We start from the raw sequence: 72,089 nt of genomic DNA on the forward strand, positions 1-72,089 counted from the left end.
CTCACCCTTTGCTTCATGGATTTCTTGAAATCCTCAAAATAGCTTGTCATTAGAGTATCAAAATTTTCTTCCATTTGTTCTATATACTCATTTATTTGGGATATGATAGTCCTATCACTCCTCCATGTAACTTTTCCAAAAGAAATAAATTCATTCTGAACATAAAAGAATATACAAACCAAAATTGCTCCAAATTTACATTGAACACCCTTTGTCCTTCTTATGGCTGTTAGGTTTTCATTTATCTGCTGTAGTTGTAGTTCAACAAGATCATAAGTATGATTCTTTTTCACCAGTTTGTAACCTACATCTACTGCTATACATGGCACACTATTGAGTCTACTGGATTGGTAGAATTTGTCGGCAATAACTCTAACAACAAGCTTAACTAGAGGATCCTGAATGGTATGAATAGTCATTCCTCTCTTGTTCCACTAAGCCCCTGTATTCTTTTCAATGACCTCCTTGGATTCACTTCTCAAGGTCTTGTGCCAATCTAGGGTAGGATATCTAGTTACCCTATGAATTATTCTTTTTGTTAATTTGACAGGGACATCTTCTAACCATAGACTACCATCATGAATTCTGCTCAATACAAGTCTAATCCACTCTGTCTTAAATACGGTGAGAAAAATCAAAACTTGTGTCAAACCCTTCCTTTCAAAAATTTTGTATTCATCTTTTAATACTCTATCGAAACACATCTTTGCAAAGGCTTCTCTAATTTCCATGTCTCCTAGGGCTCCTATCTTGCAATTGTAACACCTTCTTACATCTTGAACCATGACAACGTTTGGGGGTATGCAAGAAAGGTCTTTGACTAGGTTGTTTTTGTATGCCACTTCAGGAATAGGGTGAAAATTAGGCTACCTAACCTCATTAGACACTAGCTGGACTTCAAACGATTCTTTTTCTAGGGTTTTCTTGGAACTCGAAGACATTTATGTAAACTAGGGTTTTTTTTTACACAAAAATAAGAAACTGCGTAGCTCGACACAAATGAAAATACCTCAAGATCGATGAAAGTGCATTGTAGGAGGTTGCAATCTACTTGGAATACTAGATTCTCGGTTGTGAAGTCACTCTGTGCTCTTTATCTCCTTTGCTTCTTGATCGCGATGAGGAAAAATGATTGAAATCGCGATAATATACCCTAGTTCCATTGCATTAAATGCTCAACTGCAGACTCAGCTTATGAAGAATTTTTAACATTACTCGGCTTGCACTAAATTTCTCTTTTACTCAGCTTCCATAGGAGTTTCTTAACTTGGCATTAGTCATCAACTCAGTCACTGTTAGGAACTCAGCTTCCACTAGGATTTTACGTGGCATCCAAAGACAGCTCGACATCATCATTTAAAATTTTGTCTTGGCATCTTGTTTCATGTAGATTTGTACTTTGCATTGCTTCTTCATGATTTAGGTCTGATGTATGATACTTCCTTGTATGTATCAACCCCATAGACTCATCTTGAGATTAATTGGATGAGAAATGATCACTTGACCTTGTGGGTGAAGTGACCCTTTCATTGGATGTACTTGATTCATTATTTTTCTACCATGTCTTCTTTATGTTTGTTCTGATGTATTACTCATCAATCTTTTCTTTGCCCTTGTTTGATTCAATTTTTGGTGCTTTTGACCTTGTAGGATAGTTTTTGCTGATGTGACTAGTTTTCAGGCAATTAAAACATGTAGTTTGGGTTAGCCAGCTACTATAATTCCCTCTGAAATGTGTTTTTATGCAATTTTGGGGTATATGTCCATATTCCTGACAATAATGACAACTATACCTGGTGTTGTAATCCCAATGGTATTGATTTTCATTTCCTTTTGTTTTTGTTTGTTGATTTGATGTCCACATAGGCTTTAATCTGCATTCAAAAGCTCTGTGTCCAAACTTCTTACAATTATGACAATGTCCATCAAATCTTTGTGTCCTTGTAACTCTGGATCTGCAATCTTGTGTCATATGTCCTTGCATGTTGCACTTGTGATAGTAACTTTTGTTTTTGGCTGTGTTTGTCTAATTGATTCTTCTACTCCTGCAAACATTAGCAATATGGCCCCTTTTATTATAGTAATGACAATTAGGTTTAGAATCCTTACCTTTGTCACTTCTTGGTTCAACACTCTTTGATGATTCTCCAATTTCATAGCTGTTGTATCCAAGCCCTGATGTATCATGGGCCGATCTTGGAAATTTCATCAATTGTTCAAAGTACTTGATGGCTTCACTTGATTTGTTGAGATTCTCTGCTACCTCTTTTTCTCTATTCAATTCATTTTGCAATTGTTCATTCTGCATCTTCAAAGTAGAGATCTCAATATCTTTTATGGTGAGTTCATGATGAAGATTCATTATTTGGGCAAGTGCATCCATCTACATGTTTGAGATCCTCGATAATTCAGTACATTTTTCTTCAAGTCTCTTTGCAAGATTTCTTTTGTCATCTTCCATCATGACTTTATCCTCAACTACTCTTTTCTTTTTTTCAGTGATTTCACATAACATTATGGCCTGAGATTCATGTTCCATCTTGAGAGATCTTATCTCGTCTGCTTGAACTTTATTTTTCTCCATTGGTTCTGCTATTGTTGCATCAAACTCTTTAGTGTCTCCATTGGTATACAGTTTTGTGATATCAATCTCCTTGTAGTTTATATCATTTTCAGCTATGGCTATATCCTTCATTCTCTTCAAGAATTTTCTCAATTCCTCCCTTGCTTCCTCTACTTTGTGTAGAGCTAGTTGCACATCAATCACTTGATTGTCAATAATCTTCCCAAGTTTGAAGACTTCCATCTTTAGATCTTTTTCTCCAAGTTGTTAGACTTCTTCTTGTGAGAACCTTGCAGCTCTGATACCAATTGTTGGAATATTCAAATAGGAATAATGCTTCTAAGAGGGGGGGTGAATCAGAAGTACTGTGCTTTGACCATTAAAACCCTTTTTTTTTTCTTCTTAACTGAAAGTAAATTGCATGCATATAAACATATCACACATTTATGAAAAACACATAAGCATAACACTTAAGGTTTTGGTAACCTAGAAACCCTCCAAGAATAAGAAGGTAAAATTGGGGTGGGGATGATACCCACAAAAATTACTACAGCAATAAAGTTTAACCACTTCTGATGGTTTGTCCTGTTAAAGGCCTACCCTGTTAAAAGCTTTACACTGTATCAATAGTGACCTGGTTAAAGGATTTCAAACACTTTACAAGAAGTGTTACCCTGCTAAAGGATTTCGTCACCTATTTATAGGATTTACAAAATAGCTGCTAAGCTAACCTATTACCATATGATTTTCTTTCTAATATAATTGCTGGAGAGTATTAGGTATAATAAACCTAATAGCTTATAATCCTTCGATTGCTGAATACAGGCACTTGATCTACTTTTTTTGATCTTGATCCTCTGTGATCTGATACTCTTCACTCTGAGAATTAGTTTTCCTTGCACACCCTCATCCATCCACCATAGGGTTCAATGTGATTTCATCTTCCTTATAAAGACATTCAAAGACTTAGGGTTAGGTATGGATCTACAATCCATATTGAATCTCTATTTCCTGCTTATTCCTTGCACATTTACAATTGGCTACATGTCTTCTCCATTTTTCTTATTGGCTGCATGCTGATTGCATCGGAAATATAAAAGATTTGATCTTATCTTTTAATCCTTTGAGATTTATCATATGTCAGCCATAAAAATGATTTACATATGAATTTATAATGTTACAAACTCATATGTGCATTCTGTGTTGCTCGACACTTACTGATCTCTGATGCTTGACACTTATATGAAACTGGCTTACTTGACACTTGTTGTATTTCTATATTGTTCAGCATCGTCTATGACTCGACACTCAAATGTCACTCGACACTTCTGTCATGCTCAGCACCTGAGCTTCACTCGACACCTGAAGGCTTCCTTGACTTGGCTCATGTTGTGGCTCGGCATACATGGTGTACTCAGCTCCAATGTAGAAAGTGATTAAGTGTGTTGGCACTCAAGTGTCAAAAACCATTTTGAGACTAACAATTTTCACTTTGCAAGAAAAAGTTGCAAAAGTTACAAAAGTTGCAAAATTGCTATTTCGCAACTTTTGTAACTTTTACAAATTTGAACAATTTTCGTTATAACTTTAAATTCTTAATTAGACAAGTTCACCAAACTTGGTAAGGGGTTATCGATATCCCTCATGAGCTTTGAGTTACAACCGTCAGAAGATCAACCTCGAAACACACTTAGAGCACCTTGGAGACTCCTCGGTATAGGGTGGCAGTAGATGATGGATGGTCTCCGTAGCTAGAACAAGGGTGTCACTAGGGTTCACCTGCCCATCCAAAGCTAATGGAACTGATGGTTTGATTCCAAGATCAATGGTTTCAAAGTTACGCTATGGTGCACCTATGAACTAAGACATACTATGAGTTTTGGCATCGAGCGAGATTGATGTGCTAAATCCAAACAAAATGTGATATCTCAAAAATGAGATAAGTTATTTTAGGCCTTGACATCATTGTCTTATAGAATTTTATGTTTCATCAATAGCCCTCACGAGCTCTAAGTTATGACCCTCAGAAGATTGACCTCGAAATGCACTTAGAGCACCTTGGAGATTACTCGGTACAAGGTGGCCACAGATGATGGATCGTCTTTGTGGTTCGAACAAGGGTGTCACTAGGGCTCACCTTCCCATCCAAAGCTAATGGTACTGATGATTCAATGCCAATATTAGCGGTTTCAAAGTTGTGATGTGGTTCACCTATGAACTGAGGCATATTGTGAGTTTTGGCATCAAGAGAGATCGCTGTGCCAAATCCAAATGGAATGTGATCTCTCAAAAATGAGATAGTTTATTTTAGGCCTTGGCATCACCATCCTATATAATTTGACATTTCATTGATAGCCCTCATGAGCTTTGAGTTATGACCCTTCGAAGATCGACCTCAAAATGCACTTAGAGCACCTTGGAGACTACTCGGTATGGGGTGGCCGCGGATGATGGATGGTCTTTGTGGCTAGAACAAGGGTGTCACTAAGGTTCACCCACCAATGAAGCTAATGGTGTTGATGATTTGATGCCAAGATCAGTAGTTTCAAAGTTACGTTGTGGTGCACCTATGAATTGAGGCACACTACGAGTTTTGGCATTGAGCTCGCTCGTTGTGCCGAATCCAAACGGAATGTGATCTCTAAAAAATGAGATAAGTTAATTTAGGCCTTAGCATCACTATCCTGTAGAATTAGAAATTTAATCAATAGCCCTCAAGAGCTTCGAGTTACAACCCTCAAAAGATCGACCTTAAAATGCACTTAGAGCACCTTGGAGACTACTTGGGGCAAGGTGGCCACGGATGATGGATGGTCTCTGTTCTGGAACAAGGGTGTCACTAGGGTTCACCAAACCATCTAGAGCTAATGGAACTAATGATTTGATGCCAAGATCAACGATTTCAAAGTTACGCTGTGGTGCACCTATGTACTGAGGCAAACTGCGAGTTTTGGCATCGAGCGAGATCATTGTGCTGAATCCAAATGGAATGTGATTTCTTGAAAATGAGATATTTTATTTTAAGCCTCAAAATCACTGTCCTGTAGAATTTTATGTTTCATTGATAGCCCTCACAAGCTCTGAGTTACGACCATTAGAAGATCAACCTTGAAATGCACTTAGAGCACCTTGGAGACTACTTGGTATAGGGTGGCCACGGATGATGGATGGTCTCTGTGGTTGGGACAAGAGTGTCACTAGGGTTCACCTACCCATCTAGAGCTAATGGCACTGATGATTCAATGCCAAGATTAGTGGTTTCAAATTTACACTGTAAATTAGATAAATCTATTTTGAAGCCTCCTTACCAATTCCATCAGCAAGCTCCATATGTTTATCACCCATCCATCCCTTCTCAAGCTTTATGTCATCCTACCAATATGTATTAGCAACCCCATGAGAGCTAGTTTATTTCCAATTAACATGATGATTTTAGGATCATCCCCTACATGTTGATAGCATAAGAGGAGATGAGGAGTATTGATAGACAACAAGAGTATTACATGCATAATGATGAGTGTGCTTATCAAGATAAAAAAAAAATGGATTGGCAACAAAGGAAGTATGCCAACTATCTTGAGAGAGAGATAACTATAAAAGAAGAGTAGATGAGATTGAAATTCTCTCAATTTCAAGAGGTAAAGACCCAACCACCTTGTATTCCTAGTCAATGAACCAACCCATTAAAGTGGAGGCCCTCAAAAATGAATTTCCAAGCTCTAGGCATGTTGATCCTCTATAGTATCCAAGTATACCTCCTATTTTTGAGACTCCAAGTTTCAGGGGTCATAGCCTTGCAAAAGAAATAGAACAATCCCTATATGAGTCCCTACATGGTCAAATTATCAAACTAACATGGAGGCCTTCTTGGACCAACTATCCTAATTTTAAAATGCCATACCTTGTCAAAGTTATCCCATGTGAATCAGTACAAGATCAAACAGTTGAAGGAAAAGATGATCTTGTTGGTTTTAAATTAGCATAACCATTTGAGGAGGCTCGAGATCATAGAAATGAGGATGAAAAGGAGGATGTTATTGGTTCTAATTTATTTATTGAGTTACCTATAATGTTGAACATGATGATGAATAAATTTGATTGGCTGCAAGGGAAGAAGTTGAGGACGAAGTAGAGGTTATGACCATCTTTTAAGAATTACCTTCTTTTGTTGATTAGAATGACGAAGATTTGATTCAAACCACATAATCACAATAAAAAATATGAATGAGATGGTAGCTAACCAAAGCGTAGAAGATTATTTTTATAGTATTTTAAAAGTTTTTTGTGAGAACCTTGCTACTAAAAATTTAGAGTATATGCATGTTATAGAAGCTCCAATTTTGGAAATATTTTTTCCTAATGATTTTAAGAATCAATGCAAGATGGATCCATTTCTCAAGAGCATTCAATAGGTTGATAGTTGTTATGAACTTTGAGCTACCTTAACAAAAGGAGGGGACTCCTTGAACATGGAGGAAGAGTTGGCATGGTTGTAATAATGCATGGTAACCATGATGAAGCAACAAAAAGGAGAAACACTATAGAAACAAACAAATCAAGCTTAAAGTTTGTGCTTTCAAGAGGCTATGAAATTGGGTATTTTTCCTAGCTCAAGTCAAGGGAGGAGTCACCATTCAAACTAGCACTTGAACATGAAGATGATTATGGAGAGGATCAAATGCAACATGTTGATTTAGTCCCAAATGTTGATACTTTCAATGAACAATGTGAATTAAGTCACACCATTTTCATTCGTCAATAGATGTTGCATCAAATGATTCAATATTGTTCATTTATCCATATTTTTGTATTTTCATTTAAGCATGTTAATCATGGCACTTTTAAGAATAAAGTCAACTATTTTAGCCAACCAGTGAATGAATTTATTTAGCATTTGTCTTATTACTGGTTAGGCTAGAGTAGGTTATTTTTCTAGCTTGCTACAAGTGTTACCTTTGGATAATACTTGTCAATTGAATATTACAATCAATGACCTTATTTATAATAGAAAAAAAACCAAGTCCCATGTTTAGTTCTTGATGAATTGAATTTATCTATTGATTTAGAACAATTATATATTTTCATTCTTTATTGCTTAATCACAAGTCCTTGGTTTATGACTACTTAGAATGCTTGACATTAATGCATAATAAACCTCATAATCTTACAATATATTAGGTGCTATCTTATTCATTATAATATTCATATAGGAACATTCAATTGTGGAGTGTACATTAAGCCTAAATTTGGCTCGTTAATATCTTTCCTTTCTTGTACATAGATTGAATAGGGATTTTGAATTCTAGCTCAACATTTTTGGGTAAGTATGACGATGTGTCACTACCATCTTTCTCTTCCAACAAACAAACATGGAAAAAGGTTGAGAGATGAAAAACTTATTTTAATTTGACATATCTTTAGAGATGTTAATTCACCCCCCTTAGGATCATACAACCAATAGGCTTTACTAGAGTCATAATAATTGATAAGGATTAATTTTTCAATGTTATTATCATAATTCATTATCTTCTCTTTTTGGGATATGTTTGTATGAAATGATCCCAATTTTAAAAGAATATTTAACTATTTATTTTCTTCATAGTCATTCTTCTTTAAGAGATATTCCTTCTAAGCTAATAATCATACTTTAATTGATCAAATGAGATTATATATGAATTACCTATCCCTATAATTTATCATTAGAATTAATTACAATATTTGATCATGGATCTAGCTTTATCTTAAAATGTTCTATGTATTATTTTAGCTACTCTACTTTTGTAGAGTATATAAACTGGAGAATTGCCTTTTAGTTGCATTTTATTTACAAATGTACCATCTTAAAATGGAAGCACCCATTGTTTAAGACCCTTTTTGTCCTTCTCTTTAGCAACCTTATAGAACATGGATGGATTTGTGCTCAATCAACTCTTTCTCCTATTTAGTCCCACTTCTTCCATTTTCATCTACAGAGTTTCTAAGTCCTCAAGGTTACCCATTCTTGGGATAAATCTCTAATAGGTCGACCCAAGTTGGCATTTTTTGGAATAGCTTGACCCAAATCAACCTATTCTAGAATAGGTTGACCTAGGTCAACCTACTCCAAAACATGTCAACCTAGGTTGACTAAGTCTAGAATAGGTTAACCTAGGTCCAACTATTCCAAAATAGGATGAATCGGGTTGACCTATTCCCTAGGGACTTTGGGTCCCAATGCAATTTTTTTCTTAGAGTTGTAAATTTGGAATTTAGGTGACTTGTAGGCTTGCTTTGTTTTTTGCACCCAAAAACTAGTATAAAAAGAGGCCTAGGCACCTCATTTTACATACATAAGTTATCCAAGCATATTAACGCATCCATATGCACACATACGAGAAATAAAAAAACCTTAAGAAATGAAGCTAGTATATTCCTAAGGTACTTCCAACATTCATTCAAGAATTCAAGGATCCTTTTTTAGCATTTTCTCTTTAATACCTAGCATTTTGTTGGTACTAAAGGAGGGGATCTACATTGTGGAATTTATATTCTACTTCTTGGATGCACATTTACATCCATGGATCCATGATATGGTTGTGGTAGATCTATTGTATTTATAGAGGCTTACTACATCCTTCATCATAAATTCAACATCTACAACATATAAGCATTGCAAAACCCTTATTGACAAGGGTTTCATCAAGAAACATGGATATTTACATTTGTTTTGCTTCTTTTCATGCTTTACATTTAATTTCATTGTGATATTTCTATTTAGATTAAACCATGTAGTATTTGAGTCAAACTCATTTACCCATGTATCATGAGTAGTGGTTCAGAGGAAGCCATTGTAGAATTTGAGCAATATAAATTCATGAAACCCTAAAGAACACATGTATGCAAGAACTTGTCACAGATAGGTAAAGAGAAAAAAAGACAAGGGTTTAACTTTGACAATATACAAGATCACAATATTAGAATAAAATAATGAGTAAAACATACAATGGATATATATGGACAACAATGCTTTGAGTTTATACAAATAGATTAGATAAATGTAGCAAATCACACAAGTGTTTCAATAACTTTATGTGATTGTTGTCACACTATTAGAGCATATATAATATATAGAGCCCAAAATATGACTTGAACTATAACAACCAACTTTAATAAAGTGTAACAAAACCACCCTAGCATTCCCAAGATATAGAAAACATTATCCAAATCAACTCTTTCTTCCACCCATCACTCTTCTTGCACCACAAGTCTTTCTTTATAATAACATAGAGATGGAAACCTCACACCATAAAAAGAAATGAAATGAATTGATAAGACTTGTAGTAAAAGGTTTACACAATATTAGCATCATAAAATCACTTCTTGTTTCAATGCCTTATTGTGAATGAGTATTCAAACTTATTGACACCTTCCCCACATTGTTTTTCAAGGAATCAAGTATACATATTCTTTGCTCAAATTTTCTCCCTCAATAGTTATCTATATTTTTGGACTTACATGCCCAAACCTTCACCTTTCACACCTATGTTTGTGGTCTTCTATGTTAATTCTAATTGTTCATCCATATTTTCTAGATTTGTCTTATTTGATTAGTTTGCTACTAATGGTTTTAATAATGATAATGTTAGCTCTATGTCAAATAAGAAAAAAGCCAAACTTGTAATAAGATATCCACAAGCAATTATCTTTCATTGTCTCCTTGCTTCAATACTCATATAGCTATAAATGCTCTTAAAATTGTCCTTATAGCCTTGTATCACATGCAAATATGATTTGCAAGAACTTGTTCAATATCTTCCTCTTATAATTCCTTACAAAGAACCTACCAAAATACAAATTAGGATATGTAATTAATTTAACTTGTCTTTTTCATTATTAAAAGAACCATATATAAAAAAACTTCACATTTTACATCATAATACATCATAAATCTTAGGAATTCTCCCCAACACCCCCCCAACACTCTTCATGATGTACCTACATTCCAATTTCATAAAAAATATTAGTAACTTATTGTATTAAACAAGATAATCATCAATTCACTAAATCATTATGAAGAAAATAACATAAGAAGTAAATATACCTAGTCAAGTGTTCCAGTAGGGTCCTCTTTCTATTTTAGGGTCTCCAATAGTGATTCATGATCAACATTAGTAATAGTAAAAAGTTCTTTTACTTTTGGTCTTCCTTGATGCTTCAACAACTTTACATTTGTTGCTATAATACGATGTCAATATATGAGAATTATTTTGTGCTTCTGATAGTCTTCAAATGCAAGAATTCCATTCCTTCTAAGCATGTATGTCCACAACCATGTTCCAGCAACAACCACTAACCCAATAGGATATGTGAATCAATCATCATCTATGACTGATTATGCAAGCTTTTGTTTACCTCTTACACAACGTGCTAACCAATACTTAGATTTCTCATCTTTTCCCTATGGTGTAACCAATGCAAAAACATATCCTGGCTAAAGAAGATCTAATAGATGGTTATGCTCAAGTGAACTTTCCATGTCATCATTTCTGATAGAGGGTATGATAGAAAATGGAGTAAGATAATGTGGAGCCCATGTGTCCACCCACTCACTTGACTCACAATGATCCCAATCACATTGAAAACAACTAGGACAAAAGCAAGCTAGTTGTCATGTCCAAATGGTCCATGTACTAGAATCAGAGCTCTGGAATGAATGCATTTTTGATGAGCCTCTCACTATAGCACTATCTAATCTATCACCTATGGACCCTTCCTCAACCAACCAAAAGAACCTATGTACCACTGAATCAAGAGTCCCCCTAGTGATAATGCTAAACTACACCAATCAACAATGCTATGAGCATCAAGAAGCTTTGTTGTTGAAATCTTTAATTGCTCCTTAACTAGAGCTCTCTTCACACATGGCCCTGCTCCATCATGTTCCCTTTTCCCATGGTTGGACTCAAAAAAACTCCAAATATGAGGCACCCCCCTCTCTATGTGCATCCTACATAACCAATAAAATATGCGAGCATTCTTGAATTGACCTATACATTTATCTAACCAAATGATATGTCTATCCATAGCAATTGCATGCTCCTGTAAGAAATCAAAATAATTCTCAAAACAATGTTGTACAAACTCGTGAGAGTGAGATCTATCATCTCTCATATAAAAATGACACTCTCTAATAATATTTTGATTATCTTCCACACTATCAGGGACATGTCTATATGTTATGTGGACAAAAATAGCAATATGAATGGAGTTGTAATACTGAGATTGTGTCTCATTTTGAGGTTGCAATGTGTAGTTTTCAGCAAAATCAACAACTGATATAATAGTGCCAATGGGAAAAGTCTCCTTACACATTCTAAATTTTTTATCCGACCACTGAGACCTATGACTATGTCTTGTATACTTGTAGAAAAGATTTGCCTTAAAATCTGAAATAAAACTAGCCACGCTGATTTCTTTTGTAACCAATTCACATATAGAGCCCTCACTCCCAATCTTCAATGTGTATTTTTTTGTTTTATATACCTTTCTTTTTACTATTATCTTTCCAAGATCTTGTTCGCATCCCTCATGGAAACATGTGTCAAACTTGGATAAGCCACCACATTCAAAACACTTCTCATTTAAGCAAGCATTTCTATAAAAGAAACAACCATCAACTCTATGACATAAAAATTGATCTAGCAAGTCTCTTGATGACTTTGGAAGCCCTCTAGCACCACAATTCTCCAAAATCTCTTCACTATGCAAATTAGAATGGATGGAGCGTAATAGTTTATGGTGCATAGAAAACTCGACATGATATTTGCAACAACATGTATTTCAAATTTTAAGTGGCACACAATAAAATGGCTTCAAAGATTCAAAAGCCCTTTGTGATATATGAAGACTTGGATGACTCTCTCCAAGTTTTTTGAACAACATAGTTTAACTTAGCTCCAAATAGTGTTTAGGATGTGGCATGCGATCTCTGATGTCAATTCTCAACTTTAACACATCTTTAGCATTGGGTGATACTCATGAGCTAGAGTGCCAAAATTGTGTAATTTCTTCCTTCACATCATTGGATAGCTTCTTATCAAAATGTGGAAGTCTCCCACCAAAACCCCATGTTTCATTTTGAAGAGGATCATCGATTCTCTCTCATCTACTAAGTGCTCTTCTCAAAGTAGTACGATTTAGGTTCAAGTCAATACAAGTTTGTCTCATATATCTACCCTTTCTCAAATGATGAATTACCAAAGAGGTTGTAATAACCCTTCGAGCCGCTCTCTTATCCTTCGCCCTACTATTTTTTCCAATGCTATTAAGAGAACTAAAAAGATTCTTCACAATAATGGCATTTCTTTCCAATTTTTGATTGACACAAATCTTCAATTTGGAAAGCACAGGTCTCATCTTTTGCATCTTTAATAAGTGCATAAAAAGCTGACATTGCTCCACCACTGTCTTGTTGCCAAAAAACATCTAATATAGTCTTAAAGTGCATAACCGAATGGTTCTTTGTGATATTTTCCCTTCTAAATTGGTAATAATCATTTCATCAATTTCAATTATCGATTTTGGTATTCTAGAGTCTTCATGTCAATTATAATTAGGAGATATGTAAGGTTCCTATGCATTAGGTTCATGTGCATTGTCATGTTCGGCATGGTCAATCATGTAATTTACATTATGATCTGGTAGCATTTCATCCTCCAAATTTTTATTCTCTAAATTTTCAATCTCGGCTTTATCATTTTCAATTGGTACATTTTCATTCCCCAACTACACATATTCATTGTCTAACTCTATGATTTCACCTTCGACTAATTCATCGTCAACTTGATTCACATTTAACATACCTCACTAGTACATTTGACCCTATTTTTCGACCAAAATTTTTGACCATCTATTAAAATGTTTTAGATTGGTCAAAATATGGAAGGAAAAACATCTTTTTTTAAAAAATCCATTCCCGTGTTAGTCAAAATTTTGACCAACATGGGCTTCATAATGTTAAACTGAAAAAGGGATTTCGCTATTTCATTGTTATGCATTTGCCCACGTGTGGGAGCTGCATGCAAAAATGGTTTTCGCTCTTCTGAACGCCTCAAAAAGATCTGTCCTCACTATGAAATGCCGGTAGATGCTCTTTGTAAGTTTCTCTTGTCTTCATTCATCCATTTTCATTTTGATCTAAGATCGATTGGTGGAGTATTGGGGAAGAATGACTTGCTATAACTGTGGAAGCCATGAGCGTCCCCTAGTTTATCATTTTTTAAGCTTCAAAATTCTATTTCTTCCAATGAATCGACAGATGCCTTTAAATTTTGGGGAGGAAGAATGTATCATTATATTTTTCAAAGTTTGTTTTCTTTTTGTTAACTCCTGTTTGAATATTGGTGCTTGAAGGCCACAGTTTGGGTTCGAAAGACTTACCTCGAATCAAATCCATCATGGCCATGAGTAGGAGCCAAGTCTAAGACACCTTACTACACACCCTTGGATATTTAGATCCCACTGAATGTAAGAGACTGTGGATAGGAGAGTCTCCAAGTCCCATTGGGTATATACTTCCAGAATTACCTGTATATATTTATATTTATCAAAGAAATACAAAATTTATAGTAAATAAAATTTGGGTAAATTAAACACATTGCATTGCAAATGATAATAGAGCACATTTATTTTTCTATTAGTAATGGATACTGTGTGTTTACTTGCAAAATGACAACTAAGAAACTCAACAAAAGAAGGAAAAGACTGGATGCAAAAGATGAATAATTGTAGAAGTAATATATCCTGTTAAGTGCACTATGATGAGACATGTCTATTCAGACACCCCACCCTTTCTAAAATTGTTGTAGTTGCACCTCTCTGTTCTTATTGAAAACCATAACATCATTAAAATATGAAAAAGTTTTGAATAGTAAATAAGTTGAATGAAAAGAAGTCACTTCATTTGAATATGCTTTTGTAAGATAAATATATTAAAATGATATTATTGATATGACTTTGGTTAATAAGTTTCATCTGCAAAGATTTGGTTTACTTCCAAACTTTTCATAGAGTTTGGAATCAAGATTAGAAGTTTTGAATAATGTATAAGTTAAATGGGAAGAATTGGCTTTGCAAGCTTCCAAAGGGGAATTTCATGCCAAATTGATGTGATGTGGCTGTGAATCTTGTCAACTAATTGACCTTTTTACAAGAAACTAAACTAACGAATAGTTCATTTATGCAGATACACTCCTGTCCTACCAGAATCACACCATTTTGTCATGTAAAGAATATGATCATCTCTTGGTTTATTCTTGTGTGGGAAAAAGTAAAGTCTTACCAAATAATATAGTGCTAATTGTAATTGAAAGGTATACTAATAAGAATGAGTTTGTTTTAGCATAGGCTTTATTTTTACATTCAAGTTGGAATTTTGACTTCAAGTTTTTTTGGTCCACCAAAAAAGCTCTCCGTGCTTATATCCTCTCAGAATTCCAAGAATGACTTCTGGAATGACTTTCCTTAGTATCACATTGATATGAGCATGACATAGTTTAAAGTTTGGGTAAAATGGGTGCTTCTCTTATTCTTGTTTTCATGACAAATATTTGACCATGGAGCATTTATAAATATATAAAAAATGGAGCAGTGACTTTAATTGTGTTGTATTTAAGTATCTCCCTTTTGTCATGTTAAGAATCTAGTTGTCTCTACGTCAATCATGGTACATTTATTGAATATAGTCCCTCTTTGGCTTTTTAAAATCTTGCCACTTCTTTTGTAGTGTGTTGGGGAGGACATTGAAGACTTGGAATACACACCAAAGCTAGAATTCGAAGGGATTTTCAAAGTGACCAATGTACCAAATGAGGTAGTTTAGGCTATTTCCTTTTCTATCATAAACTCCGTGTCTCTAAAACTTATTCTGATTCCTTTGAAATTTGATATATATGTAGAGAGAGATTATTAAGCAGTGGTTTGATCATATGCATGAAGTCAAAATTGGGATTTATGTGACATACAATGGTGATTTTTTTGATTGGCCTTTCCTGGAGCAACGGGCTAATCATTATGGAATGAGAATGAGCGATGTAAGTGATTTTCTGTATCAAGTATGAAAATTGCTTAAATTAGCAAACTATTGGGGATTTTGAATTACTTTCTATTCAGGAGAAAGTTCACAATTCATGATGGTTCAATGAATCTGCATTGCCATTTAAAGTCTTAATGTGCAGAGTACTTGTTCCAGATGCCTAAGTAATTTATTTTGATCTTGTCTTAGTTATATTGAATCAAACCATTATTTTATTTTGTCTTTTCTAATAAGTAATACATTTTGATTGTGTTCTCTGGGCATTATATCTAGCATGGAAGACTGATTTTTACCTTGACATAAGTGTGCATTTCACAGATAGAAAGTATATGACTAGAATTTTTCATTTGTGATGCTGTGAATTTAAAGTATTCTGCACTCTCGCTTTATATATTAGTTTTGTCTTTTTATTGATGAAAGCCCTTGCTAGGTTATGTTTAATTTAGATTAGATGGTGATGGATATTTTACATTAAAGTCACCTAGGATTTGTACATGGGTGTGCCCAATTGGATATGCTGCACCAGGGACCAAAGTTGGTTGCAATATGTTTCTGATTTTAGCACTTTAACATGTCTCTTGGTGATTTGAACTGATGGCTCTGTCATGTGTCTGAAATCATTTATGACTCATACTTATCCCATTTGACCTTAGGACAGGCATGTGACAAAATATTATCATACTTTTGTTGATAAAAAACCCTTTGTTGCTGACATACTGAAATATAAAATATGAAATGCATGGCCAAGATAACTTAAATTAATAAATGAAGTAAAATATGAAAGATTAATTACACTAAGTTGCCAATTGTGTTTGGAAATGAAGTGAAAAATAGTGTTTTTCTTAAAAACTGTAGGCAGAAAAAGGTTTTAATGTGGATTTGGACAAGTATTAGCACAAAAATTGTGTTTTTCCCTACTGCCAAATCAATTTTATAGGTAAGAATCACCATGAATTTAATAACAACTCGCGTAGCAATCTGGCTTATGAATACTAAACAAGTTTTGCAATTATGGTTAGAATGTTTTACTCTTTTCTTACCTCATTTGTCTAGGTCTGAATGCATTGATGCTTCTTAGGCTTCAGTCTCACGACCCCATTAATTAAGTCTATTTTACAAAAAATATTTTTAGCTGGGACTTGTGCGATCTTTAGAATTAACTTTTCCTATGTTTGGATAGAATTAACATTAAAATTAAAACTTAAAATGTTGTATGTATATTTCTCTCTTTTGATTTATTTTATTCTCTTGCTCTAGGAACAACTCTTCCTATATCATTTCCAGTTGATTGTTATTTGAGACTGGCACTCTAATGCTGTTTACCTAGTCCCTTTATTCATGAAAACTAATATAGTTTAAAATTCAAGTTTAATTTATGTTTTCAAATAGGAGAAGGTTTTGCAATTTCTCACCTAGACCCTATCAAAGTGATTTTTTAATTTGTGTTTGGCTGCTTATAAGTTTTCATCTCCAGTAAATCGTTATCCTAAAGTTGTTTGCATTATGTGAAGATACTGTATCATTCTGATATTATTGTTGGTTGACTGCAGGAACTTGGCTTCCATTGTGCTAAATTTAAGGTGAATGACGTGCTAAATTTGCATGCCACCTAGATTGTTTTTCTTGGGTCAAGCGTGACAGTTATCGACCATAAGGTAGCTAGGGCCTGAAGGTGCTAGTTTTGTCTATCAAGACACTGTAACTTCTAATAGTTAAAATTTTTTTTGTTAGAGTTTCTATATTATGTTTAGAAGGAGCTTAAATTTAGAGAAATAGATCAAGACTTGCTCCAGATATTATTTAATCATTTGTGCTTGGTGAATGCATTTTATGCCTAGCCTGAAATTAAAATGGAATTTATCCTTGGCTTAGACTGTGCGAGTTTTCCTTTTCACATTTATGCCAAAATGGTTTTTTTTCGTTAATTGTAATTTTAATTCTATAAACCTCCTCTTCTTTTCCCTTCAAGATCTCGTGTCTTACTATCTTGATGTTTCTAAATAGTGGGCATATTCTTATGTATCTTTCCTATGTTTGTGGCAGCAATAACACTATAAACAGAAAAATTGTCATTGATTTTGGAGCTGTAGTTTTATTTTAGACTTGCAGAACCTCTTCATCTAGAAGTAGAACATCCCTGATCCAAACTTGGCAGAAAGTGTACATTTCATTTTACATGTGTTCTGGAAGGTTACTTTTCAAACAATTTTATCTCAAGTTGCACTTTGCTTAATGGATAGAATGCATGAACCTTTTAAATTGGTAGTTTCATGAATCTTGATTTTGTTTTAAGATAGGATAACAATTTAGTGGATATCTTGTTTGAGATTAAAATGGTGGGTATATGTTTAATCTAGTTCTGTACCATATTTCCTACCAGCTTTCTTCAGCACACTGAAAAGTTCTTTAAATGGCATTCTCTACTTTTTGTTTTCTACATGTTTTGAGTTTTTTGTTTTTGGTGAATTGTGGTGAAAGGAGATTCCTCCCATTATATTGAAAGAAAGTAATTTGATTACAATGACTAATTTGGCTAAGATCATGATGCGAATGCCTTGAGGGATGTCTTGCAGTCTTTTGATCTGATCAGGAGAAAATAGATTTCATTGAAGTTTATAAAATAAGCATATTTTTGCATGTTATTTGTTGCCAGTATTTTCATCAGAGTGATGCATGCATCATGTCTTTGCTCTTGCTTGCTATTGAAATGGATCCTCAACCAGGCCTCCTTTTGAATCTCTTCTCAAACCAGCAAGTGCCGTCAATGCCACAAATCTATAGACTCGATTCACTGTGTTGTTGATCACTCTTCTACCACATTCAAATTTGTTGAGTGATTTGTATTTTGTTTAGTAGATGTATTCCTGTTTTAAGCTGTAGACAACAAATTAGAAATATGCAAGTATTATGTCAGTGCTTAACAATTCAATTAATTGTCTTAGGACAAGTTTTCCTAATTCGCTTGTATTATATCTTATGTACGTTCCAGCCTGTTGAATTATTCTTGGTCATTCATGGTTATGATCCATTGGAAGTAAATCCTGAGGATATGGTCTACTTTGCAATGGAAGAGCCACAGGTCAGTCATAATGATACACTTGAATATTGATGCCGATTTCTTGATTCACTCATTTTGTATTTCACTAGTAGGAGTAAAAGATAATATTGCATTGCTATTTACATTGCTTGTTTAAATTATTTGTCAGTGTACTGGTTTCATTTTTCTCCATTTTTGAGTGCCATGATATGTTTTTTTGATACTTATTTTGTGCAGACAATGGCTTCCTATTCAGTATTTGATGCAGTTGAAACATATTACCTTTACATGACATATGTACACCCTTTTATCTTTTCTTTAGCAACAATAATCCCTATGCCCCCTGATGAAGTTTTACACAAAGGCAGTGGAACTCTTTGTGAAATGTTGCTTATAGTTTAGGTGACTAATCTTTCAATGGCTTGAAATCTTTTATAAATTGTTCCAATCTAATTTAGGGTCACTTAAATCTATCAACATTTTGAAATATTCACACATTTAGAAAACTGAAATTCAATAATGTATACTTTTAAAGATTTTTTTAAAATGAAATGGGTATTGAAATAATTACATTCCTGGTTGTTCCCTACTATTTTGGTACAACATTGGTTAAATCCAAGCTAGATCTTATTAAGCGTTATAATGCTTAAATGCTTTCTTCAAGTCTTGGATTTTCATTCTAGAAAAATTTGTTTATTTTCTTTAGCGATTTCATCCTTTTTGTTCACAGGTTTTTTGAAAGTTGCTTCAAGGCTTAAACATGATTATTAGTGCTTTGGTGATTATAATATAGGGTTTTGATGATATTATTGTTGGATTTTTATTAATGTATGAACCTTTGCAGGCATTCAAGGAAAACATCATTTGTTCCAACAAGCATCAATCTGAACCAGAAAAGTTTTACAATGGGCATCTACTTGAGAGTGAAACATATATTGGAGGCCATATTGAATGTCTTGAAATTGGTGTCTTCCACTCTGATCTTCCTACAAAATTTTTTCTTGAACCTTCAGCTTATCAGGTGCCTTTCTGGTCAAAATTTCTTTTGAAAGAATATATTTTGCAGGAATTTTTCCTTGAGTACTATGTTATCAAATTCTTCATTGGCAAGTCCAAAGTCTTGTCCCATTCTTGCAAAAGTCTGGTCCTTATCATATTCTTGCTAAAGTCTTTCTAAATTTTGTTAAACGAACCCAACACAAATTTTGTAGATAATGCTTTGTCATATAAGACTTAGCTCTGCAATGTGTTTGTAACATCTGGCTTTGAATTTTCTAGTTCTTTGGTGTCTGCGGATTGGTGTAGGTATTGTTAAATGAGCATTGTGGAAGCAAGTACAGTATTTTAGGGAATATACATCTCGAATAACAACCGTTGTTGGGGAAAAGCATGCTTTGAGTGTTGTAAGCAATGTGCTTTACTACTTGGCTGCAGGGAATGCTGATTTGGGTGTTAGTTATTTCTTCAATATAGGAAATGTTAACAGTAACTATGCTAGGATCTGTACAATGCTGGAGCCAGAAAGTTCATAGTAGTAGGGCTATCGATCTTGGGATGTTCACCTTAAAATAGAACATTTCTTGCTATGGAAGGGAGGCCATGCAATGTAAGAATAAATGATGCATCACCCTACTTCAACAGAAACTGGGCACCTTCTCTCTCCAACACGGAGAGCTCACTGCCAGGATCAACTATTGTTTACTCAGACATCTATGACATTGCAGTGGATGCTGTTGCTTATCTATGACATCTATACAAGTTTTTCACCATATAGCTTGGATGGACCAAAAGATTCATCACTAGAACCTTGTAGTTCTGATTCTGATTGTGGATGTTCTCAAGCAAATCAAAATTTTGCTTCTTACTAGAGTAATTCCTTCTAGACTTTGAAATTTCATATCAAACCAAACATTGAACTGATTAAAAATCCAACCTTTCTAATTATGTGAATGTGTTCCATAAAGATAGAGGTTTCACACATCACATATCCTTTTGTTATTCATTGATTACACGATCAATAAACAAGTTAACTAAAATCTCTACATTTCATGTTATATCCATTTGCAACATGTGCCTCATGGCTATGTTTTTGTGATGGGCGATAACCAGAACAACAACTGTGACTCTCATGTTTGGTAAGTAGAGTGGAAGCTTAAGTTTCTAATAGACTGTGTGCCACCTATATTTGTATATTTGACTTTTAAATGGACTGACTCTGATTTGTCTTATTTTAAAACAGGGGATCTCTTCCTATCAAGAACATTCTAGGAAGATATGTAATGTGTTATTTGCGACCGTCACAATTGGGATCCGACATATATAGACATCATTAGAAATTTAGAGGCACGAGATTTGCCAGGATGTTACTAGACAATAGCTTTTATGACAACATGAATTTCTTTTTGTGGAGAAAATCCTAGTAGTAGTCATGCATCATATGCAACCTTTGAATATTGGCAGGGACCTTGGTGGACAGAAAACTAGTGGTTGTGAGTATGTGTCATTGGAGTACCAATTCTTGACTGGGGTAAAGCTTCTTAGGAAAATGTTGTCTATAGTAAAATGAGCAACTGCAGACTCTACAGACTCACTTCTCAGTCACATAATTTGGTGGTTGTAATTTCCTTATATTTCTGATTACGAGATACTACTTGAATTCTTCACAATTCAATGAATATAGAAATAGTTTCTTGTATTAAAGTACTATTTGAATGATTCTTAATTCCAAATGCATATACAGTATGGTTCAGATCAAAATAATTATGATTGCATAACAATCAAGATAATATATATTTGCTATTTCTCATATACAGGAAATTACATGCAATGACTGAGGAAATTCTCAGTACCTTGTACTATTCGTTGTGTCTGATATACAAGTAAGAATTTGCAAATATGCAGTCTGTCTCTGATATAACTTTATATTTATGCTCTAAATATTATGATAAGTTGTCTGATATGACAATATAAATATACTCAAAGATGATGTCATTTCTGATGGTAGACTTTATATGCCTGCACTGAATGGGTGCCAAAGGTAATATGCTCTCTTACAGAGTGATCATTGTGAGATACAAAATATAATAAGTTCTTCCAATAATCCTGAGTTGAATGATAGAACTACCTTTTTATAGCTTTCATTAGAAATGATTAGTCATGTTGTAAATGACATGAGTTATATCTCTTTTCAGTTGCACCCTTTCATAATAATCTCTAATCACTTCTCTTATGATCCAGATTGGTTTGTTCACAATAAGCACTGGGTGGGGGTGACTTGGTGAGTTGACCTAGGGGGTGGACTTGGTGAGCGAACATAAAGAGTCCACTTGGTGAGCGCACTTGAATTGTTGGCTTGGCGAGCTAACTAGGGGACTCAGCCTGGTGAGCTGACATGGCGAGTCAACTTAAAGTGGTGAGATGGTGGGGAAAGTGGGGGTGACTTGGTGAGCTGACCTAGAGAGTTGGCCTAGGGGGCGAACTTGGTGAGTGAACTTAGAGAGTCGACTTGGTGAGCATACTTCAATTGTCAGCTTGGCGAGCTGGCTTGGGGAGCTGGCCTAGCGATCTAACATGGTGAGTGGGCTTAAAGTGGCAACTTGATGGGGCAAGTTGACGAGCCCACTTAGCGAGGCCACTTAGAGACATGACATGGTGAGCTGACTTGGTGAGAAAGCTCAATGAGTGGACCTAAAGACTGACCTTGATGAGGCACTTTGGTGGGGTGACTTGATGATCAAACTCAAAGAGTCAACTTGGCGAGCATACTTGAATAGTCGACTTGGTGGGGCAAGTTGGTGAGGCAAGAGGTGAGTCAACTTGGTGCGGCGACTTGGCGAGCTGACTTGGCGATCGGACTTAAAGACTGACCTTGATGAGGTGCTTTGGTGGGGTGACTTGATGAGCGAATTTAAAGAGTTAACTTTGTGAGCGTACTCGAACAATCGACTTGGTGAAATGACTTGGTGGGCTGGCTTGGCGAGCCGACCTGGCGTACGCACTTGAACAGTAGACTTGGTGAGCTGACTAAAAGAGTCAACTCATTGAGGTAACTGGGTGGGACTGACTTGGCGAGCTGACCTAGAGAGTTGACCTAGGGGATGGGCTTGGTGAGAAAACTTAAAGAGTCGACTTGGTGAGCAGACTTGGGGACTTGGTGGGACATGTGGGCGAGCCGACTTGGTGAGGCAACTTGGTGACATGAATTGGTGGGCTAGCTTGGTGAGCTGACCTTAAAGAGTCAACTTTGTGAGTGTACTCAAACAATCGACTTGGTGACATGACTTGGTGGGCTTGGCGAGCTGACCTGGCGTGCATACTTGAACAGTAGACTTGGTGAGCTAACTTAAAGAGTCAACTTGTTGAGGTGACTCGGTGGGGGTGACTTGGTGGGCTAACCTGGAGAGTTGACCTAGGGGGCGGACTTGGTGAGCGAACTTAAAGAGTTGACTTGGTGAGCATACTTGAATTGTTAGCTTGGCGAGCTGACTATGGGAGTCGGCCTGAAGCTGATATGGCGAGTTGACTTAAAGTGGCGACTTGGTGGTGCAAGTTGGTGAGCTGACTTATCGAGGCCACTTGGTGAGGCGACCTCGCGAAGTGACTTGGTGAGCTGACCTACTAAGTGTACTTAAAGACTGACCTTGATGAGGCACTTTGGTTGGGTGACTTGATGAGAAAACTTAAAGTGTCAACTTGGCGTGCCAACCAAGTGAGTTTACATGGTGAGCGAGCTTAGAGAAGCAACTCTATGGGGCAACTTCGTAAGCACACTGAGTGAGCCCACTTGCTGGGCCAAGGTGGTAAAACTACTAGGTGAGTCAACTTCGTGAGCTAACTTAATGAGTCAACTCATTGAGGTGACTAGGTGGGGGTGACTTGGTGAGCTGACCTGGAGAGTTGGCCTAGGGGGCAGACTTGGTGAGTGAACTTAGAGAGTCGACTTGGTGAGCGTACTTCAATTGTTAGCTTGGCGAGCTGACTTGGGGAGTCGGCCTAGCGATCTAACATGGTGAGTGGGCTTAAAGTGGAAATTTGGTGGGGCAAGTTGGTGAGCCGACTTAGCGAGGCCACTTAGAGACATGACATGGCGAGCTGACTTGGTGAGCAAGCTCGATGAGCAGACCTAATGACTGAACTTGATGAGGCACTTTGGTGGGGTGACTTGATGATTGAACTCAAAGAGTCAACTTGGTGAGCATACTTGCACTAGTGCATTTGGGTTCATTTTTTGACCTTCATTGATCAAATTTTTGACCCAATTTTTGACCAAATTTGACCAACCCATTGGTCAAAATTTATTTGGTCAAAATTTTGACCAACTCACTGGTACATGATTTGTCTCAATCATATAACTAATTATATATTTTTCATATTAGTTACTGTCAGTGTTTTTTAGGCATTCTATAAAATAGTTCACATGCCTTGTGTATGATATGAAATTTTGCATGCATCCTGCACTCTCTCTCATCCGGCTAATGATGGATTACATAGAGTGATCTGAAACCATGATGCTAAAAAACACACAATCAAATCCAAAATGAACTTGCACTACAAATGGATTGTGGAAATCTGATATTGGTAAAATTGCATGCATGTCTACCAGGACAATCACAACTTAAACATATATTTGTCCTAGTAGACATGCATGCAAAATTAACAATATCAGATTTCCACAATCCATTTGTAATGCAAGTTCATTTTGGATTTGATTGTGTGTGTTTTCTAGCATCATGGTTTCAGATCACTCGCCATAATCCATCATCAACCGGATGAGAGAGAGTAGGATGCATGCAAAATGTCGTATCATATGCAAGGCATGTGACTGTTTTATAGAATGCTTGAAAAAATTTTTACACCTACCTGTTGGTAGAAATTTCTACCTTCATTGGTCAAAATTTTTGACCTCCATTGGTCGAAATTTCTACCTACATTGGTCAAAATTTTTGACCTTCATTGGTCGAAATTTCTACCTTTATTGGTCAAAATTTTTGACCTTCATTGGTCGAAATTTCTACCTTTATTGGTCAAATTTTTTTCCTTCATTGGTCAAAATTTCTACTTTTATTGGTTGAAATTTTCTACCTTCATTGGTCAAAATTTCGACCAATTCCTGGCAGAACTTGCACCATGGCTATGGAGGTTTTTTGACCAACATATTGGTCGAAATTTTGACCAACCAGAAGGTTGGTCAAAATTTTGACCAAAAAAATTCCGACCAATGGGTTGGTCGAAGTTGGTTGAAGTTTGGTTGAAAATTGGGTCGAAATTTTGACCAATAATGGTCGAAAAATGGTCTCAAATGTACTAGTGCCTTATCTTTTCCTTCAATGATTTACTTTGTCCATTTCCCTATATGCCACAATGTCTTCATTGGATACCTTCCTTTTGCATTTAGCCTTTTGATGACTATTGCTCCCCATTCAGATGACAATATCAAACACCTAGGGATATATTATCAAACTTTTTTCAATCGTTTGGGCCCCAAAACGTGACTTTTCCCAGAAACTATGAAAATGGCCCATAAAAAGTGATTTGTCAGGTTTGTAGTCACATGGAATATTTTGGGAAAATCATGCCAGTAAAATTAGGTATCCGATCTAATATCAAATACTCGATAATAAATCGGATATCCGATTTTAGATCAGATATCCGATATTGAGGCCAAAATATTGGAGGGAAATAAGAATTAAGATTAAGATTATAATGTATATAATGAGTTAAATGTATAATGAGTTATGAGTATATTATATTATATTATTATTAAATTATATATTATGTATAATTAGTTATGAGTTATGTATTAGATTATAGTGTAATATTATATCATATTATTATTAAATATAATAATATATGTTATTATTATGTTAACTATTAATATATAATAATACATTATGTTATTATTAATATTATAATCTATAAATATAATATATATTAATATACATGATTATTATATTATATTATTATTATTTTTACTATATTATTATTAAATATAACAAGATATAATACTATTGCTATTATTATTATTATTATTATGACCTATGATCCATTTGGTTGTTTCTAAAATGCATCAAGAGGGGTCATAGGTTAACCTATGACACCGATCAATGCATTTCATGACAATCTATGTCCCTAGGGGCCCTAGGACCCCTAGGGACACTTTTGGTTGGTTATAATGCATCGAGAGGGGTCATAAGTTAACCTATGACCCTTCTCAACACATTTCATGACAACCTATGTCCCTAGGGGTCCTAGGGTGGCTAGGGATGCATTTGGTTGGTTATAATGCATCGAGAGGGGTAACCTATGACCCTTCTTGATGTATTTCATGACAACGTATGTCCCTAGGGGCCTTAGGACCCCTAGGGATGCATGTGGTTGGTTCTAATGCATCGAGAGGTGTCATAGGTTAACCTATGACCCCTCTTGATGCATTTCATGATAACGTATGTCCCTTGGGGCCCTAGGACCCCTACGAATGCATTTGGTTGGTTATAATGTGTCAAGATAGGTCATAGGTTAACCTATGACCCCTCTCAACACATTTCATGACAAGGTATGTCCCTAGGGCCCCTAGGACCCCTAGGAACGCATGTGGTTCATTCTAATACATATAGAGAGGTCATAGGTTAACCTATGACCCCTCTCAATGCATTACATGAAAACTTATGTCCCTAGGGGTCTTAGGGCCCCTAGGGACACATTTGGTTGGTTATAATGCATCGAGAGGGGTTATAGATTAACCTATGACCCCTCTCAACACATTTCATGACAATTTATGTCCCTAGGGGCCCTAGAACCCTTAAGGATACATGTGATTGGTTCTAATACATCGAGAGGCATCATAGGTTAACCTATGACCCCTCTCGACACATTTCATGACAACCTCTACCCCTAGGTGTCCTAGGGCCCCTAAGGACGCATTTGGTTGGTTCCAATGTATCAAGAGTGGTCATAGGTTAACCTATGATCCCTATTGATACATTTCATGACACCTTATGTCCCTAGAGGCCCTAGGACCCCTATAGACACGTGGTTGGTTCCATTGCGTCAAGAAGGGTCATAGGTTAACCTATGACCCCTCTTGAGGCATTTCATGACAACGTATATCCCTAGGGCCCCTAGGGCCCCTATGGATGCATGTGGTTAGTTCTAATGCATCAAGAGGCATCATAGGTTAACCTATGACCCCTTTTGATGCATTTCATGATAATGTATGTCCCTAGGGGCCCTAGGACACCTAGGGATGCATATGGTTTGTTTCAATGCAAAACCTATGTCCCTAGGGGCCCTAGGACACCTAGGGATGCATATGGTTTGTTTCAATGCAAAACCTATGTCCCTAGGGGCCCTAGGTCCCCTAGAGATGCACGTCTTTGGTTCTGATGCATCAAGAGGTGTCATAGGTTAACCTATGACCTGTCTCGATGCATTTCATGATAACATATGTCCCTAGGGGCCCTAGGACACCTAGGGATTCATTTGGTTGATTATAATACATTGAGAGGGGTAATAGGTTAACCTATGACCCCACTCAATGCATATCATGACAACTTATGTCCTCAGGGGCCCTAGGACCCCTAAGGATGCATGTGGCTGGTTCTAATGCATCAAGAGGCATCATAGGTTAACCTATGACCCCTCTCAATGCATTTCATGACAACTTATGTCCCTAAGGGTCCTAGGGCCCCTAAGGATACATTTGGTTGGTTACAATGCATCGAGAGTGGTCATAGGTTAACCTATGACCCCTATTGACACATTTCATGACAACCTATGTCCTTATGACCCCTATCAACACATTTCATGAAACCTATGTCCCTAGGGGCCCTAGGACCCCTAGGGATGCATGTGGTTGGTTCCAATTTGTTGATAGGGGTCATAGGTTAACCTATGACCCCTCTCGAGACATTTCATGACAACATATGTCCCTAGGGTCCCTAGGACCCCTAGGGACGCATGTGGTTGGTTCTAGTGCTTCGAGAGGCATCACAGGTTAACCTATGACCCCTCTCGACTCATTTCATGACAACCTATGTCCCTAGGGGACCTAGGACCCCTAGGGATGCATGTGGTTGGTTCTAATGCATTGAGAGGTGTCATAGGTTAACTTATAACCCCTCTCGATGCATTTCATGACAACTTATGTCCGTAGGGGTCCTACGACCCCTAAGGATGCATTTGGTTGGTTCCAACACATGAAGAGTAGTCATAGGTTAACCTATGATCACTATTGATGCATTTCATGACAACCTATGTTCCTAGGGGCCCTAGGACCCCTAGGGACGTATGTGGTTAGTTCCAATGCATCGAGAGGGGTCATAGGTTAACCTATGACCCCTCTTGAGGTATTTTATGACAACGTATGTCCCTAGGGGCCCTAGGACCCCTAGGGACCCATGTGGTTGGTTTTAATGCTTCGAGAGGTATCATAGGTTAACCTATGACCCCTCTCGATGCATTTCATGACAACCTATGTACCTAGGGGCCCTTGGCCCACTAAGGATGCATGTGATTGGTTCTAATGCATTGAGAGGTGTCATAGGTTAACCTATGACCCCTCTCAATGCATTTCATGACAATCTATATCCCTAGAGGTCCTAGGGTCGTTAGGGATGCATTTGGTTAGTTCTAATGAATCGAGAGTGGTCATAGGTTAACTTGTGACCCCTATCGACACATTTCATGACAACTTATGTCCCTAGGGGCCCTAGGACCCCTAGGGATGCATGTGGTTGGTTCAATACATCGAGAGGGGTCATAGGTTAACCTATGACCCCTTTCAAGGAATTTCATGACAACCTATGTCCCTAGTGGCCCTAGGACCCCTAGGAATGCATGTTGTTGGTTCTAATGCTTTGAGAGGATTCATAGGTTAACCAAAAAGCCCCTCTCAATGGATTTCATGACAACCTATGTCCCTAAGGGACCTAGGACCCCTAGGGACACATGTTTTGTTCCATGTTGGTAAAAAAGATTTGTCCTTTCTTACTTCTTATGAAAATGACTCTTAATGCCCAAATTAGGAACAATATCTGAATACAACAGTTGAAAAACCACTTTTCATTACTGGCTTCTCTCTGAATTTGTAGGTACAGCTCCCTATTTGAATAATATTCAAGGAATTATGTTTTTCTCCTAAACTAACATGGGGTATGCTCTTAACTTGAGAGTAGGAGAGGCAAACCAAATTAAACCTAAACAAGACTTAATTCAGGCAAACAAATACTTACTAATCTATAAACCAAGCTATAGAATCCACAAATCTTATGAATTTACAACCCAGCAACTATCTATGGAAATTTAAATGAAATGATTAAGAACTTCTTCTGAATCTTTCCCTAAATCTCACAAAGCATGTCCTACTCTGATTAATTCATATCCTTATTACAAAAAGAACAAAAAATCCTTCTTTTCTTCTTGCAACTCAGATTTAAAAGAAAGACGCATAGAAGCAACAAGCTCCCTAAATGGAATAAAAAATCATCGATATAAAACACCCTTCCATTGACTCTGCAACCTCAAGTCTATTACATCAACAATTTTTTTTTCCCTCTCTCTGCATCTAGAAGAATTTGCAATAAATAAAAATGCTCTTCAATGACCCTTTGATTATTCTTCAATTCCAGAACTGGCTGTTCGGTTTCTCTAACTCTTCCCCTCTTTCACCACTTCTCTTGGCCCCTATCTTTCTATTTCGTCCACATATTTGTCCTTTAGTCCCATTCATAATCGATTCTTAAGAAAGAAACATCCTTATATCATTAAGAGACTAAGAATCGTATTTTCAAATATTTCCTCCTTCTCTCGAGCCTTTTGCTTTTTTGGCTTTTTAATCTTTTTGGAAATCAAACTCGAGGATATTTAGGATAAATATAGAATATAAAATTTATACGATTAATTTGCTTCCGGGTATCTCCTATTGTCAGGATGTGAATTTTTTGAATTGTGTAGATGTATATTTTTTTTTATCTGAATATGCTGAACTATCTTTGGTCAATCGTGCGTCACGATACTAGCATTGAGAATCTTGATTGCTATCAAATATGAATGTGGATGGCTTCCACTAATTGAAGAGTACCTGATGAGGTTTTTATAGCCGATCACTCTCGCTCAGTGTCTTCAACATTAATGTATTAACTTCAAACATTTGGTCAAAAATATGGTGCTTGCATTCTCTGCCATTAACATTCGAATACATAAATCTGTTGTTGTAATGGTCGGGCAATACTACATCGTGCTTTTATGAAGGTCGAGATCTTCAAATTTGATGCAGTGTTAAACTATCAATATGCACAGGTGACTGATGTGAGGAAAAAAGTCATGTCATCTCGCTATGTATCACTATGAACCTCTTATATGCATTACGTCAACTGCCCGATGGAGGCTCTCTGCATTTGGTCAGACAGTACAACAAGAACTGTCCAAGCCAACATTCCAAATCGGCTATTTGTAAAGACTTTGATGTTGTGCCATTCACACCCAAATACAATTTCCTGTAGTGCATCAGCCCAATAATGATGCCCTGTTAGTGGCAGTAGAATATTCAAAGCGTTAAAGCTTATGCTTTGTGAATCATGACATGTCGCTCTCTCTTGTACTCCACTTCATCTCTCTGATGCACGATAATAAGGGCCCTTCTTATAACTGATTCATTAAATCTCATTCTTGCTAAATCATCAAGAAGACGTCTCTGATACATGACATTGTCGATTCCCATTCACCTTTTTATCTGTGTCTCAACTTGATAAATTTCATTTCTCATTTTTGGAGTCAAGTTTATTTGATCAGTAATGCTAGAATATGCAGCATTCAAATTGAAAAGTCGCATAACTTCTGTTACATGTTCCTCTGTCGCCACAGGTGATAGTCGCATCTTTGCTATGGACTCACTAATCTGAATAATGGCTTCTAATCGCCTAACGGTAATTGGTATGGGTGTAGCTTCTCCACTTTCATGGGTTTGTTGGTGCATTTGCTATCTAATTCTAACATAGTTGTTTTGTAACATGGTAGTAGCAGCATCCGATAGCTTAAGTTTGCAGTTTACTCGACAGTACTCAATGAATCTTTTAAGCTAGTTTTTCTTTATCCAGAGCATCTGAATCCTTAGTTCTTTGCCTTGCATTTGCATGTACTTTTATGACATGACTCACAATGAGCTTGTCTTGATCATGGATCCGAACATCCTTTACAATGAAGATGAGATCAAATTGAGAAAGAATTGTTGTCTGCAAATCTATATTGTCTTGTGCCGTCTTGAGATCATCATAACGTCTAGAAGGTGGATTGGTTGCTGCAAGCACTGAGGTGTGTGAGTTGAGAATAGTTGTAATGCCTGCCTTTGCGATGGATATTGTTTGTTGTTCCATTGCCTCATGAATTGCAACCTTGTCCTTTGCCCTCATCTTATCAAATTCATCAATAGAAACAACCCCTCCATCAGCCAAAACCATTGCGCCTCCTTCATGATAGAACTCCCGCGTGCTGGAGTCATGAATAATAGATGTTGTTAAACTAGCAGCTCATGATCCTTTTCCATAAGTGTAGACAGCTATTGGGGCTGTCTTCTCAACAAATTTAAGGAACTGTGGCTTAGTAGTTGATGGATCACCCAATAGAAAAACATTAATGTCTCCTCTTAATCTTACTCCATCAGGTAATCTCTTTCTTGATTCTCCAAATAGAAAATAGGCAACAACTTTCTTAACATCGGGATGACCAAATATAGATGGTGTAATCATGGAATAGAACTTTGTGTATGAATTAGGTCTCTGAGAAAATTCTTTGAACTCCATTTCTTCATCTATAGTAAAGGAAGTGGGGCCTTTGTTGTCAACCTCTGTAGCTTGTTCAATACCTACAACTCTGATATATGGTTGCCTGATGGCTACTACTTCTTTTTGTGTAGAAGAATTGTTTGCTTGAAAAATACTGTATATGCCCATTACAGTCAATCATGTCCTAGGCACAATTGAGTGTACTAGATTGCGATCGATTGCAAGAAACATATTCCTAGGCAATTCTCCAATTGATACATCCACATACATCAAGCTCCCAAACCAAGGAGGTGAAGTCATAAAAATTCCCTCTGTCAAAGTACAACTCTATTTTCCCGAGAAACTCAATCTTTACACCATTATGCTCAACTTTCTTTCTTGCGATAGGTTCTATACAAACCTCTCCAACAACATGTCCTTGGCTTTCAAAAAGGGGCACCAAAGCTGTTTGCCCATTAGCCTTCTTCATAGTAGCATGTTTGCGGTTTTTAAACCAATTCAATCTTCATGAGAACACATTAGAAAAATTAGGGAACACTTTAAGGGAACTTCTTTTCATGAGAGGCAACTTTTGAAGATTAAAATTAGGTGACTAAAAGTTAGACAACAACTGGCTCCGACTAGGGGATCATGTATTGCAAAGTGCATGAAGAATTTAGTTTCTCTGGTGAGACAAGTGCCTTATCCATTGGGTTGCGAAGTCTAGACCAAAGAAAACAATGAGAAGCTGCATACAAGGAGGGCAGAGGGGAGCAAGGAAAACTTGAAACAAAGTAGGAGAAAACCTCAACTAAGTAAGTAAGAAAAGGCTACACTAGACACACCAAAATTGGAAAGAAAACCTATTTACAAAAGGTGAGGAGACCTCACCAGCATAACCAAAAGCAAAAAAAGATTCATACGTGACCATTTACAGGGAGAGGGAAATATGAACCTTTCTTGTATAGAAGAAGATGCTCCACCAATTTGAAAAAGCATTGATAACTCCTCGCTACTCCTTCGTTATTGAGCTTGAGTCCAAAGACTATCTGCAACATGATGACCCACAGGGCCTTTCCAAACAGCCATGCCTCATTATAGATTTCTGATTTATCTATGCCTCCATATATATCCTTTCTTGTATTATCCACTTGTTGTGATAGAAGAAGATATTCAACATATTTTGAATGTACCACTCGATTATATTCCAAACTATTTCTTTTAGCATTATCATTTCTATTTGTTCATTTGCAAGCATTGTCAAAAATAACATTTGATTTTGAATCAGAGCTGAAACATGCATCTCCATTTCCCACATGTTCTAACTTCTCTTGTGAAGAAGAAAAACAATCACCAGATTTTGTACATGCTGCTGGAAAATAATCACATGTGTTTATTTTATTACCAAGAACATAAATTTTATCAAAATTACCAGCATTAGAAGCACTATTAATAACCACTTCAGATTTCAAACCTAGGCTAAAACGAGATGATTCTTCACTACTCACAGACTCTAACAGAATTGAAACATCTTCTTCATCTTTTGCATTTGTCAAACCTTTAAGATGTTCATCTAGATTTAAAACTTCAATATCTGAATCAACTATGGAAGAGGACTCACATATAATGGGCATCATGACTTGATTAAATTTTGTTTCAAGACTAGAAAAATTTTCATTTATTTCTCTGTCTTGCTGTAGTACTTCATTAACATCTGATACCTCTTGTTCAAAATCTACTGTTGCATCAATTTCTTTATCAACATTTTTAGTAGGATGATTGACAAAAAAACATCTCAGCCTTTCCCTTCACACATCTTTGATCATAAATATCATTCAACATTATACTATCTTCAAAACAAGATATATCTGATATCTGATCTTTACCAGCCATAGTGAAAGAAGAATCTAAACTATTATGCTCTTCAATAACATTAAAAATTTCATTTCCAACCTTGGGATAATTCTTAGAAAAATAGTTTGAAACTTCACTCCCATTCTTTTCATCCATTTCACAACTTTCAACAACACAAGGAAAAGAAAACATAGCCACATTTTCTTTTTCAATTTTGCTTACCTTTCCTTCACGATCTTCAAGAATCTCCATAGGCTGGAAACATTCTTTTTGTTGATGATTCATCCATGATACTTTCACTGAGGATGAAATAGATTTAGGCTCTCTGGGAACAGGGAAGGTGAGAGGAGGCGAAGCATCTACTTTAGGATTTGCACTAGTATCTTCATCCACGCTCATATCCTTTAACTGATAATATCTTTGTTTCACTCTCCTTAACAAGTCCATCAATTGGGGATCTTGTGTGTAGCATAGATTGTTCTTCATAGCCCTGATTATGCTCTTTTTATAAGTAACCCAAAGACAATGAAACATTAGATCACTTTTGGCATTAATTTCTTCCATCAATGGCGTAGGCCTTCCATCACACTCAGAATTATTCCTTGATACCTTAGTTGCATCTAAGCATTTTATCTGAAATCTTGGAGAGCATAAAATCTCTTTTCAATTAGCTCCCACAATTCTTTAGATCGATGGTCTTGGGCTGCACACAAGTTGTTCCTTGTGGCATAGCTAATGCTCTTTTTATAGTTTCCCCAGAGTTGTTGAAGGATAGGATCATCATCAATCACAATCTCTTCCACAGATGGCGGAGATCTCTTTCTATATCTTACTTCATTTCTCAGAGGAATCTGACCTCGATACATCCCATAAAATTTTTTGTTTAACAGAGCAACAAAAATTTGTATAAAAATTCATCAGATTTATGAGGAAAAGGAAATTATTGTTACCTCAATTTTCCCCACGGGTCATTGAATGTTTGACTTGGTACTTGAGCTAGCCTCCATTTTTGTATTTGTCTTTGTAACCCAGCGGCCAACTCTTCAGCTAGTTCCTTTTTCTTTTCTTTTTTAAAGACTACACTAGCTCTTCTGTAATTGGAATTATGTCCTCATGAGGTAGTACCAATTTTTCCTCATGGCAGGTGAAGCGACTAACCTGCGACTGTTGGTATTCTAACTAGGAATCTCAATCGTCACCAAGATTCTGTGATAAAAAAAGATCTACAATTCAACCGTCTCTTGATTCGTAAATGTGGGTTCTTTGAGAAAGGAGTCACCAATTGCTTAGGAAGCAATAAAAATGAATAATGTAGCTTTAAAATTAATGTGTTCTTCCTTCTTTAGTCACCAAGGTCTGTTTTATAAGCACAGCTAGATAAATGATAGAAGACCTTTTGAATTCTTCAAACTTTGATAATTGATGGGGTTCTTTTCAAACACGGAGTCGCCAATGTAAAGATTTGGTTCTTTTGAACAGAGTCACCAATTGCTCTTGGAGCAATAAATTTTAAGAAGCCAGTTATATAACTGTGCTCTCCCCCATAGAGTAGCCAAAAATGTGTTGGTAAATAGATTTGTCCTTTCTTACTTCTTATGAAAATGACTCTTAATACCCAAATTAGGAACAATATCTGAATACAACAGTTGAAAAGCCACTTCTGATTACTGGCTTCTCTCTGAATTTGTAGGTACAGCTTCCTGTTTGAATAATATTCGAGGAATTATGTTTTGCTCCTAAACTAACATGGGGTATGCTCTTAACCCAAGAGCAGGAGAGGCAAACCAAATTAAAACTAAACAAGACTTAATCCAAGCAAAGAAATACTTACTAATCTATAAACCAAGATATAGAATCCACAAATCTTATGAATTTACAACCCAGCAACTATCTATGGAAATTAAATGAAATGATTAAGAACTTCTTTTGAATCTTTCCCTAAATCTCACAAAGCACGTCCTACTCTGATTAATTCATATCCTTATTACAAAAGGAATGAAAAATCCATCCTTTCTTCTTGCAACTCAGATTTGAAAGAAAGACGCATAGAAGTAACAAGCTCCCTAAATGGAACAAAAAATCATCGATATAAAACACCCTTCCATTGACTCTGCAACCTCAAGTCTATTACATCAACAATTTTTTTTCCCTCTCCTTGCATCCAGAAGAATTTGCAATAAATAAAAATGCTCTTCAATGACCCTTCAGTTATTCTTCAATTCCAGAACTGACTGTTCGGTTTCTTTGACTCTTCCCCTCTTTCACCACTTCTCTTGGCCCATATCTTTCTATTTTGTCCACATATTTATCCTTTAGTCCCATTCATAACTGTTTCTTAAGAAAGAAACATCCTTATATCATTAGGAGACTAAGAATCGTATTTTCAAATATTCCCTCCTTCTCTCGAGCCTTTTGCTTTCTTGGCTTTTAAATATTTTTGGAAATCAAACTCGAGGATATTTAGGAAAAATATAGAATATGAAATTTATACGATTAATTTTCTTTTGGGTATCTCCTACTGTCGAGATGTGAATTTTTTGAATTGTGTAGATGTATATTTTTTTATATCTGAATATGCTGAACTATCTTTGGTCAATCGTGTGTCACGATACGGGCATTGAGAATCTTGATTGCTATCAAAATCTGAATGTGGATGGCTTCCGCTAATTGAAGAGTACCTGATGAGGTTTATATAGCCGATCACTCTCGCTCAGTGTCTTCAACAGTACTGTATTAACTTTAGACATTTGGTCAAACATATGGTGCGCGCATTCTCTACCATTAACATCTGAATACATAACTCTATTGGTGTAATGGTCAGGCAATACTACATCATGCTGTTATTAAGGTCGGGATCTTCACATTTGATGCAGTGTTAAACTATCAATATGCACAGGTGACTGATGTGAGGAAAACAATCATGTCATCTCGCTATGTATCACTATGAAGCTCTTATATGCATGAAGTTAACTGCCCGATGGAGGCTCTCTGCATCTTGTCAGACAGTACAACAAGGACTATCCAAACCAGCAGTCCAAATCGGCAATTTGTACAGACTTTGATGTTGTGCCATTCACACCCAAATACAATTTCCTACAGTGCATCAGCCCAATAATGATGCCCTGTTAGTGGCAGTAGAATATTCAAAGCGTTAAAGCTTATGCTTTGTGAATCATGACATGTCGCTCTCTCTTGTACTCCACTTCATCTCTCTGATGGATGATAACAAGGGCCGTTCTTACAACTAATTCATTAAATCTCATTCTTGCTAAATCATCAAGAAGATGTCTCTCATACATGACATTGTCAATTCCCATTCGCCTTTTTATCTGTGTCTCGACTTGCTGAATTTCATTTCTCATTTTCAGTGTCAAGTTTATTTGATCAGTAATGCCAGAATATGCAGCGTTCATTGTAGAAAAATTGAAAAGTCTCATGACTTCTATTACATGTTTCTCTATCGCCATAGGTGATAGTCACATCTTTGCTATGGACTCACTAATCCGAATAATGGCTTCTAATCGCCTGACAGTAATTGGTATGGGTATAGCTTCTCCACTTTCATGGGTTTGTTGGTGCATTTGCTATCTAATTCTAACATAGTTGTTTTGTAACATGGTAGCAGTAGCATCCGATACCTTAAGTTTGCAGTTTACTCGGTAGTACTCAATGAATCTTTTAAGCCAGTTTTTCTTTATCCAGAGCATCTGAATCCTTAGTTCTTTGCCTTGCATTTGCATGTACTTTTATGACATGACTCGCAATGAGCTTTTCTTGATGATAGATTCGAACATCGTTTACAATGAAGATGAGATCAAATCGAGAAAGAATTGTTGTCTGCAAATCTATATTTTCTTGTGCTATTTTTAGATCATCATAACGTCTAGAAGGTGGATTGGTTGTTGCAAGCACTGAGGTGTGTGAGTTGAGAATAGTTGTAATGCCGGCCTTTGCTATGGGTATTGTTTGTTGTTCCATTGCCTCATGAATTGCAACCTTGTCTTCTGCCCTCATCTTATCAAATTCATCAATAGAAACAACCCCTCCATCAGCCAAAACCATTGCGCCTCCTTCAAGATAGAACTCCCGCATGCTGGAGTCACGAATAATAGATGTTGTTAAACCAGCAGCTGATGATCCTTTTCCAGAAGTGTAGACAGCTATTAGGGCTGTCTTCTCAACAAATTTAAGGAACTGTGACTTAGCAGTTGATGGATCACCCAATAGAAAAACATTAATGTCTCCTCTTAATCTTATTCCATCAGGTAATCTCTTTCTTGATTCTCCAAATAGAAAATAGGCAACAACTTTCTTAACATCGGGATGACCAAATATAGATGGTGTAATCATGGAATAGAACTTTGTGTATGCATCAAGTCTCTGAGAAAATTCTTTGAACTCCATTTCTTCAGCTATAGTAAAGGAAGTGGGGCCTTTGTTGTCAACCTCTATAGCCTGTTCAATACTTACAACTCTGATATATGGCTACCTGATGGCTACAGCTTCTTTTTGTGTAGAAGAATTGTTTGCTTGAAAAATACTGTATATACCCATTACAGTCAATCCTGTCCCAGGCACAATTGACTGTACTAGATTGCGATCAATTGCAAGCAACATATTCCTAGGCAATTCTCTAGTGGATACATCCAGGTACATCAAGCTCCCAAACCAGGGAGGTGAACTCACAAAAATTCCCTCTGTCAAAGTACAACTCTATTTTCCTGAGAAACTCAATCTTTACACCATTATGCTCAACTTTCTTTCTTGCAATGGGTTCTATACAAACCTCTCCAACAACATGTCCTTGGCTTTCAAAAAGGGGCACCAAAGCTGTTTGCCCATTAGCCTTCTTCATAGTAGCATGTTTGCGGTTTTTAAACCAATTCAATCTTCATGAGAACACATTAGAAAAATTAGGGAACACTTTAAGGGAACTTCTTTTCATGAGAGGTGACTTTTGAAGATTAAAATTAGGTGACTAAAAGTTAGACAACATTCCAATGCATCGAGAGGGGTCATAGGTTAAACTATGACCCCTCTTAATGTGTTTCATGACAACCTATGTCCCTAAGGGTCCTATGGCCCATAGGGGCACATTTGGTTGGTTCCAATGCATATAGAGGGGTCATAGGTTAACCTATGACCCCTTTTGATGCATTTTATGATAATATTATATTTAATAATAATATAATACTATATATTTTAATATAATAATAATATATTATTAGATTATCTAACAATGATAATCATATATGTTACTAGATTATAGATTTAATAATAATAATAGCCATATATATTATTATATATAATAATTGTCATATAATATTACTATATATATTTAATAATAATAATATTTATCATTTATATTACTATATTATATTTAGTTATAATAATAATAATTATATGTATAACTATATTATGTATAATAATAATAATCATACATATTACTATATATAATAATAATTATAATCATATATAATAATAATAGTTTCCCTCTTAAATTACTCTCCAAAATTGCGTTTGGAAAATTTCTTTCCTCTCAAATTTCCCTCCCTCCAAACTTGCAATTGGAAAATATTTCCTCTCAAATTTCCCTCCAAAATTGTGATTGAAAAATCACGTACTTGATTGGGTACCCGATTTCAAATTAAGTATCTGATTTCAGATTGGATACCTGATTTGATTTCGCATATCTGATTTGGCTCGTTATTTACCAAGTCTATTTGGTGAACCCAAAAAACATGTTTGAGAAGGGTTTCTCTGACACTCAAACTTTGGGTAGCCATCTGACAATGTTATTTTCATAAAAATTGAATGAAACGAGAAGGGTTTTTGTATAATACTCTCAAGATTTCATCGATATAATTGCTATCAAATTCAAAGTTCGATAAGTATTTATTAGTTAATTTTCAATGAAAATGATTGTAAAGTGTTGATTGACATACTAATTGAAAAATAATTATAACTTTCAAATGGTATAACATTTTTTAAATCCAAAAGTTGCATCACATTCTATGCTTCGCCTAGTATAAGAAAAATAAAATTTAATTTGGTAAAATTCTATATTAGTTAAGGTTGTCAGACATGAGAGTTTTTTTTTCGAAAAAGTTTTAGTAGAAAATTCATATTTAATTATTTATTTGGAATAAAAATATCCAAAAATATGTGTCACATCTGAGCATGACTCTACTTTTTATATCTATAATTATATTAAAAAATATTATCATTTGATTTTGATTAAGGTGGTCAAACATACACCTACTTTTTATTTTCGCCTTGAAATTTTTGTCATACTGCATTAAAATCCAAACTTTTGACCAATCAATTATATTTTTCTCCAAATAAGTCCTAGTAGTTTAGAAACTACATTCAATTTCTTACAAATTATTTTCTTACAACTTTTTGATATAAAGTCCAGAACCACTTTAAAATTATGTGTCAAGTTTGCATAACCTTGATTTGCTGGTTTTTCACTAACACTTAAGGCCATAGTTTGGTTGACCATGATCTTGCACATACCCATTACAATTATTTTAATGAATATACAATATATATTAAACAACTTGTCAAATTTCTAACCATTTCCAAATAACAATTCGTTCAAACATACAAAATTTTAATGAATTCACTATATATATTAAACAACTTGTCAAATTATAATCAAATTTGTCTCTATATAGCAGAAAAGAATATTTAAAAAGGACTGCACTAACCTTTTCTATAGAAGGAATATTTGAAAAGCCTTAAAATAGTGTATCCAATGATTGAATTTGGTGTTTGCTAGCTTCAAATAGAATGAAAGAATATTAAAAAAGCCTTCAAATAGTGCATCCAATAATTGAATATGGTGAATGCTAACTTCCAATAGCATGAAACCTGTGTTTTCTATTGGAACAATAGAACACACAATAGATAAAAATTAGAATATGGATTAGTAAGGATCAAAACTTTTGTTATTACCAATTTTTGGTGTTTTCATATAGTGCATACACATTATAGCCTATACGCCCTCTAACACACGTACACACTATAGAGCATATGCACTATGTGAAAAATTTGTCTCTCCCTATCCCACCCTCTATCATCCCATTCTCTCTCACACACACCCCCCCATCCCACTCTCTCTCTCTCTCTCTCTCTCTCTCTCTCTCTCTCTCTCATGCACGCACACACACACACACACACACACTCCCATCCCCCCGCTCTCTCTCTATCTACCACCATCTACTCTCTCTCACTCTCTCTCCCATCCCCTACTCTCTCTTTGTCTTTCTCCCACCTACTCTCTCTCACTCTCTCTCTCCCATCCCCTACTCTCTCACTATCTCTCTCTCTCTCTCTCTCTCTCTCCCATCCCCTTCTCTCTCTCACACTCCCTCCCTCCCATCCCCTACTCTCTCTCACACACACACACACACACACACACACACACTCACACTCACACTCACACTCACACTCACACTCTCATCTCTCTCTCTCTCTCTCTCTTTCTCTCTCACTCTCTCTCCTCTCCCACCCCTACTCTCTCTCTCTCTCTCACACACACACACACACTCCCATTGCCCCCTCTCTCTCCCTCTCCCACCACTTACTCTCTCTCTCTCTCTCTCTCTCTCTCTCTCTCCTATCCCCTACTCTCTCTCTTTCTCCCACCCTCTACTCTCTCTCCCTCACTCTCTCTCACATCCCTTACTCTCTCTCTCTCTCTCTCTCTCACACACACACACACACACACACACACACACACACACACACACACTCCCATCCCCCCCCCTCTCTCTCTCTCTCCCTCCCCCATCCCCTACTCTCTCTCTCTCTCTCTCTCTTTCTCACTCACACACAGTCCCATCCCCTACTCTCTCTCACTCTATCTCTCTCTCCTCCTCCATCCCCTACTCTCTCTTTCTCTCTCCCTACTCTCTATCTCTTCCCTCCCATCCCCTACTCTCTCCCTCTCTCTCACACACACTCAAATCCCCCCCACTCTCTCTCTCACTCTCCCACTCCCACTCCCTCTCCCACCACCTACTCTCTCTCTCATTCTCCCACCCCCTAATCTCTCTCACTCTAACTCTCTCTCTCCCATCTCTCTCTCTCTCTCACCCCCTACTCTCTCTCTCTCTCTCACACACACACACACACACACACACACACACACACACACTCCCATCTCGTACTCTCTCTCTCTCTCCCCCACCCTAGTCTCTCTCTGTCACTCACTTTATGTCCTCTCCCATCCCCTACTCTCTCTCACATGCTACCATCCTCCTTCCTCCTCCTCCTCCTCCTCTCTCTCTCTCTCTCTCTCTCTCTCTCTCCCACCACTTACTCTCTCTCCCTCACTCTCTCTCCCATCCTCTACTCTCTCTCTCATTCTCCCAACCCCTACTCTCTCTCCCACCCTCTACTCTCTCTCTCTCTCTCTCTCTCTCTCTCTCTCTCTCTCTCTCTCTCTCTCCCACCCCCTACTCTCTCTCTCACTCTCAGTCTCTCCCATCCCCTACTCTTTCTCTCTCACACACTCACTAGTATATTTGACCCCATTTTTAAACCAAAATTTTAAACCATCTAAAAAATGGGGTCAAATTGGTCAAAATATGGAAGGAAACATATATATATATATATATACAAGCTCGTGTTGGTCAAAATTTTGACCAACATGGGCTTACACTATGCCAAAAAAATAAAAAACTCTTTGCTGCCCTAATTTCATTCTTACGGGACTGGAAGAGAGCTTGTGTGGTTATTTTTTCCTCATTGCATTTTGTGGCGCTAGGATTATGTGCAGAGGCAGGGTTTGAGGATTACATGCCAACAATGTTTTACTACTTCAGTGCAAACAGGGGTTTTCGAGCTTCACTAATGCAACCTCTAGAATAGTAAGGGTTCTTACCCTTCTTTTCTTCATTAGAAACACAAACATTTTAGTTTAATCCAATGGCTTTGCTCAATCATTTAATGCTTAATCATTTAATGTTTAATGTCAATCATATGAGCCCTGTAATATCTAACACCATAGAATTTTAGGGCCACCATCCAGCATCCCCACATTCCATATGAGATCATTTGAACATAGGGAGATCTCCAAAAAAAAAATATTTTAGAGATAACTAAAATAAATGTGAGTACTTCAAACTTATCATAAGAGGGAAATCACTTATTATTTTCTTTTTTACATTATGGATGATTTCAACTTTCAACTTCACCAAAAGACCAAGGATTTGTTGAAACATTTCACTATTTTGAATGCAACTAGAGTCAGTATATTCTAGGTTTAAATATGTTAGATTATAGCAATAAGATTTTTGTAGATACATTGTTGGATATTTTTGGTGTAGATATTTTTTATTTAACAGTTTGATTTTGTTTATAAGTTATCCTTCTCTAATTTATTTGGGCAGAATTATGCATTTTTCATTCAATTTGCATTTGCATTGAAGGTATATTAGAATTATAGAGCACATTCTGAATATCTAATCTACTATTCTGTAGACTTCAAACCCCTATATTTTATAGTTGTACATCCCTAAAATTTTGATGCACATCGTATTCTATCTCAAAACTTCAATATTGCTACATCTATAGGAAATAGCAAAGTCCAATCTTGAAAATAAAACTTCAATTGAAGTCCAAAATATAAAGCTAATGCCAAATTTGGCTATACAACTAGTTATTAGAATTGTCATTATTTAGCACAAATTTTTGATCTAGATATTTTGATTTTAGCATGTCTCTATGTATCAGGTAATATTAGTGGCAGAAGAATCGTATCAAATCAATTGCTTAGTAATTAACATACATCTTACATGGAAGTTGAGAAGGATTTATGCTTAGGTCAAAAAAATTTTAGTAAGCTAAATTTCATCCATTATATAGATTCCTTATCAAATATTTGGAAATCATAGAGCACATCTTGTTAAAATGGATTTGATGAATCCAAACAAAAAATTCCCTTCAGAATCTATGCTCTCTATTTTATTTTGAGATGAGGAATGTTAATCATTTCTTTAACAAGAGGATCCTGACTATGAATAATTTTACATACCAACAACTTATTTTCTCTGGGGCTCCTTTTATCTCTATGGTAAGTTTACACCTTTGATCCTTGCTTCACTAGATTGAAATTGCAAGCAACACATTCTAGGGTCACTGTATGGAAGCAAATATAATGCAACAAACTCAATTTCCAAGATGGCTAGCCATTAATGTGGGAGCCTAATTTCTCCTCACTTCTAAGATCAGAATAACAACAAATTCAGTATTGAGCACAACACTTTACATGTTATAGATTCTTTTTTATCCATTGACACTTGTAACTAGTCTCCTTAGGGGAAGTGGTTGTATCAACATCATTTAAAACATATAAACTTTTGGCATGATAACCATCTGCAATTAGTTTCTATTTAAAATCTATTTAGTTTTAATAAACCAGGGTAATGCATTAGCAATGAGTAAGAGTTTTGATAGTTATCTTCATTTTACACCATAGGTTTAGTGTTCAAGCATGTAGCAATTCATAGTTTTTATACTATTTTAATTTTTTTAAACTATTGTTAATAGAAGTAAAATTAAGTTGTTGTTTCATAAATCTGTATTCTACAACTCTTTAAAATAGTTTATTTTTATTTAGAGGGTTCCCAAGCTACTATGCAATATCATATTTGCAAGCTGCAATAAAGATTTATTTGTCATTTTGTAGAACCAGAGTATACTTTGTCATGCTGCAATAAAGATTTATTTGTCAATATTTTTTGAGGTATTTGTCAATAACAACCAGTTGGTTAACTAAATATCATTCTTTAGTTGAAATCTACCTTCATAGTATAAACAATAATTTGGATGCATGTTTACCTTTTTCCTCTCTTATAAATCATGAATAATTTGGGTTCTTACTCTTTTTTTTTTTCCTTGGATGGGAATTTATTCTTTCTTTTTCTGACACAAATAATGAAGAGGATGAGTGTTTTACTCTTTTTTCGTCCTTGCAAATAATGACTATGAATACTAGTTTACTCAACTTCAGAAACCTCTTTGAAACAAAGTTGCAATAAGACAGATGGGGAGCAAAGCTTGATTTGGTTGATATGTGTTGAACAAGGATTTTGGAGTAAGGGACTATAAAATATTGCTTTCTTAAAGGCATGGTTTTAGAAATTGTGGTTTGAAATGTGTTTCTTTGAATTCCCTTAAAATGTCTAATAATTTATCATTATAGAAACGAGAATCTTAGACAAAGAGTTCCAAAGTACTTGAATTATTTTCTCCTATTAGGGATCTTGAGACTTGAGGTTTGAGGTCACTAACATGAGCTTACCCTTAAAGGCTTGCCTATTGAGTAAAACTTTGATGGGGATTCCTAGCTCAAACCTTGAAATACCAAGAACCTTTGCTGCTTAGCTTTAAGAGGGTATGGGAACATTGGGTTTTTTGATAAAATATTAAAGTTTTCCTTTTTCCCATGTTTAAAGTTGGTTGTTGTAGGGGACTTTAGGACATCTCTGAGATAGCACGGAGATGTTGGGGATGGGTTTGCATCCCCATGGGATTTCCCAATGAGGAGGATTCCTAGGAGACATCCCCCAAGGTTAGGAAGGAGGATGTCCTGTCCCTATCCCTAGAACATCCCCTTTTTACTAGACACAGTATAAAAAATTGGAAGGATCAACCTTAAGAAAAATTTCAAAATAGTTCATTGGATACTCAAAGCAAAGTGTATCAGAAGATTCCTAACAATATGGCAATAGCACAAAGTGGTTAAAGATTGCTTTCAATATTCAGGTCCAATCTATCTCCTCATCAATGATTTAGATTAAATCATTCTTCAACTTTGTGCCAGAGTCTAGACAACTTTCCTACAATTATGAGTATATGAATACACCATATCTCCATTGCTCCAATCAAGGATTAATGACTTGATTCAGCTACCATATTGAATGTGGTAGAATTATGAACATGATAGTCAACCAATCATAACTATTAGTCCAAGGCTATTAGAAAATGTCAAAATTAAAACACTCTAACTATTGCCTCAATACATAATTAGGAATCAATTATGAATGATACCAAACATCTTCTATGAAGTTTCAATAAAGTTGCAACGTACTTATCACCTAGCTGATTTGATAGTAGTGTGTGCTAAATGCTTCAACAGTGTTTCAAACTTCCTATTTGTATGTGTAGCTAGAAGCATGATAGTCTTACATCTCCAGAGGATATATAAATAATAGTCTCAATTGATGACAATATTAACAAGACACTAGATAGTATATAAATGTACCAAATTCTTTCTTGTGAATTGTCCATCAAGATAAAGTTCCAATTTATGATACTCTTGTTATCCAACATACACATTTTGCTTAGAATTAGAACAAATACTGTTAGAAAAGTCCTATAACTGGGGTCTAAAAAGCCAAAAAATTCACTTAATTAGACGATATAGAAACTTAATAACTATAAACAATAGGTATGTTCTGGACAACCTAGCTTTTCAATTGGGGACTTAGGTCCCTACCTAAATAGCTAGTATGATCAGGTTCCCATCACAAGATATTGGCTGTATCGACCGGGCTACAGACTCTTGTTTATTAGAAATATTGACTAGGTTACTTTGTAGGCACTCTAACATTATATAGGTTTTTGGAGTTCAGATTCCATTCTTCTATTATCTTGGTTCTCTTTATGTATGTTTTATAGTTGTAGTCACACCATACATGCAAACACATATCAAAAATATGGTTATTACCACAAAGATAAACACTCATGTTGATGACAATATGTCATGGGGATCACTTGGATTCATATTGCATGACACATTTATGCATAACACCATTATCAATTAACAACATTCATGGGTTCCTTGAGAGGGGTATTGTCCATGGGGGCTAACTTTTAGGCTCCATACCTATAAGAAAAAGGTGAAAACATATGGCCCCAGCCAGTTAGGCTGAATTTACTTCTTTGACTAGGTGACACATTTACATTCATTTGGATTTGCAAAGAATGAGATTACCTATCTTAAAGTTATGAGAGTGCTTTCTAATAAGCTCAAAGATGTAGAGTATGTTCATCCAACATTTTTAACTCATGCAAATGATTCAAACTATTAGTGTCATCACCGATCACTCCTTTAAGGGAGACACATAATCATGGTATCTCTAGTTTAGGGGCATGATAGCATTGGCTCTGTATACTAGGCTATAAGGAGTAGATCATGTATCTATAGAGACACTAGTGCAATAAGCCCAAAAAGCATAGGTTAATTGGGTATGCCAATCTCTCCCATTCTTAATTACAAATGTTTGCAATATTTTCTCAATGGTCTTGTCAGAGGCTTCTACCTAACTATTGGATTGAAAATAATAAGGTATAGAGAAGTTATGTAGGACACAAAATATTTTTGTAACTATTTTACCTCATTTTAAAAATATGTCCCATTATTTGAGACAATAGTGGAAGATAAACCAAAATGAAATTAGATATTGTCTAGTATGAACTGATAGATAATTTCAATGATGGTAGACCTTAATGGGCCCCCTTCCACCCACTTACTAAAATACTATGAGGTCGTGATGATAAAAATATGGCCTTTAAATAGTGGCAGAGATATTTTTCCAATTATATCTAAACCCCATGTCTAGAAGGGCCACATAGAGTTTTGAGCTTAGTAAGCCTATCCAAGAGCTTAAATCAAATTTCTATGTTGTTGGCATTGTGAGTACTCTTGATAAATGAAAAGGAGTCAATTTCCATCATTTTCTAATAGTATTGCACATGAATTACCTTTTGAACTAGGGCCTTACCACCTTATGTCCTATAGTGGGGTTTGAATGAGCCTCTCAAAAAATGAGTGGTATCTCACCCTTGGTTAAGTATCATTGGAGGAGACCATTATAGGATCTCCGATACAAGACATTTGACAAGACAAGATAGCAACCAAAGAGTTTTCTTATCCTAATATAAGCATTTTCATCAACTCTATCAGGGAATTTTTTTCTCTTCAGATACCCATAGATGCCAACAAACCATTATTTTGAGTCTACATGTACACAAATGGGATCACCAAGGCTTGGAAATTCTGATACTACATGAGATCTCAACACTTGTAGCACAAATTGATATGCATTAGTGATGATTTCAGGTCAGACCAAAGAGGCTACACTAGCCTTTGCATCTGCATACCAATTTTCTCTCTTTGAAATACTATCTATGGTGTAGTAATAGAATTGATTAAGATCAATGGTAATTCTATATACTGAGACAACCTAGATTGGTTCCCCTTAAGTTGTTATTAGATTCACTATCAACATACAGTTTCTATGTATATGAAGGCTTTTAATCTCTATAGGAATCACGACATGTACCCACATGATTAGGGCTTTGTACTCAATGATATAATTTGTCTAGTGGAATTCTAGGTAAAAGGAATGAGGAATTAATTTTCCTTCAAGGGATATCAAAATATCAAAATAACTGGAGCTTGCACCCCTTTGACACTTATATATGTCATGTACTTTCATCCCAAAGATATCACTATAATGATGGCATTGTGGTAATTGTTGTCCTGTATTTTGGTGTCATATGTTTTAAACATTGATGGAATTAATAAAGAAGCATTTGTGAGTTCTCTGACATTACTATCTATTACATTTCCTATATATTCTCATATACATTAAACTACACCCTACGAGGCAAACATGGGTTGTCCAGAAACCTAATTCCATCTTGGGATGGATTGAATTCAAGATTCACAATGTGCTTCATTACTTAGTTTATGGGATTTTCAAACATGTGAGGTCTTAATCCAAAACAAATTTGTAGAGAGGTCTTGGTAATATTTTGGTATTCTATGTGTAATATATTAATTGTTAAAACAACCCAATATGGGTCAAAGGAGAAGCCAAAATTTGAAGGAAGATACATCTAAGCCTCTTAAATCAGTTAAAAACTAAAAGTATTACTAAAATATCTTACGTAGATTGCCTTCTTTTATGACCTAACTTTTGATAAATTTCATATATAATAATGACTATTGCATGCCTTAAGTATTCAATCAATCTGATTGGACTAGATTTATCTTGATAAAATCACATCAGTTTATTTTCTAACCATCATGCTACATGGGAAATGGATAATTGAACCCTGATGAGTAAAATGCCTAACCTATGATCCTTTTCAGTGATGAAACTCGAGAAAAGAAATTTCTTTACCATTTGGTAAAAAAAAACAAGTTTATTCATTAAACAATCATATGATTTTTCTATTAGATCATATTTTTGTTCTGGATTGGGCTATTATCTCTATAAAAAGAATCTCGAATGTATTTGAAATTGACAAGCAATTTTTGCTACATTTTGAATGATCAAATATCAATAGTGTAAAACTTTTAAGATTTTGTTTTTAGTTCATCTACCACACACAAGAGATGGTTGATGTCAATCAATGGATAATGTTGAAGCAACTTCAGATTTGATGTAAAATCACCAGCCAACAAGCGGCTTCTTACACACATTAGCATAACACATCATATGCGAAGTAATATGTCCCGCAGTAATAGATTAGGCAATGCCCAGTCACTAGATAGCCTAAAATTTTATGTAAAAATGTGATACACCTCAGAAGCATTGACTCAAGCTCTCTAATATGCCAGTATCTTTTATTTCATTATCAAGAAAATTAATAGAGCACATATTTACTTATTTAGTTTTTTGGGTATTTGACAGCTTATAACTTTTGTAAAACTTTGATTGAAATTTTATGTAAATGATTAATAGAAGATTGTCTCTTTAAGATGGAAGATAGAAATATACCATAGGCCTATAGGGATTTCTTAGAAGTGAGTCCCAAATTCTTAGAATATTAAGGAATCTAAACTCTTGTGTGAAAAGTAGAGTAATCCACCTGAATGCATAAAACTAAGGGTTAACCTGCACAGTACAGGCAAGAGAAAGCATGCTCCATTATATCTTTTCTATAAAGTTGTATTTGATAAATGTATAATGATTTACCATCTAAAGGATATCTTCACATAGATGAAAGGTTAGGTTTCTACCATGGGATAAAAGATCACTCTCTTCAAGACACATTAATTTGCATCCAAAGACAAATTATTGTACAACATTTAAAATTCTATGATTGTCAATAAAGCTCTCATTCACTTGTGAGTTAGGAGAGGTTTCTTACTACCCACCAAGATAACACCCCACCTTTAGCCTCTCTCATATGACTGGTTGGAAATGAAGAATGCAGATCTATACAAGTCCTAGTCTATGGTGATTTGGGAAAATTATGGATAGTCTCTAGAAATAGAATTTAAAGAACAAATATAATGAAAATAGCACAAAAATGTAATGTAAATCAAAATAAGACTTGTTTTCATATGACAAAACATTATTGTTTTGTAATGGTAAAAATCAAGCAAAAGATCTTCTCCTTCATGTTCAAAGTTTATGCTGATCTATATTTTAGTCTTGAGGGACCCTTAATAGTGAATCTTGGATAATCATTATTCGATTGTAGGATTAACATGTATTCATTTTCTTATATGTTTCAGCTTAAATTACTTAATGTTCTTAGGATTATTTTGTGTTAAATCTTATTGATACACAATCATTTGGATTGGAATGCTTAGGACTCTAGCTACAATTCTAAAGAGGAATTATTGGAGCTTGCTTTCCTGCCTTGAAATCATTCCACTTTTAGCTCTCGACATCTTTAAACTGCAAGACAACACCACTTGTCAAACATTTGGGTTTCATATTTCATCTAAAATCAAAATGCTAAGAAGCAAAATCCAATGAAGACATCCTACTTAGATTATTTCTATGAGTATAATATCTATTCTTTATATACAATTTGCATTCTGTGGTTTCTAGAAAAAATGAGAATTTTAGTTAGAACACTTAATCACAAAATTCATCCAGTCTATTTTCTCCTTTAAAAAGATATATAATAGCTCCTTTCTCATTTATGGATTCCCACAAAATATTTATCAACACTTACCTTGTTGCTTGTAACAAAATGCTACATTTCTAAACTCAGATCTATAAGCATGTGAACCCTCCAAATATAATATTCCTCTATAAACTCTAAGTTTAACACTAAATCCATTTGATTTTAGATATTTTGATCTCTAATTTCTTTTCCAAAATCATCCTCCAAGGTGAAACTTGCCAATTTGCTCTTCTTATATGCTTATCGAATTTTTTTGGATGTTGAAAAGAATTTCAACATCCAACCTTTATAGACGTTTGAGTCCTAAATTCACGTCCCTTGATGTTAGGCCCAAATGGTCTAAGGATTAAGTTTTTTTAAATTGTACAACCACCATGAGGCCAAACTTTCTTAAGCTAATTGATTTATAATTAAGTGAAATTTGAATTCTTCTTTTGACCCTTAGGCCAACCCACTCAAGCCTATTTTTCAACAAATTTCAACTACAATTATTTCATGGCTAAAATTGTAATGATCTTAGGCTCACAAGTTTTTGAAATTTACCCATATTTTGAGCTCACATGTTCTTGATTGAAGATTGCATTAATATGTTTCAATCTTTTAGTCATCTTCATTAGTTGATGCATTAATCACATTAGTGATTGCTATCAGGATTAGTCATGTTATGCTACTGTTAGCACCTAAGTAACTTTCACCTTGTGACATCTCTTTGAGACATTTTGCAAATAAATAAGATAAATTGTCTATAAATCCACATTTTGCAAACCTCTAAGCCTTCTAGAAATTATAGGATCATTTTAGTTATATTTGAAAACTTTAATTAACAATTTCCATATGTGTAAATATAAACATTAACTACAAAATGTCCAATTTATTTGCAGATATATTTTCTTATGAAGAAAGACCATGCCTGAAAATATGAACCTAGAACAAAATAATGAGACAATGGCTACATTGTGGGCTCAAATCTGAAGAAAACCTAATAAATGTAATTGTCCTTGCAAAAGGTGTAAGGGCTTAAAGAATCAAAGAATTCTAATCACAATAGCCTAGAGTCATTATAGGCAACATGGTCATGTTGAAGGGGGCCACGATTTTCTTCCATTGCTGAATGTGGATTTCCTACTGGACGAACATGGAGGTGTGAATATCCAAGCTAAGGATAACGCTCCCATGGAAGAAGATGATAATGTGCTAGAGGACATGATTGAAGAAGATGGTATTGGGGCAGGTGATGAAGGGGCTCAGAATGATGGTACTAACGAATCTTATCATAATGATGATGCAGATGGTCTTGATATACCTTTACTTGAGAAGGTACACGAGCCCTTATATGAAGGCTCCCAAATGACTCTACTCTCAGCTATAGTGTTGTTGGTGAACTTAAAGGTTATGAATGGTATATCCAATGTAGAAATGTCATGTATGCTAAAGTATTTCATTTTTTTCATCTTCAATGTTAGCATACAGTTACTATTCATTATATTAACAATGCATATTTGTTGTTGTAGGTTGATTAGTGAGTTTTTCTCACCACCATCAAACATTTTGCCTTGTTCGTACCAAGAATTATCTAACATTATGGATCAGATTGGAATGAAGTATCATACAATACATGCATGTCCCAATGATCACATTCTATATCATAAACAACATGAATTTTCAACAGAATTCCCTAATTGTCACATTAGTAGATATTAGTTAGATCAAATAATAATAAAAGTTCCTCACAAGGTTCTTTAGTACATTTCCATTATTCCACGTCTTCAACGGTTATTAAGTTGTGCTAGCTTGGCATAATTTATGGATTACCATGCATGCAATAGAAGTTAGGATGATATTATGTGAATGGTTGCCAATGGTTCTGCATTTAAAGAGATAGAAGAAACATGGTCACACTTCAAAGAAGAACCTCGTAATTTGAAACTTTCATTAGTGGCGAACAGTGTCAATCCATATGGATATATGAGATTTGTTTACTCAGTGTGGCCTATTTTTGTTATTAACAATAACATTTCTCCTTGGATATCCATAAAGAGGGAGCACATAATATTGTCAATGATTGTGCTAGGTATTTTTTCATTTTATAGTTATCTAAATTAATTTATAAATAGTGCATAAAAATGGTCATAATAATTAAGTAATGTTTATGTTCATTCAATTGCTAGGTAAATACCAAGTTAAAGATATGAACGTGTATATTGAGCCCCCAATTGACAAGTTGTTAAAGTTAAGGAATGGCATCACTATGTATGACATCTCTAGACCGATAGGATATCGACAATTTCAATTCCATGCAATGCTTGTATGGACAATACATGATGCCCCTGGGCTAACTCATTTTTGTGGTATGTTATATTGTTAAGATCACATATTTTTGGTCTGTTATAGTGCTTACACATTACTATCGAATGCTTAAGTTGTGCATGATAATTGTACATGATCTTTTAGGTCTTCAGGCAAAGGGAAAATTTGCATGTCTAGTTTGTGGTCCGAAGATGAAATCTCATCATTCGAGAAGTTTAGGAAAGTAGGTGTTCGGTGAGTTTAGACACTTTCTCCACAATAATCATAGGTATTGAATTGCCAAAAAACATCTTTTCAATGGGAAAGAAGAGACATCATCAAGGCCACAAAGAATGACACATCATTTATAAAATTTGGAATATGATCGACTAAATCGTCGAGGTAATGTCCAATTTGTCATCTAAAGTTTAAAATTTGTATTTTGATATTTTCTTATATTTACTAATGTTGTAATTGATGCTCATGAAGGTCATCAAGGCATCAATGACCAACTTTCTAGCGGAATGAAAAGTTATCCTACTCAATTTAGTAGGTTACTGTATTACAAGGATCTCCCAATCACGCATTTGTTTGATGCTATGCATATTGGAAAGAATGTAACAGAGACACTATGGAAAATGTTGGATGAAAGACGTGATAGAGAACAAATTGCCAAAATTTGTACTGACATTCATGAATCCAATCATGCACTAAAATCTTTCATTGAGTCAAATAGCAATGGAGACTACATAAATAAGAGTGCCCTTCCTTGGTTATTAATAGAGAAACAAAGTGATGCATTAAAAGAAGTCATAAAAAAAGAAAAATTTCTAGTATGATTTGCTACAAATATAAGCACTCTTCTATCAAAGAAAGGTGATTTTGGGCCAGGGTTGAAAACACATGATTGGCATACCTTTGTCAAGGTAAGTCATGCTCTCTATTTATAGTATATTTGTAAGATTGAATGTACTACCAATTTCATTATTTAATAATATATTGAAATGATCATTTTTTAATGATTGTAGTTTGTCCTACCTCCATCCCTTCTACAACAGTTTAACAATAGTATTAAACAAGTCATATATGATCTTGAAAAATACATGAGGTTAGAAGTGTTTTTTTCTTAGATTTGTAGCATTTTATCTGAAATCTACTATATAATTTTATTTGAAATCTCATTTATGTATTTTTGTATGTTGAATCTCTTTTAGGTGGTTATCATCTAAAGAAATTGATAAAAACGATATAGCATATTGGAAGAGAAAAATTTTGTAGCTTATGTGTGAAATGCAAAAGTGTTTACCTCCAACTTTTTTCAATGCTCAAGAACACTACCTCATACATCAAGTTGAGGAGATTGAATTGTGTGGACCTGTACAAGCTAGATCAATGTGGATGATTGAGAGGCACTTGAAATTTATGAAGGGATTGATTCGACAAAGAGCACATCTTGAGGGTTCTATGATAGAGGGATATATGATATACCAGACTATGGTGTACATTAGTGAATATCTTCCAAAGTTTGCAGCAGATATCCATGTAGATCGCATTTGGAATCCCAACTCTAATGAAAAATTCAAAGGGGAGTACCTGACAAGGAAAGGTAGATTGAGGAGGGTGAGAGGTGATTATAAGTTTTTTTTTTGTAGTTTAATAATTCTTATCCATCATCAATATATATATATATATATATATATATATATATATATATATATATATATATATATATATATATATATATATATATATATATATATATATATATATATATATATATATATATATATATATATATATATATATATATATATATATATATAAGTTATTTCTAACTGGTGTAATTGTCTTCTTTATAGTTGGTCATGAATGGGATGCACTACACTTGTATATTGCAAACAATCTTGATTAGATGACGGTATGGATTGAACAGTCTCAAGAAAATGGTCGCTCATTAACATGGGATGGTGTTGCATTGTTGGTTAAAGAAGCTCATCATAATGGAGATCCCAATGTTATGCCAATGGTACTTGATCTAATATATGGATTAAGAGATACAAAGGTATGCATAAGATTACTAATCATGTGACATAAGTTTAATATCAACTCACAGATCTATGAGAAGATTCTTGACATGTTTGAATAATTGTAGGTCAAACACCACAAAGCTATGTACTACCATGGCTATAAATTCTACACAAAAAAGTCAGACAAAATGAAGAAAATGTGTGATTTTGGGATAAGTGTTGTCTTCGTAGTCACCAATATTTCATCTAGAACTGACATACATCCTCAATAATCTGAAAATTGATACTATGGCATTTTGGATCATATACCTGAGTGTGGCTTTAATTCATTCAAAATAGTTCTATTTGTCATCAAATGGTTCAGGTTATGACTAAATCAAAATAATCCTGATAGGACTATTATTGAACATGATAGTGGATTTACTATGATTAATACAAGGTCATTTGAGCCAGTCGGAGATGAGCCCTATGTTCTTCCAACCCAATGCAAGCAAGTGTTTTACTTTGGTGTTCCACACAAACCAAGTTGGTCATTTGTTGTTAGACATGACCCAAGAGGAAGGCTGGTAAAGTATAATGTGATCAAAGAAGAAGATATTGAAGAAACACAAGAGGAAGTAAATGATTATTAGGAATGACAGTTACCCAATGATGAAGATGATGATGATGATGATGATGATGATGATGATGCTGATGCTGATGATGATCATGATCATGGTGATGATCATGGCGATGATGGTCATGATGATGATGGTGATGAAGATGATGATGATGGTGATGAAGATGGTGGTGGTGACAATGACGATCAAAGTGACAAGTACAATGATGATGATGATGATGACGATGATGATGACATGGATGAAGATCATGATGATCAATGAAATGTCCAAGTAGGATCAATGTCAACTATGATGGGGTCTTGTATGACCAAATTTTTCTTTCCAAACCATATGTGCACATATAAACATTAAGTAGAACATGTCAAATGTTTTTTTAGATATAAAAATTAGTTACACTAAATTTTTAACTTAAGACAAATGATTTACATATACAATCTACTTCATTATTAATATTTTTTTTGGTAAGTCTATTATTTTAATTTCGTTGCTGATTTCTAAAACTTACTAATTTTTTTCACAAGGCGATATGGATGCACCATCTTAGACACCTTCAATAGAGGTAAACATTAATTATTGTAAATTTTAATGTTATTATTGAAACAAATATCATATTATTATGTTCTTTTCTTTATGGATTTGGAGTTAATTTGATGAAATTTTACTGATATTTGATGTCACAAATGATAGGAAAAAGTTAGAATGATTGCTAATCAAATACGATCTGAAATATGGGTGTCATATCTACATGACATCACCCTTAGTATTGAACCTATGTTCATCACCTAGAAAATTAAGCAAAGATACACTGATGAAATTGTTAACATTATCATCAAGGGTGACAGAAGTGAGAAGAAAGAGGCACTGAGAACAAAATTGGATCGTAGAATCCAATCTTTGAAGGTAAGCAGTAATTCGACTGAAGCAATAATAGAAGTTCAATAGATATTACTATTTTATAGTATCTTATGGATCATGATCTCAAATTTTATGTGTTCTTGTATAGACATATGTGCTAGTTGTGACATCACATGGTGAACATGGTGAGGGTCATTGCGCACAACCTTCGTGTAAGTAACAATTTGTTTGTTTTGATCAACATTATAACACTTACCTTTTTTCTTGTGGACATTTCTAGCTAGTATCCCATTTGATCTTTATCCATTGCAAATGTATTTGCTAACAATATTCTATTCTTTAGCTCATGATGAAGTGAAAACTCCTCCTTTGGTTGGTGGTCCAGTATTGCCTGGTGCATTGTTGGCAACAAGGACCATGCAAACATCCTCGTCTATGCCCACTAGAACTGGTAAAATCTTGTTTTGCTATATTTTGTAATGTATTTCTACAAGTTGATGAAAAATGAAGTATCATATCAATGCTTAAATGATGTCTATAGAAGCCTACATACACACAAACACATGCATACACACACCACACATACATACATACATACATACATATATATACCCACACAGAGAGACATGGAGATAGGCAGCAAGGTAGACTTTCAGTTTTGTCTTGTATACCTTTTCCTCATGACTTCTCATTTGCACTTCCGACATTTTTGGGCTCACGAACCTTGACTATTTCTCCCTGTAATATGTTGGTACAAGAGCACACTTATATTTACTCATCCCAAACAGACAGGCTAGAATGCATATTATTATTCAGGTGATGTAACCGTCTATTCCTATCTCTAGCTGTTGGTTTCACATGCAACATTTAATCTCTACATGACTTCTCATTTTATAATTTTGCTGCTAACTTTGTGTTGAAATTACTAGTAAGAATAAAGCCTTGTGGTGTGTCATCCACACCACATTTAGTGTAGTTATAGAAATTTATGAAAACTTGTTTTTATCACCTTTTTCTTGCTGCTTGAAGAGTGTTGAATAAGTAAAATTAATACCTTGAGGTCTATAAAAGTACCAAACTATTGGTTGCAAGTTGTGTTTGGTCTCCACTTATTTAAAACTAAAGTTGTTGCACAACATTTGTTAACATTGGTAATGGCATATACAATTGATAAAATAATGATAGTTGTTGATGGAATTCTGTATATGTAGGTCATATCCCTTGAATTCTTTGGCCTATAAAATGCTTTTTCTTCAAATATATTCCAAACTTATGGGTCATTTGGATGCTTTTGTGATGCATTTACTTGTTAGAATTGCCTTGAACAACACAATCACTCATCTGCATTTTATTGAAAGCAAGAAGCTCAAGCACCTAAGGCATTCTGCTTTATACAACATCCTTACACACAAGACCTTTAAGCTTCAAAGTATGTTTTACATTGTGCTATAGATGATTATGTGGTTAAAGCTTACAAATAAACTACACTTTCAATTCTATAAGATTACAGTTGCCAATTTGAACTACTTTACTAATGTTCTAGATTTTGTAGCCCATTGGTTATGCTTCTCTTTTATGCTAGGCTAGAAGTTATCTCCATTCATGATAACGAATATTTATTTTAGCAACTTTTAGTTCCTTTGTATTGTGAAGCTCTTAAAACTCTGGAGACATTTTTTCTCATTTTAGCTATTATTACTGTGAATTCAATTTGAGTTATGATGAGGTTACTAAAGCTCATGAACTTTGAATGCCATCAAAGGCAAGTAAGCTTCATCATTAATCTCTTTCTATAGTTTCTACATGCTATACATTGTGGTAGTCTTGACATTGATTTTTTTGCCAACTATTGTATCTTTTAGCGATTCCGGTTTGGTATGCCTGTTTGTAAGTGCTAATCAAAGAGATGTCATTTGGATTATATAGATTCCTCTTTTTTTGCAGATGACATTTGGATTATATAGATGTCTAAATTTAGTACTACTAGTGATTTGCAGCTAATAGAATAGGAGTACACAGACGTCAACATTGTCAATTTTGGAGGATTGAATTTATGGAGCTTTAATTGGCTCATCATCTATTGTAGATTCTAAGATTTTGGTACTGTATGTTATTTATAGCTAGTGTGATAGTTCAAGTTGTAAAGCATAGTGCTACAAGTTATTTGTACCTGAAGGTTACATTTTACTACATTTTTCTTGAGGTTTATGGTATTCACAAACCCTTTGATTTGATTATTGTGGCAGCCATAATTCTCTAAGATGCAAGTGTGGTATTGCATACTTGAACTAGTTGGTCGTGTTTATCTATATTTGTATACCTTGATCATCATTGAAAGCCAGGTTGATTTGTTTGAGTTGCAATTGAATTTGCCTATTTCTGATAGCAGGCACAATTTTTATGTAAAGTACATTTGTGGAGTGAATTGTAGTGTTAGCTAATTGTCAGTATTCATTTTTTATGAATGGTCTGTGAATGTTAGAGGTGGGGTCACTTTTCATATGTGTTCAATCAAGTGCATTTATATGCACATGTGATTGGTTACGTTGAAACTGTTTGCTCAACTTAAACCTAGGGCATCATTGTTGTAGCAAAGAAAAATATAATAACATACATTATTATGATGATTTGTGATCTCCTTCAGTAGCCTTGTAGATTTTGAAAATATAATTTTGAAAGTGACAAAACAACCTATTTCCTCAGTTTACCACCTTGCTCACTTCAATTTTTGAATTTTGAACATTGCATATTGTTTCTTCAACACAAATGTGTGATTGCACATTTATACCCCTTTCAAGGCCTTTCTAGTTTCAAATGTCTTCTTATATGGGTTATCTAATCTCTCTAAACGTATTTCTTGTAGATTGTTTGCTCCCTTCTTGTATTAAGAGACATCTAACATTAACCATAAACAAGGCTACTCCTAATGCATATTTTCCTCAAATCATACTTTTTTGGAGGAAGCTATTGTCATCTATAAATATTGTGAACACACCGAAAGATTTTCCACATCATTCAATTTGTGAATTTCTATGTCAAATAAGCTAGATAATTGACAAGGGATATCCACAATCATTAGGTGTTAAATTTACATATGGAAAGGTACTCATTTACATAGATAATTTCTATATCCCATGTGTATCACCTAGATTAGTAGTGAAAATTGAATACTAACTATTAAATGAAAGAATTGACAATACTAAGCAAGCTAACACTTAAGATAGGACCAAGGGTTATCGCCACAAAAGGAAGAAAACCAAGAATGGTAGGCTCCTAATGGCATAACACATGATATGAAGGATTTGTCCCTGATTGAAATATGTATTCTCGCATGTATGCTCAAAGCTTTAGATGGATGGATGGAGTGGATGATTCAAGGTTTCAACAATGGAGTCATGAAGTGATTTTGCCATTATAATGGTATTTTGGTAGTTTATGAGCTCTCAAAATAGCATTATAACTTTGCATGGAGGATGGATTCATTTTAGGGAAGGAGGAGGGTTCAATTTATAGGCCAAGGGCTTGAGGGATGGAGGGCTAAGATGCAAGGATGGCAAGATGGTGAGGGAGGGCTAGGATGCACCTAAAGGGGAGCACATGGATTGTGCTTGTTTAGCACCAATAGGGAGGTGAAACTTGTCACAAGGAGTATGAGTGTGAGAGGATAGGATAAGGGTTGGTCAAAGGCTTGATGAGGGTGGTTGAGGGTGTAAGAGTCATGAGTGAGGATGTAAGAGCCATTTATGGCTTTGTAAGAGCATTGAAGGCTTATGGTTGGGATATTTTGGAGGGAGTTGAGATTGTTGACTTTTCTTGGTTTAGGAAAGTCTTAAGCTTACTTAGGGAATGTGACAAGGTTAGGGGGGGATTAGGCTTGGGTTAGGATTAGATTAAGGATGTTAGAGATGTGCAAGTGGATAAAATTCATGAGGGTGGGTGAGTTAGTGGCTAAGCTAGGTTAGTATGGGTGGATGGGGTTGATTTAGGCCATATGGAGGATTAGGGATAAGTTAGGGGCTATTAGATTTGAGGGCTTTATTTATCAAATAGATTTATTTAATAAATGAGGTTTTTGGAATTAGATAGGAGAATAGGATTAATTGACAAATAACAAGTTATTTGATTTATCAATTAGGACTATAGATGATTAATTAAATTAATCAACTAGGGGATGGCAAAGGATTAATTAAATAGGAATTTAATTAATGATGCCTTTAGAGATAGATAAATAGGGTTACCAAAGCGGTGTAATCAAATTTAGGTGTCTACACCATGCATGCCAATTTACTCAGTTATACCTTAATCTATGTTACTGCTATATTAAGTTGATTGTTGGGGTCAACTTAAGCCATAATTTCCCTAGACCATATTTCTTGAGCAATAGTATTTAACTTATGCCCTATTATCCTCATAGACTACAAAAAAAGAGATCAGGGTACCTTTTGTCTACACATTGGGACACGTGTGAGGCAACTTCAGCATCATGAGCAAATTTATTGAAGGAGGATCTTGCAAGTGAACAGATTTATTGGCAAGCTAGGAAAGAATACTTGAATTGTCACTATGTAAGTTATCGCAAAAAATCTTGTGAACCCACTTCCCTAAAGCAAACAAAACTAGGAAACTATATGATTAGGGTAAGGCTGTTAGAATTCTTAAGAATAATTGAGAGGGGGGGTGAATCAGTTATTCAAGGTCCAAATGCCCTATTAATACCTTTTTACTACTTTTAATGAATCCATATCCTCTTCATTTGTTCAAACTTTAATCAATCATATAAGCAAGTTATAGTAAATCAACATGTAAAGATAAAATACTCAAGATCAACACATGACACAATGATTTACGTGGAAACCCAATTTGGGAAAAACCACCAGTAACATGCTACTTGATTCTCACTCTTCTGAAGTGATGCCCTGTTAAAAGCCTGCCCTGTTAAAGGCTTACAACACACTGTTAAATGTGACCTTGTTAGAGGATTTCACCAAACTATTAGGAATGGGCCTGGTTAAAGGTCTTTAGAACATTCACTTGGAATGTCACCCTGTTAAAGGATTTTTCTAATGGCTGTTAAACCAACCTAAGTCCATAGGATTTAGACTTACAATTACAATTGCTAGAAAGTAACAATAATGGTCTTTTGATCTGATATGACTTACAACATACTTTGCAGATTTCAGATCACACTTTCAGTTCAATCCTTATGCTTGGCTTTAATCTCTTTGGCTCTAATGGCTTGTCTTCCTTTCAAGCTTTGTCTTCTTGAGTCTTCTCACTCATTCTGCCAATGCAATCATCTTTGTGGTCGTCTATACAAATAGAATTTCTGCGCTATCTTCTCCTAGTCACATTCTTCAGCATTTCATGCTTTTATGCTTGACCACTATCTCCTTTCCTTCTGTCCCCTCTCATTCTCTCTCTCCTTTATTCATTAACTTATGTCTTCTTATATAGAAGTCTGATTTGCCTTTACTGCTCAATTTTCCCTCTTCAATTTTAGGGTTTCAAAATTGATTAGGTAGGATACAATGTATCTACCCCATATCTTGTTTTCTTGAAACTTTGCCAGTTGTATCTTAAAAATTTTCTACATGGTGTTCTGTGCCACCAACTCATCATTCTTATCTTTCTTTTAATTCACAAATTTCTAGATAACAACCTTGTCGGCTTAGATCTGGCAAATCTTTGATTTCCTAAATAATGCAGCAACTCGGTATTATTGAGTTACTAGTGCTTGGCACCTCTGTGTTACTTGGCACCTATACCAGCTCAACACTTGAACTTGCCTGGCACTTGAACTTTCTCGGCACTTGAACTTGCTCAGCACTTAAACTTACTCGGCACTTGAACTTACTCAGAACTTGATTCTACTCGGCACCACTCGGCATCTGAAGTTTACTCGGCATTAACTAGAACTTGCTTGGATCTTACTAGCTTGCCTAGCTCCTTCTCTCTAATGAACTTAGTTTGAGCTTCACAAAATACTTAGTTAAAACCTTAAATCTTTGATATGTTTTAGTGTGCCCATTCTTTGTAGTATGTCATCAAATACATTCTTTCATCAATGGCTTAGCTGATCCTTGTACTTCATTCCAACATCATAACTTCAACCTTTCTCTAGGTATTTTAGTTACATCTTATTAATTGCCTCCACCTTGACAATCAACTAATTGATAGTATTTGGATCACTAAAGCAATTGTCATCCCTGCAAGTAGAAAGTTTGACATCAATGAAAAAACAATGATTGAGGATATTCTTTACTAGTTCCATATTTTATTCTAGCAATCTCCCTCAACTTTTCTTATGATTATTTCAATCATTTCCAACAAAGGCAACCCCTATGATATAATACTAAATCTTTTATAAAAAATGGGTAACTAGTAGCCAAACATATGAAATTTCTTGGCTTGAAAAATACCCTATAATCTTGATAGGGATGACCATTAAATGTTGTACAGACTTCCCATTTAGATTAACAAAGTTAAATATCTAAAATAAATTGAAGAAATTCCAATTTCAATCAATATTTTACACAATGATAACTAGATCATGGTAGAGATAGAAAGAAGGAGACAAAATGAATCCAATTTAAAGTAGCTAGTTGTCTAGCTAACCACTGGAGTAATTGTTTTCCACCTTATCTCAGTAAATGGAAAAATTTAATGATAAGTGACCTCCACTGAGAATTATTGAGATGCTACTAGAGCATACTTGAACATTTTCTACTTCTCAAAGTACACAAAGACTCAATCTGGCAACCATCCAAATGTGTTTGCAAAAGATTCACTTGCTTCTCTACTACTATCAAGAATCAAGACCATTGATATCATACTAGCTACTTTAGTACCAATAGGAGTACTTTTGCATTGATTTCTAGGAAAAATGCTCTTCTTTGAGCATTGTATTCTCTTGCCTTCAAGAATTTCTGTAGAAAACATTATTAGCATAGGCCATTTCATTGACACTATTCTCAAAAACCTTAGGGGTAAAATGATGATCATTGATGTAGATGATACTTTAGGTGTTAAGGAAGTGTAGTGGAGGTTAAAATCTTTGTCAAGGTTTTAGGGGTGGCATTCTTCTTGTGTAATTCAAAGGAGAAGATTATTTATAGTTTACACCCTTTGTTGATCTATGTTTGTGTCATGCACAAAAATTATTGTACTATCTTTCTCTCTTCAATTCCTACATGGAGTTCCCTCAAAGACACTGCCATGCCAACCTAGGATATCAAACAAGTAGTGTTGAGCAACTTCATAATCATAGGTAACAAAGATAAGTGGTAGACAATGGTTAGACATAGAAACCTATTAAGTAAATTCAAAATATAAGGTCTAGAAATATTATAGTATTTTAAGGGCTCTTTTAGAGACTTGAGCACTTTTTTAGTGTACTCAATTGAATATAACCTTTTAAATATCCACAAGAACAAAGATAGCCTATGGGATAGAAGAATTGTTATTTAAGCTTTCTAAAGTGATGATTTCTCTCAAAGGTACAATTTTTGCACTATGCATTGTCCAGCCTTTAGGCTTATTTGGATATACTGAAAATCTAAAACAATAAGAACATTCTTAAGAGTGGATATATGACTTGTAGTCTGAGGAATAATATTGGTATTGAATAAAGAATGACCCAGATCAAGTAAAATCAAAAAGTCATACTTTTGTTAACTCAAGTTTTAGGGATAAAGCTAAGAAAGACAATTCAATTGGATTAGTGATAAAGAAATTCACTGATAAGCTAGGAATCAAACCTAGGATCATCTATTTGTTGTTGGGCTACTCTATCACTGTACTACCAACTCTCTTGTTTACTAGTCCATCTATGGTTCAAGTGTTTCCTACATTCCCTTTGATCCAAACTGCAAGTGCTTGGGGCTCCGATCCTACTTAACCTTGGCTTTGATACCAGGGTAAACTTTTCTATGGACCATCCAAGAGTCAAACTGAGGACCACCAATTTGATGCTGGGATGATCTACAACTGAGCTACAAGCCCTTTTGGTGACCAATCCATCTATGGTCACTAGAGGCTAAAGCTTCTAAATCTTCCACATTTTATTCAAATTTCATTTTTAGGATGTATGTGTGAATGTAACGATCTCAATTGCCATAGATCTAGAAATAGTATTTAAAGAAGAGAATCCCTTAGGAATAAAATATTACCAAAATTTTGATCACTTCATTGCACTTCCATCCCAAGGGATTATACAAAACAATTTCCCGAACACATAATAATGAAGAAACGTACAATTCAGTCAGTCAATGTAATATGATTAGAATGAAAAACCACTGCAAATGAATTAAAGCTATGTTAAATCAAAATATAAATGAAAACTACACCAGACTCCTCCCAAAAATCCAATTTGGCTTCAGATTTTGGGCAATAGCTGATATTCATAAGAGGGCACTGTGAAAGAAAGACATAAAAGTTATAGATTCCTAATTTTAGAAGCATCATGTTATTGCCAAAGAAGCAGGAAAACTATTCAAATAAGAATGTTATTTGTTTATGCTTATGAGAATTCAAACTGAAAGTATGAACTTCTATGTTCACTTCTTACTTTGAAATAGCAACCACTTCATGGAAACATATCCTACACTATCTAGTCTAATATCAGACATCATGTTCTGGACAATGTACCTGTTCAAGTTCTATTTTATCCCTTGAAATACTTTCTGAATCTATTTACTCAAATAAATTTTCCTTTCTTGGTTTTGTTTGAGCTCTTGATTTGCCATTCATAAGGTAGACTAATTCTAACCTGACTACAATCTCAGTCTACAAAGGAACATTAACCAAAAGTATACTTCAATGTCATGCTAAGAATGGATCATTAATTGACAACTTGTCACTTGACTAGCCTACGTGACTATTGTAATTGGAAAAAATTAAACTTTGATAAAATTACATAAGTAGCGATAAGGACTTGAGATATTGTCTTGATGGGGACAAGACCCAAGCACAAAATGGACACAACAGGAAAGGGAAAATTTTATTAATTGTAAAAGTATGCTAGTACACTTAGTGCAGAGAAACAAACTCCAAAACATGCCCTAAGGGTTTACAATAGTATAAATCTAGAGATAAATTCTTCTCCTAGTACCTTCTCTCAAACTCCACTCCTAACTGCCTTTTACAATGCGAGAAAAATTCTTAAATAGACCCTGAAGGGTTAAGGATTAGGAATACATTCTAGAAAGTGCTAGTTGGCATCCACTAATCAAATAGAAGGTTCTAGAAGTCGCATTAGAAGTTATGACAAAATTAGAAGAATCCAAAAATGGTAACCAAACTTTCGAAAGGCATAAAACTTTTGAACTGTAGCTCCGATTGACGTACCGTTTACATTTTTGGAAAGCTCTCGAAGTGCTCTATAGCCCTATGGACCAGCTTTGCTCATCCCCAATTTTTGGCCCTGTTTGAGGTCATTTAATGCCCCTAACCTAACTTTGAATCATTCTTAGGAGGTCTCTAGAAATCGAAAAACTACAATAACTTTCAAATCGTGGGGCCTTTTGACTTGATTCTTTTTCTGGAATGCTCTAAATTACAATTACATTCATTTGGCCAATTTACATCTTCTAGTTCACCAAAATGATGGTTGAATTACATACTCCTATTTTTTTGGCACTTACACATATCCCAAGGTGTTCAAATACTCTAACCTAGAACACTGATAGTGGAACTGTGAGAGTTGGAACCTTTATTTGACCCAAATGGGTATCCAGAAATGAAAACACATGAAATAGAAACTAAGTCTAAGTACATTTTTTTGGGTGATATAGGATTGCCCTTATACCTCTAGATGCTCCTGCATCATGTCCAGTTTAAACCTCTAGGGAACCACGTGAAAGATATGCAGCATAATCATTGGCCACTTGTTGTTTTGAAGTACCAACTACTACATCATGGTGTTGTGCAACTGCCATTGCTTCTTCCAAAGAATAGGTGTTAGGTTGTCTCTTATTATTGACTACACCTTTCATAGTCTCTGGTATTGTCTTCTTCTTTGGTAATATAATTTAAATTAGTTTCTAGGTAGAAAATTAATTGGTCATATTAACAAAGTGTGACTGTTGGCATCTCTCTGTCATTCAATTCATTTGGTGTCTTCTTTAATTGTCATGATGTTTCAGTTGATAGACCAATAGAGTACTAGTAGTACTGCTAAAGCTGATCCATTTCCTGGAGTAGTTAGTGTGATTAGTACTAGTTCATATGAAGGGACATTGTTGCTGAATAAGAAAAATATGTTTTCATTAAAAGAACGAAAGCTTCTAGGTGCTTTAAAATTGTTATTATTTAAAGTGTAAATTTAGTTTACTTTTACATTACTTGTTTTGGACTGATAAATCCATTATGTTTTTGTAGGTAATAATGCTTTCTTTGAACATCTTTTTCATATGACATTGAGACTATTTGGACCCATAATACGTAAAAGGTACATAGTTTCATATCATTGCTACATAATTTTTTGTTTCTTCCATTTATTGTAATATATTAAAGTTATTGATCTAACAATCTATTTGTTTTTAAAAAGGTGAAATTTACAAGCTATGGAATTAAAAAATTAGCTAATTGCATCTTTTGAGAAGAAATTTGGAAAAAAACATTTTTGACACTGGCCTACTTCTCAAAAGAGTAGCAAAGCATATAAAGACTGTGAGGGATCAATATAGAAGGGCTCTTAACGATAACCCAAAGTATGTTCCTCCTCCTATGATTCCATTGATGGAGTGGAATGAAATAATAGAAGATGCAAAGGAGAAAAGGCTATGTGAAGATAGAGATAATAAAGCAGCACAAGGCAAAAAGAGGTATGTCATGATAGTATTAAGTACATTGTAATCATGCACTAATTATTGATATTTGTAAATATATAATCTAAGATGTTTGAAATTGTTCATAAATTATAGGACACATCCGTGGCTACAAAAGCGAGAGTAGAAAAGTGTGGCCAACACAAACTTGGCTTTGGTGGCTATATGAATCTCCAGTCTCGACTTCTAAGTAGGAGCAATGAAATTTCATATTTTTTATTTATATAATGTTGGAAACAGTTTTTTTTTAATGAAGCCATACATGGAAAACTGATGATATTAAGCAAAAAATACAGGGTAAAGAGTTCAATGTGGAGGTCACAGATGAAGATAAAAAAATTGCCTTGAAGGAAGGCTATAAAGTTGTGGCTGCATGCCTACGCAAAGAATCTGTAAGCCTTGCCCAAGAATCTATTGCACCAAATATTATCTCATAGGTAAATTGGTTAGATGAAAAATAAATGAAATTGAATAGTTGAGAAGATTCTTTTTTGGTATTAGTTTTGAACGTAAATTGACTACATAATAATGTGCATAACATTTTACTTTAGCCTTCATATCCTACCATAGAACCTACTCGTGACGAAGGCCATGATGTGCATTATAGTGGTGGAGCTATTAATTTGCTATTGGAAATTAATTATGCAATTATGAATACAATTTAACATCTTCAATTGCAATTTGACGTGTATCCTTTTTTTGAATATTTTAGAGCATGTTGAACATCATGCTGAAGGAGTGGACCATGTTCCAAGTGTTCAACATGTTGACGTGGCGGTAGATCAAAATGTTCATGTACATGATGTGGTATTTTTAGGTAAGAAAAATGCATGTTATTTTGTACTAGTACTTAATTACAGACTTGTAATAGTTAGAAAAAGTAAAAGAGTGTGTCAATTTATCCCATTCATTCGTTCTTTCAACAGAGCCCCCTTTAGTGCAGTAGCTTCCTACTCCTCCAAAGAGAAGGAACCATCATAATTTGACATTACATGTGCCAGAAGAGGAGGAGAATGATGCAGATATGGATGCTCCTATGAGCACTTTTCTTAAGAGAGCTTATAAAAACAAAAAAAGGAAATGATGTTTTAAAAATCTTCTTTGATAAACCTTGTTGGATAATGAAAGAACTTTGTTTTAAGTAATTATGTATGAATGATGTGTATTAATACGCATTTTTATTTTATGTTAATGAATATTGTTATGTGTTAATGAAGTCTTGATTAGTATTGTGTATTAATGAATTTTATATCATATTAATGAATTTTATGTGATTGTATTTGATTGAATGTTATAGTTCATAAATGGATGAATGAATGAATGAAGTATGTAATTAGATGATAATGGGTACTTTAGATTGATGTTAGGGTGAGGGGAGTGAGGCCAGATGAGCTTCCACCTTCACGTGGTTGGCCTTGTTAAGTAGAAAATATTATAGTATTCTTGAAACCAAGTGAAGCTCAAACTAACATAAAATGGACACTTTGCATGTGGTAGGTCTAAAATGATCCATGACTACTACTACCCATAACATAGAATGCAAATGTGATATGGGATTTATGTGTGGCTACCTAAAATGTTTGATATTTGATCATTTAGTTCCCTTTATATATTTACATTCTCAAGGTAGATTTGGTAAAGTCATTGTGGTCTGGCAATTTTAACTTTTGAGTCCTACTAAACTTGTTATTGTTGAATATGACTAATAGGTGATAGCTGCCATGAGAGAATTTGGGCTCGAGTCGTCAAACTTGATTCTTGGAATCAACTTCACCAAGAGTAATGAGTGGACTGGTATCAAAATTCTCTCACATAGAAAGTTTTAGATTTGTTTAGTTTAACTAAACTAGGCATAGAAAGTTTTAGATTTGGTATCAAAATCCTCTCACATAGAAAGTTTTCGATTTGTTTAGTTTAATAGAGATTTTGTTGAAACCTTACATGACCATGAGACTCTTCAACTACTAATTGTTGGAATTTGAAAATAATCATCGACTTTCCATTCATCTTTTGTCGAGAACTATTGGTTTTGACTTCAACAAAAAACACAACATATGGTAAACACATTGTGTTTTCAACACCATTGACAACCATCCAATGATCCTATCTTTCCATAATGATGTCACCATATTGCCATGAACAGTATTGAAACACATTTTTCACATTGTCTCCATAGTGTCATGAATAGATTTGAAACACAAAAAACACTGCCCAAGAGTTATCATCCTCATAACATGGTATAACTAGTTTAGGCATTCTGAACATCTCACAAACAACACTTTGAGATAGCACCTTTTTGCATCAAATGACAAACATGCCTAATCTAACAACATCAACATTATATCCAACATTTTTATTTGTTTTGATAAATTGAAAGCCATTGATGCTGCCAAGCACAACCATATTGTGCCAAGTGCCTTTTTATGAAGGACCCTTCATCTATCATATTTGTCATCTTTTTTTATTGTCCACCAAATGATAAGAAAATATCACTCTAATATAGATACTCTTCAGGGTAACCATTAGCATGGCCTTCTATTCTTCACTCTAACATCTAGTAGGTCATGCCTCATCTTTAAGGCATCTTCTATTGACAAATTACAAAGGGGTGGAAACATTGGAGTATGTTGTGAAATTCCATACTCCTCTAATTGCTTGACCTGGCATAGTTAAAGTCTCATTCTCTGTTCCTTGCCTTATAGCCAGCTTCTTTGCCACCTTTGCAATATTGAGTGTTAAATCTACTGATTCAACCACAGTCGTGTTTGATGATCTCTTTATTCACAATTTTCCATACAATTATTCCTACTCCTAAATCATGGTTGGCTTTTATTCAATCAAGTAATACTTAGTAGAAAATAAGGCATCCTAAAACATTAAGTATAATGATATCATACAGTGATTAAACCCGAAGCTGAAAAGAATCATTGACTGAAAAATGGGGCTTCATCAAATTATATTCAATAGAAACTAGGATATCCTAAAATATTAGAAATAGGAGAACTCATAAAAGGTGATCAAGGAACATGAGGAATTCTCCAATAACATCTATCTCATCTAATTATTTAAAACATAGCATATGCTATACTTAGAATGTTCTATTTAAACTAAACCATTTTATAACTATTCTATTTTTCCCTCCATCTATAATGAAAGGATAAAGAAACTAGTCTTATTATTCCATTGGTAAATGTTGTAAAAAGAGCAAGCAACAAATGATGATAATGGAAATTTAAGTGCATCCATCAAGGACATTCTTGTTTAACCAACTAGTAATTTTATTGACAACATTTGTTTTAGATCTAAAAATTATGGAATTTTGTGGTTATCTAATCTACATGCAGAGACTCAAGAAATGCAACCAATGCTTGGGAGTTGGTAAGAATGTAAACCCTCTCTTATTGTAAATGCCAATGAATTCATTATTGTTTTCTATGTATAATTTTATAGTTGGAAAAAATGAAAGGTCTTCTTTCCTTTCAATCTATTCACAATAGAATAATTTTAGCTCAAGTATACTGTTATTTTGTATCTTTTAGTACATAAAATCTAGGGCAAGACAAAAACTTGTTTAGCTATGACTGTTGAAAGATTCAATATGTATGAAGAGTTTTTTACTTAAAAACACAAAAGTTATTCTATTTAAATGATTCTCTATATATTATAACATGAAATGTTTTTGCATTTGACTATGAGCTTGTTTCATAAATAGTCAGGGTTAACTCCATTAACCACCATAACGAATTGATAGCGAAGAAGAGAATTTCTCTTAATATCTTTAAAATGGATCATCAAAAATGATTCGACATTAATTCTCCAACATGATGTTACAAAATGATGTACTGGAAAAGCACAAGAATTTTAAAAAGTTTCAGTAATGTTTTATGTATTTGTCATTTCATTTGACACTTGAAAAATTATATATTTGCAGTGCTTCTATATCATGAATGATGATAACAATAGTAGGCAACTTTTGATGATAATGGAAATTTAAGTGCATCCATCAAGGACATGCTCTATTAACCATCTTAGTAAAAATTTAAGTGCATCCATGGGTATTAATTTTTTTGTTAGAATTGTTCAAGGAAAAATATCATTTAAGAATACTATGGGGGTTGACACATCCTATGGTTTTATATGATAGGTTATAGATCATCATAGTTTTGACACCAAAACTTTATATCAAAGTATTTGCAACTTGGTAGATGAAAAGGCTCTAGATGTAAAGACACTTAACTAGTGAGTATTGACCATACCTTCTTAATTATATGTTTTAGTGCACTACATTTTTTTGGTATGATTTCTTTATTGTTAGATCTTGACAGAGTTTCACGGGTTCAGAAGGGAGCATTTATAAATATCAATGGGTGGTACAAGTGAGTGTTGGAAATTTTTAGAGGAATCACAAGGATGAATTACTAGATGTTCTAGAGATTGATGTAGATCTTGTATATAAAGACTTATTTTATCTAGTTTTTGTGAAAAAGTAAAAGTAGCAAGGAAACTTAGACTTATTTTGGAGTACTACCTAAATATTTAGGAGCTTATAGTATCTTGAATGTCTATTTTTTTGGACTTTTTCTAAATTTTATGTAGATAGTAGATTGAAGAAAAGAGAGAACTTCATCTGGGGCATACACCCAAGGTAGTAGTAAAGACATCATTGTACAAGGAGAATGTAAGCATAAGGCTAAGGACAGTAACGATTTCTTGCAGTCCATAACATTTAACTAGAACATGTAAAAAATGTAGTAAAGGATTAGTCCCGTGTACATAGTGTAGTCCCTTGTTTGTAAGAAATCCACTTGATTTGCTAAGTCAAACTGTATTCAAAAATCCAAATTCACTAAATGTAGGCCAACATGAGCTAGTGAGTCAGCAACAAAGTGTTCAAAATAAATTGGGTTTAAGAAGAACACACCAAGTCCACTTGCCAATTAATGTTGAACTTGATGGGAAAGTGGTATGACCCCTCTCAGAGGCATAACCAGTAAAGTATTATAGGAAGCAAATGAAAAGAAGATTGTGTCATAATCATGGTACAACCAAGTTGGTTATGAACTTTGCAATATCAGTCCCAAAAATTACCCCACATATGCCAAAAGGTCTGAGAGTTTGGGCTTGTACTCTTTTCCTCTTCTAGGATTTAAGCTTCTTGCTCCCACCTACTGCTATTATTGATATTACTTAGTCTTGTTGACTAATTTTACTAATTTTTGGACACTATAGTAATTTATTTCATAT

General features: G+C 34.9%; 2 pseudogenes; both read right to left on the reverse strand.

Annotated features, from left to right (window-relative positions):
• Positions 1-30,229: 30,229 nt before the first annotated feature.
• LOC149579837 (DNA replication licensing factor MCM5 pseudogene) lies at positions 30,230-31,718 on the reverse strand (annotated as a pseudogene).
• Positions 31,719-36,439: 4,721 nt separating this feature from the next.
• On the reverse strand, positions 36,440-37,937 carry LOC149579838 (DNA replication licensing factor MCM5 pseudogene; annotated as a pseudogene).
• Positions 37,938-72,089: the final 34,152 nt, after the last annotated feature.

Source organism: Cupressus sempervirens, chromosome 1 (genome assembly GCF_028749045.1).
Source record: "Cupressus sempervirens isolate cs-2001-9-10 chromosome 1, ASM2874904v1, whole genome shotgun sequence".
In the NCBI taxonomy this organism is placed as follows: Eukaryota; Viridiplantae; Streptophyta; class Pinopsida; order Cupressales; family Cupressaceae; genus Cupressus; species Cupressus sempervirens.